Consider the following 59238-nt stretch of genomic DNA (forward strand, 5'->3'; position numbering starts at 1 on the left):
TGCGACGAGTTGTTATTTCCTCTGGAAACGGCGACGACCGCCCGGCCGTACCGTACGTGTGCACGGCCCCCCTTTCCGGCCGCGTGGGCGCGCGCCTACTCGTCCGGGCTCGGGAGCGCAGCACACGAGTCGCCGGACACGACCGACGCCAGATCGTGGCGCGTGCGAGACGTCGCCTCGTCGCCATGCGCTCGTCATCCTCACCAGCGGCGCAGCGCGCACAGCTGCTGTGCCCGTGTACGTGCGTGGGCGCCCGGCGTTTACTCCCCTTTAGTTCTGGCCGCGTCGTCGCCGGGGCAGATGTGAAAAGCGAGCGGGGGCGCCGGATCCCCCCGCATCTTTCCGTCATCGTGGAAACGGCATCGATCGACTCTGGGTGGCGTCCGTGCATGATGCCATTGCCACGGACTGCGACTCGACGGTCTCTGCTGGGGAAAGCTACGTACGAGAAAAGGAACGGGGGAGGTATTTCCCCACGCGGAATGGCTGCGCCTTCGGATGATGATATACAAATGGATGTTGCACCCAGCACCTTGGGCAAGTTCAGTTCATGCGCCCACGCCCGGCAACAGATCGATAGGATAAATAAACCTGCAGAATCTGTGACCGGATTTTGCCTGTATATTTTTGCTTCGCCGCACATGTACAACTCATGTAGCCTTTGGTAATATGCCTTCCTTTTGGAAGCGTGTACGCCTTTTTTCTGGAGCAAGTACGAGTAGTGCCAACTCAAACTGAAAACGCCCCGTGGATATATTCAGAAGAAGCTACGAAGGAGCGCACTCAGCCGTAGACGGCAACTGACGCCAATATATATGGTTGAGAGAAACCTTGAAAAATCTAGAATTCTTGCAGCTATGCACCAAAGTGCTCGCTCTGACGCTCTGCTGAGTCATGCATGTAAGCTGGCAGATTTCGGCCTTGTTTAGTTCATCCCCAAAAATTCCAACTTTAGCACTGTGCAAAAAGAAGATTCCCTATCAGATCAAACTTGCGGTACATGTATGGAGTACTGAATGTAGACGAAATAAAAAACTAATTGCACAGTTTTGTTGTACTTTACGAGACGAATCTTTTGAGCCTAATTAGTCAATATTTGGACAATAATTCACAAATACAAACAAAATACTACAGTGTTACTACAGTATTTTGGACACCCCAAAATTAAGCAACTAAACAAGTCCTTCATGGCTGCACGTACCCTTGCCAGCACCCACCTCAATTGATTGCAACTTCACAGTAATGAGATCAGTCACAGGCTCACAGCTCGATTCACCGGCAACTTCCTCGGACCAGTTCCGTTCAGGTTCAGTATAAACGAGGCGTGTCTTTAGCGAACATGACCTTACTAAGCCATAGTTAGCCATAGTTTGTGATTTTAGGAACAACATAATCATTAGCACTAATGCTTTGACTAGCATGTATTTGTAGTTTTTTATTTCAAAAATGCAAATCAAATCATGGCAAGGTCCAAATGATGGTATTCTTGACATCCAAGTCATAGTATTCGAGTATCCAAGTCATGGTATTCGAGTATCCAAGCTATGGTATTTAAGTGACCAAGCCATGATATCTAGGATTATTCTATAGTTTTGAAGCATCCAAATGATAGAAAAAATCTAAGTGACGGTATCTTTGGTGCTTACATTGGACGAATCGGAATGAAAAATGCACCATCGGATGTTCCGATGCCCCACCCGAAAAGCGTCGGAGTATTTGGTACGCTGCGGAGAAAACCAGACAAAGTCAACCATCGGATGTTCCGATGGTCACTTTTCTAGTAGCGTTGGACGAATTCTGAGGGACAGGTTTGGAAGACAGAGAAAGCTCAATAGCATTGGATGATCTGATGGTATCCACAAAAGGAGCGTCGGACAAAGCATATTTTCTTTGATTCTTTACAGAAGGTTTTGGCCAGAAATCCTTCAGCACCGGATGATCTGACAGTACCATCGGAGAAAGCATCGGAGCAATGACGTCAGGGGATCCAACGGCTATGTGACGTGAATAGTGGCACCGGATGATCTGATGAGGGCATCGGATAAAGCGTCGGATGAATTTCTGAGGAATTTGGGCGCGGGGAGTCCAATGGCTACTTGCATCGGATGTTCCGATACGGGCCAAAAATAGACCATCAAAATATCCGATGGTATACTTTTTCACTGACCGTTGGAGCAACGGCTCTTTGAGTCCTTGGGGCTATTTATACCCCCACCAATCGCCCATTTGGAGTTGCTGGAGTGTCTAGGGAAGCATTGAAAATCAAGACTCATCAAGAACACATCCATGCCACCAAAAGTGCTTAAGTGATCCATCAAAGGCTTAGCACAAGCTTAGAAGAGTGATTAGTGCTAGGATAGGCCTAGAGAGAGTGTGTGCAAGGTGTTCCAACCTTGTGATCAGGTTCAAGAGTGAACCACCGTTGTACAAGAAGTGTGCCGGCACCTTGGAGCCTTGATGGCTTGCTGGTAAGTCTTCAACCCTCCAGCTTGGTGTGGAGTAGCGTCGACGACCTTGTGCAGGGGATATGGAAACCCCTTTCCTTCGTGGAGAAGCTCCTTAGTGAAGACGGCATCAAGGTGATCGAGGGACTTGGCGTGAGCCTTTGTGGCAAGTCAAGGAGCACCTTGGAAGAGACTTAGTAACTGGGAAGCAATACTCTTGTGTGAGTGCTTCAACAACGTGGACTAGTGGTGACTTAGTGTCTACCGATACCACGGAATAAATCTTGTGTCAAGAGTTTGCTTCCTCTCATTCCTTCCTTTACGTTTACGCATTTCATACTTACAACTTGTGTCCTTTTACTTTCCTAGACGTTTCCGCATTTCATACTTACAACTTGTGTGCTTTTACTTTTCTAGAGTAGCATCTTGATATGATTGGCTACAACTTGTGTGCTTTTACTTTTCTAGAGTAGCATCTTGATATGATTGGCTACAACTTGTGTGCTTTTACTTTTCTAGAGTAGCATCTTGATATGATTAGCTATAGGTTGCAAAACTTATTATAGGATGAGGGTTTCACACTAGATCAACCTTAAAATGCACATTTAGATAGAAATGATCTAGTTTACTTTCATGCAAAGTAGTGTGAGTCATAGCGTGAGTTATTAATTAAATTTTTAAGTTGCCTAATTCATTCACTCCACCTCTTCAAGTTACGAGCATCAATTCCTTCCGGTATCGAGCAGTCTCCTTCATTCCCGCCTGACATCCCCACTGTCCCAGTCCCAGGAATGGGCACTCGCACTCGTCCTGTGTGTGTCACACAGGTAATTCGTGCATCACGCGACGACCGACCGGGGACTGAGGCTGGAGTCTAAGCTACGGTTAGCCGGATGCGATCGCTCAATACTGGGGGGTCGCGTGACATCGACCAAAAACGACTGCGCCGATCACGTGCAGAGAATTGAGCCTGCAACGAACGCTGACGAAAAGAGCCTTCCGACTTTGGAGTCGCGGTAACTTCTGCTTGCCGAAGCGTCCTTTCCTCTAACGTCGACGAAGCCGGCTTCCTTCTCGTTGGTCAAGGCAACGTCCGTAAAAGGCACGGTAATTTCTCGAACCTTTTTAATCTCCGTTGATTTTTAACCCCGACTGTCCTCTCCGGCAGTATTTGAAGAATTGCCGGTGGAATAATTATTCACCGCCTCTGGCTTTAATTTGCTCGGCGAGGATCGGAGCTCCACGCGACCGGTTCGTCCTGACTTGGAACGCACTGGTCGACGACGTGATTCTCCCGAACTCACCGTGCTCGCTCCACCTTCGTAGCATGCGTGTCCAAAAGCTGAAGGATATGAAGAACATTGGTGGCATATCGTTGCTCATGCGGTCGGGCTCATGGCCGCTTGGATCGGGTCTCTAGCTCAGACTAGCAGCACATCGAAAACTTGTACGGGACTTCACCTAGATTGTTCAGTCGTCGTACGATGACCAGTAACCGAGCGTAGCGGCAGAACGACGGATTTTCAGTATTGGCCACTGCATTCACACGCCTTCCAGGATTTTCCATCGCAATGACATGTTTCGGATACTACTTTTTGGTAATGAAATGCTGTGGAAAACTCACCCTGCAGTTTTAACCGTAAAAAAAAATTGACATGTTAAAGTTACTCTGACAGGGTGGCAAATTCTAAAAGACCAATGAATTTAGGAGCCTGCTAAACTTTAACACCTATCACATCGGATATTTGATACTAATCAGAAGTATTAAATATAGTTTAATTATAAAAATAATTGCAGAGAGGGAGTCTAATTCGCGAGACGAATCTATTAAGCCTAATTAGTCCATGATTTGACAATGTAGTGCTACAATAACCATTTAATAATGATAGATTAATTAGCTTTAATAGATTCGTCTCGCGAATTAGACTCCATCTGTGCAATTAGTTTTGTAATTAGCTCATGTTTAATCTTTCTAATTAGCATCTGAACATCCAATATGACCCTGCTAAAGTTTAGCACCTCGTATCCAAACACCTCCTTAACGGTGAAGAGTAACATCTCCCAGGCAGACAGAGAATGTATCAGATATAGTATATACGGAGTACCCTCTTGGATTCCTATTCATGCAGAACTCAGGTTTCAAACAATCAAAAGATAGATCCGACTACCCGGCAAAAAATTCATTATCTCAAACATCCCAAACTACACCCAATACAGTTGGCATGACGAGCCAACGGACAGAGAAAAGAAAGATGTTCTAAGGATCTAAACTGAGAAGCCTGATCAGTTCATCTCTGCATCTTCCTCCAAAACATCAACTCTAATGACTACTGAAACTTCGCAAATGCAATTCGGCTACCATTCCCATCCAAAAACTGATCCGTGTACCATCCTCTACTCCTAACTTCTGATACGAAAGTGGGGAAAACCCTCTCCATCTTCTCATAGGCTTCGTTGAGCACTGCATCACGCGAACCCACGCCTGATCTCTCCATCTCCGAAGCAAATGCGGCGACCAGCCACCCCCTCAATGCATCCTCTCCACTTGCGCTTTGCTCAAGAACCATGTATGTCTTGTTGCTTTTTTGGTTGAGTAAAAACTTCTCGTTTGGGAAAGTTGCTCTCAACTGTTCGACGAGCTGTGGACTCAAAACTCTGCGAAGTGGTTGCCCAATTTTCACACTTCCAGCTTCTTCTATTAGCCGGTTAGGAAATAGAAGATCTTCTTTGTATCTCAGCTCAGCTGGACTAGAAACCTTGCCACTCTGAATTGCAGAAAAATATTAGTACTGTAATTGGATTGAATCAAGGGTGGTGTCAGTAGAGAGAATGTACTAACCTTAACAAAATCAGCCACAATCATTGCTGTTCTTTGTGGGTTGAGTGTGTTTACAGGAGTTGCTCTCATCTCTTGTACAACTCCGTAGATATGTACGGCAGAAAGCAATGGGCCTGCAATTAACTGAAAACAATGGAAAAGGTGATTAAAAGCTCAATAGGAAGTTCTTAAATATCTAAATATAATAGAAGATTCGGATAAACTTGTATCAATACAAGGTTCTTAAACACAATAGCAGATTCAGATGATATGCAAGAATTGAACGCACTGTGTGAACAAGAAACTGAATATAGTCTTGAAGAAATGCATTCAATGTAATTCTCTCCAGCCACTTCCCAACAAGTAAATTAGTCCTCTTTAAGATCAGTTATTTGGTGAACAGTAAAGGAATGCATAGTCAAGTGTTTGTATCTAGTCTGGCGGGGTATTTACACTGAGTAGAACAAAAACTTTAATAAAAAGCCTATTCTGTAGAATGGATCACATATTTACATTACGCATAGAAACTAGTAGTTACTATATGTATGTTTTCCTCTGCCCTAAAATGATAGTATGCTTTCCTTGGCTGCAGAAAAATCCAACTAAAACTATATTACTGAGATGTCCATCATGCCAACTTGCATTCATGCTAACAGCATGTATGTGGGCTATATCCAACAGGACATGTTTATCGTGCTAGCAATTTTTTTAATGCTCTGGGATAGTTGCAGAGCATGTAATAACATAGATGATGCACCGAAGCTTGGAAGACCTAATAACTTGTTTTGCGACAGTATAGGTGCCCAGGTTACATAATTAAAGCATCAGATGTAGCTCTACAATTGCCATGCTTTGTGTCATATGATTGCAATGCATATGTCGGGTGCAAATTTTCACTCTGTATATTTGCCTGACGATGCAGTGTAATGGAACAGATGTAGTGATAGGATAGCAGATGATATGTAGTCCTGTAAATATGTACCTTCCCTTGAGTAGTTGAACATACAGTAGACGCCAATCCAATTCCAGCTCCAATCCCCATGACATTGAAAAGTGTTGAGATGGCTTCCCCTTTAGCAAATAAATCACTAAGGTTGCCTTCTTTGGCAAAAGAAGAATAAATTGGAAGCCTTGTTGCTCTTGCTGCAACAACAGCCATTCCCTACAACAGCATGCAATGACTTGATTAAAATTGGAGCTCAATTTTCAGGCACAAAAAACTGGGGCAAATACATTGTCATTTTGATTTTATTGTTCTGTATGATTATTTGAGACACTGCTAAGTTGAGCAAACCATTCCTTTTACTAGTTCATAAATCATAAACTAAGTTGTGCATGCAAATATCAAGTCGAATGCTATATTTCAATATTCTGCAATCTACAGTGTGCAAGGCAAGTGAGAATGGGCACCTTCGCAAAATTTCCCAAGCCTGCTACTTCAAGGAAAAGTTGTGGGCACAATGGCGAAACGAATTCCAAGGCAGTACCAAGATCATAGAGAACATCAGCTGCCAAAAAACAGAAATAAGCATGAATAACATAATTAGGAAAACAGCAATAGAAAATAAACTTGTGAGCACAATGGTAAAATGACTTCCAAGGCAGTGTCAACATTATAGAGAACACAAACCATCAAACCACAGCAATAGACATGAATAACATAATCTGGAGAAATAGCACCATAAAAGGAAAAAGGGATAATTCCATACATGCCATTACAATTTTCAATAATTTGAAAAATGCCATTGTCAGTGACTGAGGTGGCTCCCACCTGTCAGTGACACAACCGATGGCAAATTTCCAATTCTTGAAAATTGTAATGGCATGAATCCAAGGGAAATATCAGTATGGCAATGCAAAAGAACAGAAATCTCAGAGAAGGGGTCATGATTTGTATATCTGGTGCTCACCAAGTATCCGCCAACTCTTTGGCTCGGAATCCATTCTTGCCCCCATGCTGCTACAAATGAGTTTCCCTGCGTGCTGCATTCCATCTTTCAGAATCTGAAATAGGCAGAGGAAATCAGCCAATATGCTCGACAGCAATACCTGTTTTCTAGCATCTCTGTCATCATATGCTTACCCAACTTACAGCAGTTGCTTGCGCAGGGGTAGGTCGCAAACCTGCAGCAAATAACAAAGACTGAGCCACAGCCCATTTGGGCAGTCAGTTGAAGGGCGCCAATTTCATCTATGAACGAAATGTTTATAAATAAAATAGTTCAAGAAGTTTAATAATCTGTGCTAATAGAGCAATAGAAACTCATTGAATCAACGGAGACAAGATATCAACTAGTGCTTGTGTTGCTTAAAGAGTTACTGACCTGTGTTGACAGCACGTGCAGCATTGCACTAGAAAAATGCTGGAGTGCTCGGAACTTGGTATAAGTTAAGTAACCCTCATTCACGCTGCGCAATTAATAGCAGCAACTTAGCATAATAGAATGCGACCCAGCAAAATTATCAGGAGTAGCAACAAGCCTAGAAACTTCATACCTGTATGGATAACCTGATGGGAAAAATTTGTTCAAGAAAGAATCGACAACTTTGTCATGTATAGGTCTAGAATCCTGTATAACTTTTACCTGCAGGAAAATAGCTTGCACACTTAGGTTACATAATTTTCATTCATCCAGGAAAACATTTAGATGTTATTTTGAAGGTAATAGCTTGTACACTTCTGAGGTACAGCAAGAGAAAACAAGGCCTTTAGATATGTGTGCCAGTGTGGCAACTGATTACTACCATCAAAATAAACAGCATAGTAACTCAGATGCTGTGAGTGGTATTTAGCTATCTCCATAATCTATACTGCAACTGGCATTGTTCAAGTTGCAGCTGGCATTAACCATGTAGAAGTTATAGTTTATAAGTAGGGGGCCTCGGGGGAATGGGCATCGGTACATGCAACTTAAGTCCCAGAAACACGTGCACATAGGCAAATATTTGGACAGACCATGAATATTTCAATTGTCGGCCTATCTATCACAAATTCACAACACTGCTTGCAATCTGTAAAACTCAAAAGATAAACACCAACAATAGTGAAACCTCCCCCCAAATTCCATTTTTCTAAAGTGCTAGTAGGGAACATCTAATCCGATGCTTACTGAAAGTAATGCACTCCGTTTCAGTTATCCCGATGAAGTCTGGGATACTAAGGCTTACAGAGATTCCGCCGCCGCCACTGCCGGCGGCGTCGAAGCTGCAGAGCCGCGAGACGGACTCCGAAATCTCCACCCAGAACTCCGGCCGCGGGGGCCGCTCCGGGGCAGCCGCCCCGTCGCCACCTCCACGCATCCTCTCCTGTCAAATATTTCGCGCAGAGAGGGGAAGGGGGAAAAAAGCGGTTTCAGCACCAGGAAAGCAGCACGGTGAACAGGGAGTTGGAGCAATCGCTAGAAATTGAGGCGCTTCTGCTTACGAGTATGTTCATCTAGGAGCGGAGCGCCGAACGGGAGGTCGAAGCCGCCGTAGCCTCTGTGATTCCTTGACGCCTCCACTCTACGGCTGATGCTTGATGTTGATGGCTCTTCAACCTCGCTCCGGCCGGTCGCGGTGAGCCGGTGACGGTGGGACCGAGGCGCCGCCGAGCTCGGCGGATGGGGGGATGGGGTTGAAGAATCAGAAAGACGGCGGGGTTTCTCTTCCCCGACTCACTTCGTCATCCTGCCAGTGCCGGTCCCCCGCGACTGCCTGAGTGGAGCAGCGAGCAGGCCGAGTCAGCCGGGAGTCCAGTAGGTCAAGTTGGGCCGCAGGGTAGGAGTCCATGATGCGGCCCAGTAGGGCAGCAACACTCGGTCCAAAAACCTCAGCAGACGCTGACACGCACCAGATTCGGACTTTGTGAGAGTATAGTTTCCTCGGTAAAATTTGTGAATAATAAGCTGTACGAAATAGCTCAATGTAGTGCCACGACTACGAGCGAAAGGGATTATGATCTGATGAATGTTTGGTTGGATGTGACACGTTTCAGGAGCTGAGCGTTCTCAAACCTCATTCCAGGTGTTGGGAACAGATAAATGGCTACTGAAATACCGATCATCCAGTGTGTTGAGCATTCTGGAAATGGTGATTAGTGCTTCCAAAATGATTTCGTCCACCTACAAGCAACCAAATGGAGTATATGGTTCCTGAACTCCCTGCATGCGGTGGTTATGCAGGTCATAATCTTGCCAGGATTAGGAAAAGCAACAGGTTCAGTATCTTAATGCAGTCTCAGCGGAAATGAATATATAGAACATTATCATGCAAAGGATTCTACTACAGGCTACAGCTCGTAGTAACAAATCAAGGTTGCTCCAGCTCGGATCAACCAACGACTTGTATCTCGAAGTGATCAAGCACAACGTGCGCGCAGCGGAAAATGCGTCTCAGTTGACGCCGAGAGAACCGCGCGGTCGCCGGCGGCGCCGACCAGCACGCCTCAACCTCCTCCGCCTCGTATAGCACCCAGCGCGGCCTCAAGCGCGTGGACGGCGGCGAAGAGCTCGGCCTCGACGCAGCCGTCGACGCCAGGAACGCCCGGATGGCCCAGCAGCAGCTTGGTGGCGCTCAGGTGGCCGCGCCACCTGTCTATGGCGCTCGGACTTCCTGGAGCTCGTCGATGGAGACCAGCGACAACGCCGCGCTGGAGGCGTTGCTGTGGAGATCAAGGAGGTTGGCCGCATCCAAGCAGGCCACGGCGCCGCTCAGGTGACAGGTCGCTGGACGCGTCCTCGAGCTTCGCATCAGCAAGCGTGATCAAGCTGAGCCCGCTCTTGGCGCCGCCCGCGCGCAACGCCGACGTCGACTCGAGGTGTCGCAGCGCGGCGGCCAGTAGGCACTAGGCAGTCGGCCCTGTGGACGCGCTCGCCTGCCTTGTCCAGTAGCTTATCGATCTGCCCCGTCCACGGCCACGGGTAGGCTTTCTCCATCGCTGACTCGCTGTCCTCCCTTCTCTCTCCCCGCCTTCCCGGTAGGTGTTCGACAAGATGGCTGTTGCCACGCTGATCCGTGGTATAAACAGAGGAGCGTGCTCTTCACGGTGGGTGAATTCCTGCGGCTTCCCTTGCAAGCTACCCCACCCTACAAATTCCCACCTGTCTGCTGCTTCCACAGCTCGTTCCATCACAAGTTCAGAACTCCATGCACCAGGGTAGTCGCCTACAAAGTACAACCGCAAGAAGCGAGGGAGGGAGGAGATCTCGGAGCAGTGGAGGCAGCTGGCGCGGACTACGGCGCCTGGCACCCTCCCGCGCGCGGCCACCTCGGACTGGGAGGGAAGTCCGCAAGTGTCTCAATAAATCCACTCACCCGAGGCTCCGCGGCTACGACGTCGCCGACATGCTCCGGACGAGATACGCGGGTTCGGCTAGGAGCCTAGGAGGGCAACGGGGACGAGGTGAGGTGCCGCCTGGTTCGGCTAGGAGGGGAAGGTGAGCCAGAATCCGAGACGACGTCGCCGTCGCCGGAGGGGATCAGGGGAACGGGAACAGGACGTGGCCTGTGGGAGAATGGGAAAAGATTAGGGGGCTTTTTGCTAATATTTGGAATAATCGCGATCCAAATATTTTCATAAACACCTCTGAAATGGATCGCAATTAATCGGCGCGATCCGATTTAGGATTTTTTTTAAATATTTGGATCGCGATTAATAGTCGCGATCCGTTTCAGGGGGCTTTTGCAAATATTGGGTAACGAGTGAGGGGGTTTGACGTGAAACAACCTGGAGCTCCAGACCGCCGGCCATGGCGGATCCGAGCCCGTCTCAGCCATCGACTTCCACGGTGCTACGGATGAGAGAAGATGAAGCCGTTGGTCGCACTGGAGGACGCTGCCGTAGATTCGTCGGAGAAGTGTCGGCCGGGGGCGCACGTCCCGCGGCCGGACCCTCGACGCCTCCCACCGCAAGGGGTCAAGCGCCTCGTCGCGCTCCACGACGCGGCCGGCCACGTCCTCGCTCTCTGCGCCACGCGCCTCGGCCTGCAATGGGAGAATGGGGGCGACGCCGACGCCCGGGCGCGGTGGCAGGCGTGGGAGGAGCGCCGCGCCGTCGCCGCCCGCCACGCCGCCGAAGCGCTGCGGGGCTGCGCTCTGCCCTGAGCCCCTGACGGACCTCACGGCGGCCGCGCACATCCTCCACGTGGTCTCGGGAGGCCACCTGGGTACCGGGCCAGGGTGGCGTGGGCGCCGGAGGCCGACCGGCTCGTGCGCCGCGCCAGGACGAGGTCGCCCCGGCGCGGGGCGCGGCGTGGCGGATGCGTCGTGGTGTCGTGCTCGAGTTCTTCGATGCCTGGGCCGTTCTGAGCGGCTAGGCGCGCGACGGCTCGCCGGAGCAAGCATATGCACCGCGCGCACTGCCTGACGATCATGTCGTAATGCATTTTCTGTCGATCAAACAATGTTGCTGAGATCGCTATCTGAAGAGGAACATATGATCGCGTTGATCAGTCATGTCCATCGTCTAAAAATTCAGTAGTAATTGGAGCCAAACGAACTCCAACTATTTGTTCAGTAATGTTGATTTCTTGACATTCAAATACATATTGAACCTTTCTTCAGTTAAATTATCTTTGGAACACAACCCAAACCGTTGATTCAGACCCATATTTTTACAATTTTTCATTTGGTTTTAATCAAACCGGATGAAGAGCCGAGCACCAGCAAAAGCATGATAAAGTATATGCAGGTGTATATAGAACATACATTAGTATAATGTTTTCACTGTGTGCCAACTGAACTGGGCAGTGGACAATCTGTCAGATTGGATTATGTTCAATTGAGATGTCACTAGAGTGGAACACAAACACTGATTATCATTGCTTTAAATCAATTCAGGTGTAATTTCAGCTTAAAATATAACTAAGGGGGTGTTTGTTCCTCTAGCTAAAGTTTAGTCCGTGTCACATCGAATATTCGAAGACTAATTAGGAGGACTAAATATGAGTCAATTATAAAACTAATTGCATAGATGGAGGCAAAACGGCGAGATGAATCTATTAAACCTAATTAATCCATCATTAGCAAATGTTTACTGTAGCATCACATTGTCAAATCATGGAGTAATTAGGCTTAATAGATTCATCTCGCCGTTTAGCCTGCATTTGTGTAATGGGTTTTGTAAATAGTCTATGTTTAATACTCCTAATTAGTATCTAAACATTCGATGTGACAGGTGCTAAAAATAAACAGCGGGAACCAAACGGAGCCTAAGTTGGGCAATCTTGCGATCATCATTCTCAAACATGAAATTGTGTATCTAAATCTAAAGACGAAAAAGTGGGAGTAGCTCTGCACCTATGCCTGCTGTGAACCCACTTCAAGCATACAAAGAAAATCATCATCATAAAAAAAAATTTAATACCACAACCTTTATGCTCTCCAAATGGTTAACTTTGTACAGTAATTTGCATTGTCAGAAGTTGAAGGAATTGCAAACTGTAAGCAATTTCCTTTCGACTTCATTTTGTTACTCCTGCAGCCATATGTATTTGTATGCGCCGCACCTTTGACACAATAAAAGGAAATAAAAAAGTTAGACAGTGAGAACAGGCAGCAAGGCACTACATACTTTAATATAACTCGTACAAATGTTTAGTTACAAGTCCCACTTGTTCATCATGCAAACAACACACAAGATCTTTAATTCTTTTGTTCAGAATCAATAGAATTAACACACTCTGTTCTTAACTGCTCTGTATGCCTGTCATCCAATAATAGACTGCTACAACAAAAGGCAAAACTGCTCTAGCATCATAAGCTCAACCTGGGAAAAATTATGTCTCCTTCAATATTATTTATGTTCTATAAATTATATTTTTTTTAACCAAACATTGCTATCCTCAAGTAAAAACTAATGCATTCTTAATGTTGTTTTCACTGCAGGGGAAAAAGGAACCAACAGGAACTTCAAAGAAAAAAAACGAAGTTCATACAGGTATATACCTACAACCTGCTATCCACATCTATATACTCCCTCCGTTTTTATTTAGAAGGCGCACCTGCATATCAAAATTCAAACTTTGTAAGCTTTGACGAATAATTTGACTATTAATTTTTTATTTTTTTAATGTAAACTTTATATGGTTGGATTCGTAATCAAATATACTCTACTATGATTATAACTTTATAACCATAAACAATATAATATAAGATAAATGAATGGTCAAAGTGTTGTTTGGAAGACCGTTCCAAGCAATACCATGCCTTATAAACATAGATGGAGAAAGTATTTGTGTGCACTACTGATTGCTTCGTGAATTCTTCTGCTCAATGTGTTGATTTTATATATAGTATCGACAGTGCATATATCTTTATTGAGCTCTTACATAATAAATTGATATCAAATGAAGTGCAGTATCGATATCATCTGTAGGAAGAGATGTTTAAAACATTAGGGATCAGTTAATATCTACAAACAACCATGAAGACATGATAAATTATCAACGATGAGTCACATTCAGACCAACAAACTCAAAAGATTGTTGTGTAGTGTTCCTCACTTAAAAAAACTCGACTGGTGGGAGAAAGACCGCCCCATGGTATTGCACTAAGAAGAAATCTTAGCCAATCTGGCCGAGAAAACCCCCAAACCCTGACTTCACCCTATAGGACCGCACCGTAACCTGGGCCAACCACAACCAACTGGGTTGGTGACCACTGCAACTACCCTTGGTAGGAGGGTCCAAACCAACTATAGGTGTCACAGGCTGGCGCCTGCCACTATTTTTTCGAGTTGCCAGCAGTAGCGGGCCTATGACCCGGGCTGCAACCCCGGTCAAAAAAACAATGGAAGTTTTGGAGAAGCTAGTTAAACATCAAAGAAGAAAACACCCATGAACTTCTATTAAGCTGTGATCAGTTCTGGTCCTAAAAAGTTCCTGGGTCCGCCCCTGGTTACCAGTGTAATCAGTGAGGGGATTTTTTTGGCTACCACTAGGATTTGAACCTCGGTTGGTGTCTCCAGCTTCCAAGTTTCGGTAGTGTTCCTCACTTATTAGGGCCTTGTTTAGTTGCTCTGAATTTGGTTGTCCAAAATTAATGTTCTAGCACTGTAGTACACTGTAGCGTTTCGTTTGTATTTGTGAATTATTGTCCAAATATTGACTAATTAGGCTCAAAAGATTCGTCTCGCAAAGTACAACAAAACTGTGCAATTAGTTTTTGATTTCGTCTACATTTAGTACTCCATGCATGTACCGCAAGTTTGATGTGATGAGGAATCTTCTTTTTGCATAGTGTCAAAATTGGGAGTTTGGATGGAACTTACAAGGTCCAGGTCACTCGCCGTGCTGCTGACGTTTTCTACAGTTCTACTGTGTCGCTTCCTTATCGGCTATACTTCTGAAGTTGTTATTCATTTTTTTCTTCTTCTTCAATGAACGGCGACGCTTCTGCATTTCAATAAGAAAATAAAAATAGATGAGCAAGGTATGCGCATGCGTCATGAGTCACTGCTTGCGTGTGTCTTCGTTCCATGTTGTTGGCAAATTCTATCACCTGAAGAAAAGACGGCAAATCAAATCAATCTGATTTTCAGCAGTGCTCTTCATGTCAGTTGTGTACTTGTGTGCCAGGTAGGGCCGTTAAAACCGGTTCGGTACAAAGTTACAAACCGGTCCTAGCCGCTGGAGAGATTTTAAGAGAAATTTAGCGGCAAATATTAAAATACGAGGTAAGTATGCTGAAATTTGAAATGATTCTGATCGATAGGAGGAAAACACTTGAAAAGAACATGTATCGTCTTTTGTTTTTGCCGTCAACAATAAGATGCAGACACTCGTCCAACGAAAAATAAGAGCTACCAGTATTCTGTACTTGCCACAGTATGGTGATCTGTACTATAAAAAAAATGGATGTGCTAGCGACCGAACATCCGATAATTTTTTTTATCGGACGCTCCGTCATAACATTGAAAAATAGCTATCGAAACATTAAAAATCAACACTTGCAACATGAAAACATGCACTAAAAATAGTTTTGGAACTCATGCAGGCCATCCATCTCATTATAGGATAAAAAATTCCCATGCACAGCATTTCATCATGTTTCACGCAATATTCATCAGAAGATAAATTTGCAATACCTTTACGTGCATGAAACATCTTGAATCATTTCGTGCAACATTCAAAACAGACACATTGCAACAAATAAAAATCACAAGTTGCAACATCTCGAATAGAAACAATCTTGCGATCTCGACAAAATCAAGTATTGCAACAACAAAAAAAAACATCTCTTACAGTATTGCAACAACAAAAAACATCTCTTACATAATTGGAACAGCGAAAGAAGAACAGGCCGAAAACAAAGAAAATAACTATATGCAACATCGTGAACAAGTTAGTGCAACATCCGATTGCTAGCAAGTCGGACTGTTGCAAACAGATGAAACATCAAAAGCTAACTTTTGCAACGTCCAAAAATTTCTACTGCAACACCATGACGTACCTATTGCAACATGGCCGTTGGGAAGAGAACTATCTTCATATCTACAAACAGGTTGGTCGCCGGACCCGACGACCCGTACAAGTGAGCTCCGGTTGCTAAGCCACTCACGACACTGTCGGCTTCACCGGCTGGCCGGTGGTCGGCAATCGGCGCGGTGCAAGCGCGGCAGGCAACTAGCAGCTGTTAGTTTTTGGGTGGGTGGGCGCTAGCGGCGTGTACGCACTTGCCAGTCCTGGAGGCCCTGCACATCGTGGGTGCACTTTCACTCATTGGGCTCGCCAACACATCGTGGGTGCGTACAGGCACACAGCAATGGCGGAACTTGTGGATGGAGATAGAACAACAACAACTGGAGACTGCTCCGTTGATGGATGGGTGTAGAGGAGGTTCAGCTGGCAGCTGGGTGAAAGCGGCGCCACCGCGGACGGGAACTCGCCGGAGAAGTGGATGCTGTTAGCAGATTGGAGAGCAAGGAAGAGGGAGACAAGGGGCCCTTGGCACTCGTGAAGCGAACTGGGAACAACTCATCTTGCGTATGCGGTGCAGCTCATCTCGGAGAGAGAGGAGGCGTGTGCGGTATGGAGCAGGATAGGGTCATCGGACATGAAAAGCAGCCGTTAATTAGAATGGAATAAAACCTCGGGTCCGGTGCTTTGTTATTATCAATGCCATCTGACTGCTTGCCCAGATAGCTCGTGTTGGACGTCCGGCACATAGCATTTCCGTAAAAAAAATCTATATATGTGGACTAAAGTAACTACCGACGTCGTGCCATGCAACATGGAGAAACCTTCTGCGACATATAAATTCCACATTGACTAATAATTCGACAAACCTTTCCATTCATGTGAACTTGTTCTAAGACTAATTGTATAAGGCAAATTGGGCAGGGTGTCTATTAATATAGTTAAGATGGATGATTTGCAGTGAGGTTGATACGAGTATCTGCCACTTGCAGGAGCACATATGGATCGATCATTTTCGCTGGAAGTGAGCAAAATGATTGATTTGACATGAGCAATGTGAACTGTGAAGTTCAAACAAATAATGGCCGGCCAAATAAGATATTAGCCTTTTATTTTGTGGTGCAGCCGTGCAGGAGTACTTTTCGGCTCCTACAAAGCAGCATCACAGCAACGATTGAACTTGATGACGAAGAGTGGATGAAATTGATTATTTGGTGCAGGCTTTTTAACAGGAGCTTCTTTTTTCTTGTGTACTATTTCGTGTACCATGTTGATGCAAAACAGATTTGAGGCTTCCTACAATGTCGTCTGGTTTGCTGTTGAAGCCCTCCTCAACCTGAAAGTAGGAGAATGTTACCCAACCCAACATCAACGTAACTTTTAAAACTGCATACCGTTTAAGATAGCTGCCTTTTAACATTTTTAGCTTCCTACAGCTAATATATACTCGTACCATTTTTAATATATGACACTTAGAATAAACTAATTGATTCAAAATCCAGGATAGTACGTGTAGTGTGTGCTCAGATGAGGCTAAGGACGATGGTCGTGATCCGGTTAGAAGATAAATTGATAATCATCACAACTTCTCTTTTTGCCGTGATTCAGACCATCCCACCTTGATCTAACGCCCCAAAACGACTGCAGTTGTGTGACACCCCTGCATTAATTTAGAGGATCCGTGTCCAAATAACAAATATGTATGTCTTCACAAGACATTGAATTCTTAATACCCTGATAGACCAAAAAAAGATAAACGAACTTGCCTTTGCCATGATGTTTATGATCAGAGTGCATTCGAGAAAAGGCATGACATTGGTGTCTATGATGCTGAGGTGCAGCCCCTCGACCTCGGTGAGCAACTTCACAAGCACCCCTTTAGCGTCCTTGCAGTGGATCCTCACCGTCACGTTGTCCCCGGAGATCCTCGCGTCGATCTCGGCGTTGCTGGCAGCTGGAGGGTACGACGGTAAGACGGCGTCCTCATCGTTCGGCGTGGCGATGCGCGGCTTCTTGGCGAGCACCGGGGAGAAGCTCCGGCCGTTCTTTCTGCTGCCGTCTTCGAGCACCCTGAGCTTTTCTTGGAGCTCCTTCACGTACCTCACTGCATCTCCCAGGATCGTCGCCTTGTCCGTCTGGTCAGAAATTCACCATCGTATCGTATCTGTGTCAGAGATTTGATATGGAAGAATTGAAGTGCAGGGATTCGATGAAGAGCTAGGACCTTTGTAAGGCCGGGGATGACGGTGGAGAGCTCGATTAAGCGCTGGCTGATTTTCTCCCGACGCTTTCTCTCGGAGATGGTGTGGTCACGCGCGTACGGCGCCGATGACCTTGCGGCGGCGGCATAGTTAATCGGCATGACTTCGTTGCTCAGCCGGGGGGACGCCGAGTGGCTGAAGTCCCAGCTCATTGGCTGGCTGGTGCCGCTACCAACGCTACCCGTCTGGGTTGCGGCGGTGGCACGCTTCACCGAGTCTAGCGACGGCGACAAGCCGTCGCGCTCCATGGCTGGGACTGGGACGGGTGCGTTGCCGCCACCGTCCGAGCCGCTGTTGGTGTCGCCTGCGCTCCAGCTGGTTGCGGCCCACCGGCGGGCCTCCAGCACTGGTGGTCTCCCCGGTACTGTGCAATCCGGTGATGCCGGGTGCCCGAACTGATCCAGAAGCGAGACGATGGTGACTTCGCTGCCGCTGTCGTCCGCGGCGGGAACCGGAGGGGGCTCCTGCTGCTCCTGCAGCGTGCTCAGAGCCCACTGCATGAACAGGCCGGAGTCGTCCATGATCTCCGATGTTGCTACCTGTAGAAGCGGCAACACGAAGGAGCACCGAGAAATCAGAAGCGGTTTCTGTCAAGAACTCTTGAATTTGTGACGGTGTTCCCTCACGTATCCGGCGTGAAGACATGAGAAATGGTGCTTTATAGACATATAAGAAAGGATTGGTGCAAAAAGAAACTGTAATTTGTTTGAATTTGGTCAAAGAACTGCCAGCATTTGGAAGAATGTTAGCTGAGACGACTGGCAATCCGCACGGTCCACAGTGATTCGTCCATCGTAGTAGGAAAAAACGACTTGCAAATGCAAAACAGTAGCAACAAAAAGTTTGTAGGCAGCAAGATCGATCATGGATTTGCCCATAATTACCTAGGCTGGCAGATCAAAAGGCAGAGAGAAGGAACAGATGCAAAAAGCTTGTGAACACACAGCCTAGAGAAGATGCGAAGTACATACCTCCCAGACCTTGGAGAGCTAGATGATGGTTTACTATGGACAGCAGGGACAAGTAGGAAGATCACAGTTCAGACTCAGATAAGCAGATTTTGGGTTTCATTGGCTTGTTCCCTCTTAATGGAGCATGCAACAATTTGTATATATAATACTATTCGACCTCTGTCCATCTGGATCTGGGGATGGGCTGGGCTGCCAGGCCAGGAGATAGCTATTGCACGTCACACTATATTGTTTGTAGGTGGCCAATGGTCATTACTGTTGTCCTTATAGCCCTTTGGTAATATACCCTCGAGAAAATTGGATACCTCGTTGTTCAATGGACATGCCGAATGCTGCAACATGTACCACCTCACCTCTATCCTAAATCATACGTTGTTTTGGCCTTTTAGATTTATAGATTTTATTATACCATTATGCGTGCATTACGTACGTGTAGATGCATAGCAAAAATTATAAATTGATAAGAAGTCAAAACAACCGAGGAAGTATATATTAGCAATTTTGCAATCATTTTTTGCACCTGTGTTTAGATAACGCCCTTGTGCGGATGAGACTGCGGATCAGTTTGACCCAAGCTGCGTTTCGCCCGCAAAGGACAAAGATGTGTTTCGGTCCATCTTCTGACCAAATTAGGCAGCCTCTCCCTTTCCTCCAAAAGCCAAGAAAACAGAACCAAACAATTTTTCCGCGAGATCGTGATAATATAGCTTAATCCCACCAAAATGATATTGTTAACCCCACAAAGATGCACAATATCCATGAGATCTGATATTTCTGATGTGACCTCCTGTTATCCAAAAAAAAAGATCATATAATCAACGTCAAAGGTGCAACTAGTGACTTTCCCAATGAAGCCACTGATGCGGTTGAGAAGCTGACATGAAAGAAAGATTTTCCCAGATATTCTGGAGAAATTGCGTAGCTGTCCTTTCTTAGTTAGATAATGGAATACCGGTTCTGGCCTCTGCATCAAACGATTTGAAATCATATAATCTTGTGGAAATCATTTGTCACCCAAGCATGTGATCAACTAATCTGCAAAGTGCCTCTTTGGAATATCGTACCCGATATTCCGATATTCATAAAAGGATAATGGCGCATCGTTGGGACGCAGTAATGTTCCTCTATCAATTCTTCACACATAGCACTTTTTGTAACATAGGATTGCATTGTCAAAGATTTACCAAAGGTTAATTTTTCTTCTTCACTTCTCTAAGGATTATGAACGCTACTCCGACCCACATGCTTATAATTTCTGTAAATCAAACGAACACGTTGTAGTGATAAATAGGTTTGAAAATGTTTCTTCCTTGTTTGATCTCTTAGTTGCACGAGCTTGTGCACCGTGACTTTAAAGCATTCACCGCCGATTTTCTCGAAGAATTTTGCTTGTTATTTCTGTTTTTTCCCTCCTTATACATCTGCGAGAGGGTCGAGTTAATCTCGAAAAAGACCTAAAAGCCACCTGCTCCAGCCCAGCCCATCAGAAACTCAGCACACGCGCTGGCGCAGCGTCACAGTCACTTTCCTCGCCTCTGCGACGAGGGAAAAAAAACACGCACGCTTTGATGGGTTTCGTCACAACGTGTTTGGTGTCCTGCACGGGGTTGAGCCAGGCTCACCGCATGCATGCAGGGCGTCAGTTTGGTTGCCTGGTCTAATCTCCGAATCAGGCTGTGCGTGTGCCAAAGAGCCCCGCGGTCAGGATCGGGAGGAACGAGAGGAGCGGCCGTTTCTGCCGGATCTAGCTCGCACGGTGCAGGCGAGCGCGCGGGGCTTAGCAGGAAGGGAAAAAGGATCGGCTAATTTTTAGGTGAGGTAAGCAAACACGAGGTGCATCGGATCTGACTGTCCGGTGTAGGTAAGCAACAAAAACCTTCTGCATCTAGCGCCGGCGCGGGCCTGGATGCGTGGTGCGAGCCAGGCTGAGGTGAAACGAGAACCAATCACGCCCCTAGCATCCAGCCGTCCCCGGCCGCCTTCCTCCTCCCATGATCCCCCGTCCCTGTCGTCTAGACGAGCGAGCCGCCCCCGCCGATGACAACTCCAAGTTGGACGACGAACCCTTTGACCGAATACTAATCCCCGCGGCGAAACGAACTCTTCCACCTGCTCGAACTGTCCAACACCACCACCTGCGCCCAACTCCCCCGATCCTCAAAAGGCTCCGATCCGATTCCCAGCGCCTTCTCCCGCTGCGTGCGCACGTGCGCCCCACCCCACCGCCAGCGCTTCCCCCCGCTCCGCCCCCTCGCGAGCCGCGTTCCATCCGTGCCGGGGGCGTCGGATCCGGCGGCCCCTCGATGCGGTCGCCGGCGCTCCTGGCCGCCGTCGTGGCGGCGCTGCTGCTCGCGGCCGGCGCCAGGGCGGCGACGGAGGAGGCCTACGTCACGCTGCTGTACGGCGACGAGTTCGTGCTCGGCGTGCGCGTCCTGGGCAAGTCCCTCCGCGACACCGGCACGCGGCGGGACATGGTCGTGCTTGTCTCCGACGGCGTCTCCGAGTACTCGCGGAAGCTCCTCCAGGTCTGCTGATGCTCCCGCTCACTACAATTCGGCCTCGATGTTTGAACGCTTAGGCGGATTGGTAGCTCCGTGAAGCGTCCGTGCGGTAGTGCATAGTCGTGCAGGGTTGGAATCGAGGCTGCTGTTGCTCGTTTTAGGGCTGCTCGCTGCGATCTCCAACGTCAAATTGGTTACAATTTTGGGTAGTCTCCTCCTGAATTTTGTGTCATCGAGTGGTGTGGAGCTGGGGGCGGGTCACTCTAGCGGTGTTATTGATTTCTTAACTACATTTAGTATTATTTATTTATTTATGTTTCTCTGAGTCGGACATTCAAGTCTTGACGTCTTGTAGATCTAGTGTCAGTTTGATCCAGTAGCCAAAATGACCTTGCATATATTTCAGGCAGATGGTTGGATTGTGAATCGTATAACATTACTGGCTAATCCTAATCAAGTGAGGCCAAAGAGGTTTTGGGGTGTCTACACCAAGCTAAAGATATTCAACATGACAAGCTTCAAAAAGGGTACGTTGCAATTAGGTTTGCAGTTCATCAGGGTATCTTCTGTGTAATGGCTTTCACTTTGGTCCTGTCTAGTGAGTGCTCTAATATGGTTCTGTTTCCCCAGTTGTTTACCTTGATGCAGATACTATAGTTGTGAAAAGTATCGACGATCTTTTCAAGTGCGGGCAGTTCTGTGGGAACTTGAAGCATTCTGAAAGAATGAATTCTGGTGTGATGGTTGTTGAACCCTCTGAAACTCTTTTCAACGATATGATCAACCAAGTGGGTAGTTTGCCTTCTTACACTGGAGGTCTGTGCACATCTTTTCCCATTCTGCATGTTCCTTTTTTTTTCACATAATTCCTTTCTGAGAAGGCCATAGTAGTCCATTACTCCATTTTTATTTATCTACTGTTCTGGAAAACAAATTGATTGACAATAAATGGTTTTATAAAAATATCCAAATATAATAATACATGTGGAGAAGGGTTCCTGTTTTCGAAATCGTGCCTGAGCATTTGTTTCATTGTAAAATAACTTATAATTTCATATAATTCTTTATGAGATGAATGTTTTATTTGCGTATAAAAAATAGTTAGTTACCTTAAAAAGTAATCACATGCAGTGTTGACAGTATAAGCCCTCACCGATTAACTGTTTATAGAACTAGCCTAAGGGCATGGTGGTCAATGAAAGTATACAAGCTCACCTTGGCCTGCCATGACCAGCCTCCACGGGCCATGGCAATCTTTCTGCAAGTTTTCCAGTGGCAACACTTCTTCAGCCCTCAGCTGTGCATTCCTGATGGAGAAACATCATTTGTATTCCATGGCTGCACATGAACAATTTTTTGTGCTATAACAGAGCCTATAGCCATGTATTGTTTGTATGTTGGCATCTTGCTATATATTGCCACTCATAGCTTCAATTTTTTCCCTGGCCAATCAGTTGCTCCAGGCCTTCTGATACCAGACTATTTTTCTGTTCTACTATCCCCAACAACTCCGAAATCCCGATTGCTCCGAGCCTGGAATTTCCTCTTGACCAATTATTTTGTGTTCTTTTAATGTCTTCAGCATGTTAGTGATTCAATATTTTTAATCTTTCTAATCTGAAATGCTGAATGAATTCATGCAGGGGATCAAGGTTTTCTAAATTCATATTATTCTGATTTTGCCAACTCCCGTGTCTTTGAGCCAGACTCACCTTTAACTCCTGAACCAAAGACACAACGCCTTTCTACCTTGTATAATGCTGATGTCGGTCTTTACATGCTAGCCAACAAGGTAACGCTCCTTATATGTGATTGTGTATTGGTCAGACCCAGTATCTTAGCCATCCTTCACAATTAAGTGGTGTACTGCAACATGATTGCTTCACTCACTTGATTTACCACCACCACTCCTGTTTGTCAGCACATGCCAACTATCAAGGTTAACTAGAGTATTGTCAGCCTTTTCATGTCATCGATTTTCGTGTCATCAATCTTATGCAAGTTAATCATCACAAAATCATTGTGAAACAATTATATTGAACTTGTTCTTCCAGCTTTATCTAAGGAGTACAATTGTCATTTGATCTGCCTCTTGTTCTCTCTAAAAAAGACCACCTGGAATATGGTTGCAAATGTTTCAATTGATTACTTTTGACTTCTCTTTCAGGATTCCTATAGTATTTCGAATTTATTGAAGAAGGTCTTTAGAATCAGAACCATACACCTGTGTTTTAACTGTGTTTACAACTTTTTGAGTACCCTCTGATTGTTTATTTACGTGTGCCCTATAGCTTGGTGTTTGGGTTAGATTATGGACCTGACTTTCTATTTTTTTGTCATAGTGGATGGTTGATGAAAAAGAATTAAGAGTCATACATTACACGCTGGGTCCCCTAAAACCCTGGGACTGGTTCACAGCTTGGCTTGTAAAACCTGTTGAAATATGGCAGGTAACACCCATTTTATCATTTTTTTTGCTCACTTTCGCATGCAATTTTTGAAGTAAAAATGGCAAGAATGTTATAATCATGCTCTCTGTTGTTGCAGGATATTAGGCAAACACTTGAAGAATCTCTCCCAGGAACTGGTGGGGGAAGGAACCCTCATGACCAGCTAGTTGTAAAAATATTGTTCATTCTCCCATTTTGCTTGCTGTTATTTGGTTATTACCAATCATGTTTTCAGGTTATACTCTATTTCTTGTAGCTATTATTTTTATTCAACATTTTTCATAACATGATTTTGAGGAGTTCTTCACCTTCTCATTTCATCATGATGTTTCTGACAGACAAACAAGGAGTTGATAAGTTTAAGATCTCTATGTGCGTTTGCTAGAAGAGCTCGCCACAAATACAAGTCTGAAGAGTCACTTCCATCTTATTCAGTGGTTGGTTCAGCATCTTCATTCAGTATTTCTAACCAAAGGGTTAGCCCTCTGCTCTTCAGCAACAAATCCGCATTTCAACTTGAAATTTGATTACTGCTGAATGTTGCTTATTATATCATTCTGTCACCTTTTGGAACAATTATGAAATCTAAAGAGGTTTCTTTCATGATTCCAAATGCCTGCTTCGGACCTTGATTCGAATATTTCGACTATTGATTAAGCGTCCATCCTGCGCAAAACTGGGCCACGAGGATATCTTGCTCTATTTGAAAATTTAAACCTGGTTCTTTCACATCCTTTTATGATATTCTTACTGAAGCATATTGCTTATATGATGTCGGTCTGATGGTTGCTTGACACTGCTGCAGTTATCAAATGGGACACATTCAAAGCTTCCTCTTTATTTTGGGGCAATCGCAGTGCTAGTCTGCTTTGTGTCTGCTGGTTTCTCTCTGGCCTTTGCTTTTGCTATCATTCCACGGCAGGTTATGCCATGGACAGGATTGCTGCTGATGTTTGAGTGGACCTTTGTGTCATTCTTCTTATTGTTTGGGAGCTACCTTCGCTTTGTTTATCGATGGGGAAGTATCAGTGCAAATCATGTGGGATTTAGCAATTCTGATTCATCAGAGAATCATATGGGTTCAGGTATGTTGAACTATGCAACCTCTTGCATAGTTTCGTTATCCTTTGTTTTAAACAATTTGTTCCTTTTGCAGGCCATCAGCGGAATATGTCCGACTGTGATATGGATGCAACATTTTACTGGATAGGAATGGCGGCTATAGCTACTGTTGCTGTATTGCTACCAACTATCTTGGGTATAACTGCATTATTCACAAAGTAAGACACGTGATTGGCTTCTTTCTATACCCCCTCTTTAATAGTATAAAGAAAAGTTGTGCAGAAATTTAGTGTCTTGAGCATATAGAGATTTGTCCCATGTTCCAGTGTTATCATGGGCTATGGAAGAGAAGGGTTTCAGAACTCGGGATTGGGGGCTGCATTGAGGTGATGGTAGGGTGCTGGTGCGGGGGCTGTGGCCATGGGCTGTACCTGGGAACATAACTGATAGTGTAAACTTTACAAATTGACTAGTTGATTATTAGAAGGTCAGTGTGCCTCTTCCATTCATAACTCGTAAGGGGTGGCTTTACATAGGGCAGTGTCAAATTCTGTTACTAGCTTACGCAGATCGTATAACTTAAGTACAATATATCATGCACGCAAAGCTTCTGATTATGTCAAAAGTGTTCTGGGTTAAGTCTGAGGATCATGTATTGAAAGCTGTTTGATCTTTCTTGCCAATAAGTGATTTGAGTTCATGAACGTTTTTTTTTTCCCTTTGGCAGGTTAGGACTAATGGTTGCTGGTGGTGTTGTGCTGGCATCTTTTATGACATATGCTGCAGAGCATCTTGCTATCTCAGCCTTCAACAAGGGTCAGAAAGACAGAAATGGGTCAAGAACTAGAAGCTCTTGTTTTTAAAGCCACGTAAATTTTGTACCTACACCATTGATCCCTGTTGTATTGTAGGTTTGTACACAAACAGAAAGAATGATGGTTCCTTTTTAACACATGGTTGCCTGCCCAGGGCCCCTTTTTTGTAGCACTGACGTCACGCTGTCAACTAGTGGTAAATATGTTCCCAAATGTTGTGTCTACTGCACGGTTGGCGCACACGGTAAATCTCGGCTATAGAGCATTCGCTGCTATTTGTTTGTTAAATGTTGTTGGTTACTCCACCGTGTTAGCTATACTGTGATGGCAGCTTTCTGAAGGAACATAAATAGATGGAATCCTAAATTCATCGTTGGTTACAAGTACAATTGTGAAATCCGGTATGCTTGCTTTTATCCGTTCATGTTATCAGGTGATAGCTGTTACTGAAATGGATTAATCGTGGATCACATCATACATCACATCAAATGTTTCTATCTGATATGGTAACTTTTGTCATTTTAAAGATTCGACACCTTATATCGATATATGGCAATTCAAAATGTTTCCATCGCTTCGCCAGTATTTTCGTTTATCGAGAGGATCGGTTCGTCAGGTTTGGCATGGATTCCAATTCCATTTCTCCATTTCAGATGATATAGCATTTTTACATCATATGCATTCGCAGAGCTTGTGGGTTGTGACGGGGACGGCGATGCTCCATAAAACTTGTTGCAGTGCCAGTACCTTCTACTTATTCATTCAAGAACTGGCACTGCATATCTGCAATTATTTTCTTGCCGCAGGTCATGGAATGGATCATGAGAGAGAGGCCCTACAAGCTGAGTGAGCTTGATTACTCATTTCTCCTGGAGTTCACGGCTAAAGTCCATGGCATTTCTGAGGCCGAAAGCCTTTTCCTTCGCGTTTCTAAGGAATACCAGAAAGAGCTGCTCTACAACAACCTTGTCATGGCTGCTTTGGATCTGGGTCTAATTAAACATTCCTATGCGTACATGAGGAAAATGAGGGAGTTGTCCCTGCCAATTTCGCCTTATGTTTACAACCGCATGATCATCCTCCATTCTTCACTTGGGTGCAGGAAAACTAGATCCAAGATCCTTTCTCAGATGAAAGCTGATCGTGTAACCCCTCACACTTCAACCTACAACATCCTGTTGAAGATACAGGCCAATAATCACAACATTGATGGGGTAGCGAGAATGTTCAATTCCAATGAGATCACTTAGGCCCCGTTTGGGTCCCTTCATTTTGAAGTAATTGGAATCTATTTAATGGAGTAGGCTAATTTATGTTGGAATGTGGTATTCCACAACTTTCCAAAGTTTAGATATAAGCCTATCTTAAATTCATGGGGTGGGAGATGGAAATTGATTCTATAGATTATGGTTATTAGAATGGAATTCAATTCTTATAGCACGCTCTTGGACTCGCTTCTCTATAGTAGAAGTGCAGCATATAAGTATCTCTCCCATATCACCAACTATAATATACAACTATATTCCACATACAAGTATATTAACTTAATTAATTTGTTAATTTGTGTCTAAATTATGATTATTAGGATGGAATTCAATTCCAATGATCCAAACGGGGCCTTATGGAATTCTAGCTATTGCGCATGCTGTAGCGAGGCTGTATACTGTTTGCCAGACATATGTAGAAGCCATTGAGAATTCCATGACAGGTGATAACTGGTCAGCACTGGAAATTCTTTTGATCTTATATGGATACCTTGGGATGGAAAAGGATCTAAAGAGAACATGGGAGATCATGCAAGGTCTCCCTCATATTCGATCAAAAAGCTTCATACTAGCAATTGAAGCATTTGGAAAGGCTGGGTCCATTGACGAGGCAGAGAAGATATGGGTCAACATAAATTCAACATAGAAGCTAAGCCTTACAGAACAGTTCAATTCCATTTTATCAGTTTATTACTGCAGGCACGGTGTTGTGGATAAAGCATCAGCTATGCTCAAAGAAATGAGGGCTCCAAGAAATGACTTTATCAGAAATGAGCTCGTTGGTTCAGATACGGTCATTTCTGAAGTTAAAGGAGACTGACAATGTTCTTGGAGCATGACTGCAAGAATTTCTGCGTCGTCTGTTATGAAAAAGTGGAATCCATATCATCTCTTAGTTTGGATTCAGAATAATTAATTATATATGTTTTCAGGTTAGAAGGCTACACAATGGTTAAAGTGGTCCTGTAGGCCTGAGCAACTGTGTAGTTTTTGCAGCTCTTTTGTACATTTAATTGTTTTATAGTATGCATTTTCAGTAGGGAACTCACCTGCTGCTGTATCCAAAAAAGGGAAAAGAAAAGGAGCCCGACAATTCTACATTGGGCTTTCTTGATCCCCAGGAATGAGCCACTTCTCCATCGACGAAGGTCAACTGTTCGGAGGTCGCAAAGAATATCATCAATTTTATCAATAGAATGGGTGTTGTAACCTTTACGGATGTTCAAGTAGTCAAATCACAATGCTGAAATGTAAACGACAGATACATGAAAATGTGCACTGATTTGATCGTCTCCATTTGCCATATACATATAGCTGTTCTGCAATGTGCAGTTGCTGATTATAGGCCAACGTCCCATGCAAGATTTTGTTAAAACTATGAAAATCCTGTGTCTGAGAATGTTACCAGTTGTCTGCATTATATGTGACAACCTAGTTGTGTGCTATGAAGTTAAGAGTGCCAATACCAAAAAATAAAATAAAATGAAAGGAGCACTAGTACTTTGTAGCATCATGTATGTATAAATTCATTTGCTAATTCCCAGTGACATAAGAGAAATCTTAATTCTCAATATGGCTTGCTATATTAGGGATTGTAGACTTAAGGGGCTGTTTGGATACGAGGTGCTAAACTTTAACAGTGTCACATCGGATGTTTGGATGCTAATTAGGAGGACTAAACATGAGCTAATTATAAAACTAATTGCAGAACCTTGTGCTAATTCGCGAGACGAATCTATTAAGCCTAATTAATCCATCATTAGCAAATGGTTACTGTAGCACCACATTGTCAAATCATGGACTAATTAGGCTTAATAGATTCGTCTCGCGAATTATACTCCATCCGTGCAATTAGTTTTGTAATTAGCTTATGTTTAGTACTCCTAATTAGCATCCAAACATCCGATGTGATAGGTGTTAAACTTTAACAGGTGTTTCCCAAACACCCCCTTAACTGTCCCAACAGATCTGTTTGTGGTGCACTCTCAATTTGGGTCACACTGCGATTATTGCTGCCCCGGTCATAGTGACACTGGCAATTTGGAGTAGAAACATAGAGATCCAAGCAGACTCGATGATGTTTCTTACACTAGAATAACTTCTTAATAGGGCACTCTTGTAACAAACAAAAACTAGTTCAACTCAGGAATGCCCACAAAACTACATAATGACATGCCATACCAGTAACTGAGCCGAAATCAGAATATATATTCCAAGCGCACAAAAGAACATATTCATCAGATATTGGAACTGACATTTCGACTCCTTTTCCATGATGAAGCTACATACATGGTATGTAAGAGAGAGGCAGGATGGCATATACATTCCTAAAATTATTAACCTTGAGATGTTATTGAAGCTAATCATGGTAATAACTACCAATGGGGCATGGTCTGTAGGTTTTATTGAAGAGAGCGACAGCACTCTGGTACCTACTGTGGCCTCCTCCTCGTTCTTCTTGTGACTGTGGACTCCGAAGGCCTTGCACGCCTACTTGACCCAGGCTCCCCCACTATAACAGCTGTGGTGCTAGAATTCGACAGTTGCTCCACAGATGATGACTGCTGAGGAGCTGCAGGAGCCACAGGTGCAGTATTGTTGGCATTAGAAGGTGGCAATGGTATCTGATTGCTGCTCTCAGAGGCAACATTGCCCATATGCAGCATTATTGCAGTTGCAGGTACGGAAGATGATGCATTGTTATCTTGCCTTTGCTGTCTCCGAGCCCTAGCCCTTTGCCGGCCTGCAGGAACCACAGTCATCTCGATACCCGTTGGGCTTGGGAGGCCTCTCACTATGCCCTGGTTTTCTATCAACTGCCTCACCACCGTTGCAATTCCTCTTGTGTCTGTCATTTGCAGCTGCTGCCTCAGGCTCTCCCTTCTGTTTGCTCGCGGCCTGGGTGGCATATCAAGGTTGGCAGAATCCCCTTCTTCACCGCCTCTTCCATAAATTGGAGTGACATTCACTTCGAGCACCTCGCCCTTGCAGACAGGACACTCAGAGTTGGCTGAATGTGCATGAAGCCACTGGTACAAGCATGGCCAGCAGAAGAGGTGACCGCAAGGTGTAACCACGGGCTGTTTAGCCGGGTCAAGACAGATATTGCACTCAAAGCTGGAGCTACACTCACAGCAACCATCTTTCTTAGCAGCACCCTTTCCACCCACCTTCTTGTCGCTATCCATCTTCTGCCGCCTTGCTGCTTCTAAAGAGTTATGGGTACGTTGGATTGCCCAGACCAGCCTATCGGCGTCCGGACTAGCTGCCCGTTGGCTGCGGTTCACTGATCCTGGCCTCACAATGCTGTGCTGCTGGCTAATCTGGATCACCCTTTGAAAGCGGAGCTCCGGAGTCCCTTCTTCAATTGCAGATGCCCCTCGAAGGGACTGACGCAGTGTGCTTGTGTTAACCATCTCCATTCTACTACCAGGCTGCACAAACCTTTCCACCCATGGTGTAAAGCCATCCCCTTCCAACCCAGAGGCAGCCACCAGTGGCTGTGAGACATTGGCATCATCCACTGGTGCCAGTTCAGGAGCATCAGTGTCCTCTTCGCCATCGGTGCTGTGGCCATCAAGCCAGGCATAAACAATGGGATCAAGCATTGGCTGCTCCTCCGGCGTAGAGAGTGCATTTGACGGCGAGTAGGCCGCTGCCCGTGCGAGCGATTCCTCAGGCTCGCCAGTTCTTGGGGCATCCGGTGTAGGAACGGTCGAGTTGGGAATCAGCAACGGGCAATCAAGCGTAGCGTCGAGCCGGCCCGGAGGCCGCGGCAATGGAGGGAGGCCAAGGTACAAGTTTAGATCCATGCGCCTCCTGCTCCGGCTGCCCTCCGCAGCCTCCTCGCCCGCCATTCCTGTGCAAACACAGAAGCCGCTTGCTCTCCGTAGATTAATAAAAAAACTTACACATTCTCAGGGCATCCGGAGAGTGTGAAGGGTCCTAGGTCCTTAAGGTCGACCTCATACATAGCAGGGCAGGTCCTGCTTGAGACCCGGCCTCAAGGAATAAAAGCGCCGTCCGCTGGCCCCTGCCTCGTCCACGCAGTGACAGCCGATCCAAAGGACCTGGCTCCGGTCGCCCGTGAACCCGCTCCCCGGCGAGATTAGCACCAGAACGGCGCGAGCGGACGGTGGAAGGGGAGGCTCGGCCGACGACGTTGGAGGGAGCGGAGGAGGCGGCCGAGGACGAAGCGCGGCCTCCCGCGGCAGATCCGCGGTGAGCTTGGGGCGGCCTCCCGCTCCCGCCCCACGGCCTACCAGCGCCTGGAGCCACCGGTGTCGTCGCCTTCTTCGTGAGGCACGGAGCAGCGAGGGGATCGGAGGGACGAGAGGGAGGAGCGGCGCAACAGAGGTTGCCGCATCCTCTCCCACGGCCGGATCGGGATCAGACGCCGGTGGGGGCTCTTGTGCTCGCGCGGGATGGGAGGAGGAAGCGGCGCTGTGATTGGAGGCGGAACCGGTTGGGGGCGGCGGAGGGACGGGGCGGTGTGCGAAGAAGAAAGGCGACGGGGAAACTATGGATGGGGGTGGGGCGCTGGGGGGATTTGGTTTTTATTTGTGTGGGGGTCCCACCCGTAAGACCGGCCTCAGGGTTAACAGCTTTGACCTCACGGCCTCACCCCGAACAAATGAGGCCCGGCCTGGCCCAAGCCCGCCGGGTTACGCGGCTCCAATAAATACTAATTAGGACGGGCCCTGAAAAAATATAGGCGGGTTTGGCCCAGTCCGACTGTTTATTTCAATTACTTTTACATGTGAAAGTGGTGGGTGGGCCGGCCCGTAAAATCCAGCCCGATACTCGCTTTTTGTGAGTGGACATGGGCATGATTTTTGGACCTAAAGCATTTCTTCTTAAGCCCGGCCCAATGTTTACTTTGGTCTACTCGACCCACCATAAGACCAGTATTATCCGTATTAAGAGCGTGTTTGGACTGCTCCACTTAAAAAACAGCTCCACTTCACCAACTTCACCTTTTTTACTCCACTTCACCAACTCCAGAAAAATAAGGAGCTACGAACGTGTTCGGCTAACGGTGCAAACTCCAACTCCAAAAATTGTAGGCATGGGTAGGAATAGTCTCTCTTACCCTTGGTTGGGGTTGGGATTTTTTTTTCGCGAGCTACAGTAGGTAGGCCTTAGACCGCAAGCACCGTTGGGCACACGTGCAGTGGGAGCGGTCACCGCACACCGCGTGCGTGATGTCGCCCACAGGTGCATGCCATGTCGCGGCCGGGGCTTAATCCCGTGCCCGCATGCTACCGCACCGCCGCCGCTCCGCGCTTGCCTCTGTGTGCCGGCCTTCGTGCCGAGCTTTTCTGTGCAGGTGCCAACGCTCGCCACCGCCGCCGCTCTGGCTCGCCTCCATGGCGTGCCGTCACCGCCTAACCCTAGGAAACGCCCAAGGTGCGACCTTGCGCCTCGGCGAGCTTTGCCTCACCGGTTCTGGATTAGCCACGCACTAACCACCCTCGCCGCCGTGTCTAACCGCCCTCTCAGCGTGCCGTCGCCGCCCGCCGGTGGCACCATGACCGCCCGCCGCCGTGAGAGCCCAAGGGAAAAGCCCGAGCATTTGCATGGCCGCGGTGTGGCATTCACCAATCTGTGGTTTCGGCACCAACTCATCACCTGGAGGGTCTAGCAACACCCTCGGGAAATATCCTTTACTAACATAGAAATCAATACTGTTTCGCGAGGCTAATGATTTTCCGAAGCGCAGGGCGGAAGGGTATTCTTCCTTGCCAGCAATCAATTTCGATGGGTCAGCTTCCACGTTTGAAAGATCCTCACCACTTTCAATATTAGAAGAAACCAAGATTTCACCAGCCTCGTCTGACTCCTGTCCCTCAACAGCATTGTTACGTAACCTCGTTTGTTCCGCTTGTTCCTCGGCAGACATCAACCTTGCTGTTTGCATAATCCGAGCTAGCTGAAAAATACAAAAGAAGAAAATCAAAAAGGATAACAAAACAGAGTTAAGCAAAAATGAAGAATATGAGCAACACCAATACCTTCGAAGCCTTGAAGCTCGAGGAAAACTGAAGCGTCCCCACATAAGTAGAGACTAAATGTGATACAAATATCAGTCCCAGGAGGCTGATAACATATTTATTCGACAGATAATTCAGTTACCGTACAACTCCCGAGGGAGTGGGCGTGAGAGCCACGCAGCGATAAGAAGTAAATAAACAACAACGGCTAACCAAGCGACTGCCAAAAGACAGCACTCGGGACTACACGGCAGTAGCAGCATCTTGGAAAGGCCAACACCACAGGCAGCGTTGGGTGCGGACACAACCTCTACTCAAGGTCCTCGGCGATGAAGTCCGGGTCTTTCTCTGTAGCAACGAAGCAAGGGTGAGTACGAACGTACTCAACAAGTCCAACCCCATCCACGGAGGGGAATACAAACAAGTATATGCACAGGTTGCAACAAGGATAGGCTAGAGTTTATTTGCGGTAAAGCTAAATTTTCAACACATGCATAGGCTCGTTTTCAAATACATTTTTGTAAAACTTTTCTTTAGTAACCGAGCAAGGAGTGGGGTTGATCCTACGCAAAGGATCCAAGTTTTTATCGCTATCGGACTCCCCGTCCGCCATAGCGCACGGCACAACTGCTGGACTCTTCGAAAATTCAACTCACACCCACACCCCCCCACACACACACACCCCATCCATGCCCAAGTGCTAGTAATGTGACCAAGCCGTAACTCGTCCAATGCCGTGGACACGGCTACCCGGATAGGTTTTAACTCTGCAGAGGTTGTACACTTTTCCCACAAGTAGGGTACCACAACACGATCACCTTAGTGTCGGTGCGGATCCTAACAAAGCCATTACCCACCTTAGCTAAGACTGGCTAGCCCTCACGGAAGCACCCAAGGGGTTCACGACTCATCCACGAGACCGTAACCGGGACCTAAGTCACCAAGATCTTATTCCTTTTCCATGGGCTCCCGTTGCTCACCAGCACCCCTGACGGCTAACAGTCCAGCTAGTGGGATTTATGCTAAGCCGTTGCCCATACAACGGTCGAGTGGTTGCACGATGGTGGAATTAGGCAAGATGACACATCAACTCGGTCCTTAATCACGACAAGATGGATATCTCCCGACATTTCTCAACCACCAAGGTACGAGCACAACACCCTGGCATCCCACACAAGGAATACCCATCCATCCCGTCTACACATCCTTTTCCCTTGAACCCAAAAGCCATTTCTCTCACTTGGACACACACACACATTTATTTTCCGAATACACCATTGTAATAATGATTGCAGTTAAGTAGTAATTTCCTAAGCATTCTAGCGGTGGTTATCGACCAAATAGAGCGAATCATATTTAGGGACAACCATAGGATAACAAGGAATGTTCATAACAATCAAGGGGTGGCTATCCAACCATGTCTTGCGATGAAATAATATGCATATTGTAAAACAGGCCAATGGGTTGTGTTTGAAAAACTAGGTAGTAAATATGCATCAAAGGGTGAGATTGGACTTGCCGTCTTCAAAGCCTTCCGGGAGTTCCGGCTCGCGGTACTGGTCCTCGGGCTCGGGCTCGCGGTTAAACTCCTCCTCGGGCTCCTCCTCGGGCAATCCGCGATCTACGGCACACACAAACAAACACACAAATAAATAAAGGAAAGATCGGTTTTTAACCGTGAGCTCCGAACAGAAAACGTGAACGGAAAATAGGTAGAAGGATTATTTTTGGGAAATTTGGATATGGATCGGCGAAAGTATCCCGGAGGATGACGTGGTGAAATTTGGGATTAATTGGAGGAAGTTTGGCGCATGAAATGACGGGTTAAACATGAATTAGGGGCTTAAACGGAGGTTTAGGGCTGATTTATAATAAACCAGGGACCTATTTGTGAATACTTTTGGAGGTGGAGGGGCTTATCCGCAAATAGCTTTATGAGAGTGGTGGGAGGACTATTTCACGATTAGTGGATTTCAGGGGGTTAGATCGGAATTTGGGGCTTTCTTCCTCCTTCTCCCAGGAAGCAGAGATAGGGAGGGTGGGGAGGAGAGGAAGGCGGGCGGCGGCCGGCCGGCCGGGGCCTCCCCGGCGGCGCCGAAGGTCGGGGAAAGGTGGAGGGAGAGATGGGGATTCCATTTTCCTCTCCTTACCGCGGGTGGCGGCGGGGAAAAGGGGCGGCCGGCGTTGGACTTCGGTGGCGGCGCACGGCTTCGGTGGCGGTTGTTGGCGGCGGCGGTGGGCGGCGCGGAGGGCCTAGCACGGGCGGCGGTAGTGCTGGTGGATGGGGTGGGGAGTTGGCCGGGCGCCGGGCCTTTTTATAGGCCGATGAGGGGGAGGTGGCCGGTGTTGTAGTGGGACCGGCGGTGGCGTGCACGGACGGCGGGTGGCGCCGGAGGGGGCCGGAGCGAGCGGTAGGGGCCGGCGGCGGCGATGTGGGGCGGGGTCGAGGCGTGATCGGCACGCCGGCGGTTCGGGCCGGGGACCGGCGCGGGTGCTCCGGTGGGGTCGGGCGGCTCGGCGCGAGCGCTCCGGCGGGGCCGGGCGAGGCCTGGCTCGGGTGGCCGCAGGGGCGCCGCGCGGCCCGAGGGAGCCGGCGCGGTGTGGCGCCAAGGGGAGGTGGGGCGCTGGGAGTAAATGCACCGGGGGGGCCGGTCAAACGGAGTGGCGCCAGGAGGAGGCGTGCGGTGCGCCAGGAAGAAGAAGGAGGAGGAGAGAGAAGGAGGGAGGAAGAAGAAAGAAGAAGAAGAAAGGAAGGAGAAAAAGAAAAAGAAAGGGGAGGGGAAAAAGGAAAAGAAAAAGGGGGAAACCGGCGGTGATTGCGGCACGCGGTCGGAGCACGCGCACGGTGGTCTAACGACGGCATGTGGCGAGATTTACGTGCACAGGTAAAAGATTGGGGTCGGCTCGGATGCCGGGACGGCGAAATCGCCGGGAAAATTTTGGAATTCCGGGAGCTCAGCGGTAAAAAGATTTTAAAGACGGTTTTTAACGGGTGATTTTAGGTTGGTGATTTCACGGGTGTTACAAAAACAGCAAAGCAAGCACGAATATTAAAGCGCTTAGCTAACGGTGCATAGTGCAGTAGCAAGACGCAAGGGTAATTCGAAAGCAACCCACACCCCCCTCCTTTTATAGGCGTGCTAGCGGGCGCAAATAGGCGACTCAAACCTCGAATCGAAGATGAACCGTCAGCCAATCAAAAGTTGACACGTAAGGCGCAAAAGGTAACCGTTGGCTCATGTCTCCTCTGACGCTCGAGGGTGATGTTTTTTGGTAGAGCGATCCTTCGTCGAGGGTTTAGCCCGTCGGAGTCGACCCTCGCCCACGAGCGGCTACTGTTGGGGATCGCCCAAAAACCGAGCAACCTCGAGCGGTGTTCATCAGAAGGAAGTTTGCTAACCTCGCAAGATTAGGATCAATAGGCAGAACACAATTAACCTTGCAGGCTTTAGACTAACATAAAAATTGTGTTAACCTCGCAACTCCTTTGTCATTACGGCTTTGAGGCTAATAGTTATTTGCTGACGGCTAAGATATTAATTAACCTACCCTCGAGTGCTCGAAGCTAGACTTGAGCACCGAGCTTTTCACTCTGCCTTTTACTCAGGATCAGGGCTAAGCTGTACACTGCGAAGTGGGTGCTTGCCTCAGACTCGAGGTTGGAGGGACGAGGTCAAGGAGGTCTCCTTAACACGAGGTTAAAGACACAAGGCTGAAGGTTCAGGCTGACGCACAAAAGAAGTCCCGAGGTTAAGAACTCAAAGGCGTGAGAAGCATGACTACAAGGAGGCGTGAGAAGCATGGCTATAAGGAGGCGTGAGAAGCATAGCTATAAGGAGGCATGAGAAGCGTGACTATATAAGAGAGTTCAATTTGTACACGTTACTTCAGAGACCTTTATGTACGACATATCCTAGGAATGTAGTAGGTGAAGAAAGGTATTTACGGTTTGTAAAATGACCTTCGAGTCACTATAAAAGGCGAGCACTACCCCATTGTAAAGAGGAGGAATGTTTTTCAAGAGATTGCAAGTGTTTCATCCATTCCATCTCTTATGCTCGAACCCTTTTGAGACCAACATAACTGCTTAACAAGATCAAGCTAATCTCAGTCATCCTACACCTAACCTGACTTGGCTTGTGCTTGTGCTGCTTCCTGACATCAAAGGAAGAAGTCTTGGAGACACCCATCTTGCCACCTACGGATAATCACTCTAATCAATGGCGGGGAAGAACCAGAAGGAGTCACCAGTGATTAACTGGTCCAGCCACTGCGGCATCATCTTCCTCATCACAAACTGATCATTATCTAGTCCAGCTTCGAGCCACGATTCCGTCCAAAACTAAGGTTGCTCACCTCTACCACCACAAAAGTTCAAGACCATGTGCAGGATCATCGACATCCATGGTTGGCGCACTACCAGAACCATGCTAGGCGAGGGGCCTGCGACAACCGACGCCGGCACGACTGCGGAGCACACACGGCCCAACAGAAACACATTGTCGCCGAGGCCACTCGCCATGGCCGAGCCCCTCGTTGGTTATTGTGTTGAGGCTACAGCCCTGGGGGCAAGCCATGGTTGTCCCTATGGCCGCTGGCGGGTGAAGGGGGCTCCGGCCGGTAGAGCTAGTAGCACGTGCGGCGTTGGCGGCGAGGACTCTTTGGGCAGCGTGTGCTTGGGTCAAATTTGATCCGGACACAGGAGTAATCAATGAAATTTCATCATTGGGGAGTTGTGGATCATCACCGGCATCCATCCTACTGGATTTTTTGCCGTCGGAGGGAGGGGAGAAGGCGAGGTGATGCACAAAGAAACTCGTGAGGTGGAGGGGAGGGTACGGCGCAGAAACAGATGCGTTAGGAGGGAGGGGAGGGGGTGGAACAGTAGCGGTCATTTTTTTTTGCCTAAGAGGTATGTGTAACCAGTGGTACTGGTGGGTAATTTCCACCCAACTCCAAGAGAAGGTATGCAACCTGTGTTTTCGGAGCACCCTTTGAGGTGCTCCAGAAGAAACTTGGAGTTGCCCTCTTGATCCACCTTTTTTCTGGAGTTGGGATTGTTGAAGTTGGAGGTGTTTGACAAGATGGTTTAGGAGTGGAGCAAAAAAAACTGGAGCGGAGCAGTCCCAAACATGGCCTAACGCATCCGTAGCGCGGGAAACAATAGGGTTTTAAGAGACTTAGGGTCCAACCTTGAGTAGACCTTAAACGAGAAAAAAGGTATAAAGAGTCCAGTGGTAGTTTTATAGGAGTGTCATGCACATTAAATGTAGTGCCACATCAGCTAATCTGGTGACATAGTAGGAAATTTAAGAGGGGAGAGAAGGAACCAGTTTCATCTAGATGAAACTCCCTTAGCACGAAAACCAACTATAAATGTGTCATGAAATTAAATTTTATGCAATGCCTATGAAATAACAACATGAAATTGTGCATTGGAGTGGTAGTTTCAAACACAATTTATCTTCTTCTTGATGATGTGGTTATCTTAGAAACATCAAAATGAAATTTCCCATTCGGATTAGCCTAAGAACGCAGCCACATGTCATGGAGGTTGTTGTAACCGTCGCTCAAGTTTTACCTGCCACCGGCTGCGCTCGTCAACTAGACACAACACCACTATGCTGAATGTGATGTGCATCTCCCAGGGCACGCGATTTTGATGGCTACGGAGCTTGGGACCACTATAGTTGCCCATAAGGCAAGAGGCCCGTGGGCCGGCCCACGGCACAGAAATTTGGCACGGTACAAGTCCAATCCAGCACGACCTTTGCCATGCCCATGCTTAGTGCTGGGCCGCTGCGTCAGCCCGTGGGCTGCCCTAGCCCAGCACGATTAACGGCTAGCCCACTAGGACCCATTAGAGGCACTTTTAACGGTCTAGCCCATTACGGCTTGTAAGTTTTGAATGTATTTGTGAATGCCTTTGAGAATCTAGTTGTATTTTGTATTGTTTGTATGTACAATGTCTTTGAATGTATATGTGTTTGTATGTGCAATTACTCTAATTTTTCCCTTTAAAATCTAATTTGGTAAAGGGTTTTTTTATGGTTGAGCCGAGCTGGCATAGGCACACCGTGCCCTCACGGCCGCTGCGTTGGCTAGTGGGCCGGTTCAGCCCGATAGGGTTACGGTCTGTGCTTCACCGGGCTGGGCCTAAATGTGCTGGGCTAAACTATGCCGGGGCTGGGCCGTCCGTTTGGCCAACCATAGGGACCATATCTTCCTTAACTTTCTCTTGCGCTGCTAGAGCCTGGAGGGAAAGGAGGGGAAACCACTATTGACATCAATGGAAAAGGACGGGATGATGGAGAAAGGTAGGGTGTTGTCAATCCACCGATAGGGGAGTCCTTTTTTTATTTCTATAGGCGGGACCACGTCCGACACATAAGGGACTAGACCTTAATTTTGTGGGGGGCATCTTAAGATCAACCCACTAAAATCCCAGTGAAACGAGATGCAAATCCAAGAAACAACATGAACAAATTTTTACAACCCGATGGAATCAACTCATTGATTTATTCGAGATATGAATGGGTCTTAATAACTTTTCAATTGCTCGTTGAGCTGGTGCACTGGATGACACGAAATAACCTCATTTTCAAAAACATCCAACCGGAAATATCCACATGTTGGTTGAGATTCAGAAGAGGATTTGCCCTGGTTATCCTGTGAGTAAGAGATCAGCTAAAACCTCTGATGCAACAATGATTAAACTCGCTTATGTGATTCGGATGATTTTATTTGTTTCTTAATTTCCCTTTGTAACCGTTTTTTCTCACTTTTTTATATAACGTAGTGGGCAACCCTCCTATTTTATAAAAAATATCTTATAATGCAGTATACAAATATAAAATCGGGGTTGGACTAGTGCTCAATTGGCATCTGATCCGTTGTAGGAGTACACTTTTTACTCGTATACGCACTACAAGGCTAGTCCCGGCTCCGGTAGACTGGTACAGTGGCTGGACAGGAACGCTACAGCCTACAGGCTTTGCCGAGCCCACGCAGTCCCAGCGAGATCCGAATATTCCGCGGTGCGCGACGCCGTTAAATGGGCGCCTCCCCAGCCTGCGGGGATGGAACTATCCCGAAACCAACGGGCCGCGAAGCGAAACGGATCTATGAGTGAGCAGCTGAAGCGCGACTACGAAATCGGCGAGGAGATCGGCCGCGGCCGCTTCGGCGTGGTCCACCGCTGCGTCTCCCGCGCCACGGGCGAGCCCTTTGCCGTCAAGTCCGTCGACCGCTCCGCCCTCGCCGACGACCTGGACCGCGCGCTGGCGGAGCTGGAGCCCAAGCTGGCGCAGCTGGCCGGCGCCGGGGGCGCCAACCCGGGCGTCGTGCAGGTGCGCGCCGTGTACGAGGACGACGCCTGGACGCACACCGTCATGGACCTCTGCACGGGGCCCGACCTGCTCGACTGGGTCCGCCTCCGCCGCGGCGCGCCCGTGCCGGAGCCCGACGCTGCGCGCGTCGTCGCCCAGCTCGCCGAGGCGCTCGCGGGGTGCCACCGCGCCGGGGTGGTCCACCGCGACGTCAAGCCCGACAACGTCCTCCTCGACCTGGACGACGACCCCGCCGGGGAGGGTGCGCCCCCGCGGGTGCGGCTCGCGGACTTCGGGTCCGCCGCGTGGCTCGGCGGCGGCGGCGGCGAGGGCGCGCGGCGCGGGAGCGTCGAGGGGCTCGTGGGCACCCCGCACTACGTGGCGCCCGAGGTGGTGGCCGGCGGCGAGTACGGCGAGAAGGTGGACGTGTGGAGCGCCGGGGTGGTGGCGTACGTGCTGCTCTCCGGCGGCGCGCTCCCGTTCGGCGGCGAGACGCCCGCGGAGGTGTTCGCGGCCGTGCTGAGGGGCAGCCTCAGATTCCCGCCCGCGCTCTTCGCGGGGGTCTCGCCGGCGGCCAAGGACCTGATGCGCCGGATGATGTGCCGCGACGCCTCCAGAAGGTTCTCCGCCGAGCAGGTCCTCAGTAAGTTCGTTTGGATCTTTTCCCCCTCCCTTATCTCGATTCTATCCTGCATTTGGAATGGTTTAGATATGTTTTTGTTTTTTTCCCTGGATTATTAAATCGTAATCCGATCAGACACTAGCGCAGATCATGCGCGCCTTATCTGCCTCCAACAACTTATCTAATCCTGGATCTTTTTTTAACAAAAAAATGCAGGGCACCCGTGGATCCAGAGCGGAGGTGGCGCCCGAGAGGTGGTGCAGCCGACCTGAATCCATGCCGAAGCCGACCTGATGGATCGTGTGTTCATCGACCTGGAATTTTTAGTATCCTACGAGTTTTGTCCATATCAGTCGACGTCTTTGTATATCCAGTACGCGACCTGCGTCGAGGAGTGGTGCGGAGACCGCCGCTTCGCTGCGCGTCCGGGAGTGACGGTGATGGCTTCACCTGGCCCGTTTTTCTCTTTCGCTTTTGGGCCTTTTTTCGGCCGCCCTATCTGCTTGAGAGAGCAAGCACCTTGCAGTAGTTTTAAGAACGTGAGGCGATGATGTGTGTTCGTATGTGTAACAGCGCATGTAAAAATGAATAAGAAGTGCTAGTGGATTTGAGCTTCCTCAATGGTTTGACCTCCGTCGGTTGCGGACTTATGGTTCAGTAGTGGCAGTTTTGAAACGCCAAAGTAGAGGTGTTTCTCGTGATACATTTTTGTAACGAGATACGATGACCCACCTTATCTATAGCCGGAGCTACTTATCCATTGGCAACGCTTTCAGGGCTCAGGGGGCTTTGGTTTAGCCGAAGCTGTGGGGCGTTTTTTTTTCTCACCGGCTTCGCCTCTTTCACAGTAACACGCACTATTTAGCACTATACATTACTGTAGCACGATACCGAAACTCCTTTGGCCTAAGCTGTATCAATATACGCATCCTCTTATCTGAATAATTTTTTTTTAAAGACCCCCTTATCTGATTATTAGTTGGTAGTGCTGATTGGCTTTAATCACATCCGTTGAAGCACCAATAACCCTAGTTTAATCTTGACAGCGGCGATCACTCACAAGTCACAGTGGCGAATGAAAAGCCCACCCTTTTCTGCTGCAACGCGGAGAGAGAGAATCGATCAGAAGGCATTCACATTTCGCGTGCCTTATCACCTCCTCCTGCTCCGCATGATATTCTCTTCCGTTTATTACTACCACTTTTCCCCAGAGGCAGAGGGAATCCTGTGCCGTGGGTCGTGGCTTGGTGCACCACCCCCTACCGCACACGGCATATCCCTTGGGTTTATCCTCCTGCGAGGTGCCGGACGAACCGTACCACCTCCAACGTGCGAAGTTGGCACAAGGTGACAAGGGACAGACGATTCCTTTTCCTTCCAAGACCCAAGGGTCGTCGTCAGACAGTGGCACGGTGGACTGTAGCGCGCGACTGCGTGTGTGGTGCAGCTGAGTAGTTGGATTGGTTGGAGTAGATAAGATAAGTTGGTGCCCTTATTGGCCTCTCTTTTATTTTTCGGTCCAACTGTGCATGCAGGGAACGAATATGATACCTGAGCAACTACTACGGCTCCAAAATCGGCTGTTGCACTTAGGGTCTAATTTAACGGAGGTCTAACGGAAACTGGTATTCGCGGCACGGCTCATGTTGATGCGGGCATGCGGCAACGGAGACGAAGGGGGCATTTGATCCTGGCTGCTTATTTTTAGTACATGTCACATCAAATGTTTAGATATTAATTAGAAATATCAAATATATATTATTTATAAAATTCATTACACATATGGAGACTAAACGGTGAGACGAATCTATTAAATCTAATTAGTCCATGATTTGACAATGTGCTGCTACAGTAAACGTTTGCTAATGATGAATTAATTAGGCTTAATAGCTCGTCTCGCCGTTTAGCTTCCATCTGTGTAATTAGTTTTTTAATTAACTTATATTTAGTCCTCCTAATCAATCTCTAAATATTTAATGTGATACGGATTAAACTTTAGCTCGAGTAACCAAACGCCAAATTTTAGCTCGAGTGACCAAACGCCCTGGAGTCACGAACATGATCATTGTGACAAGTCCTATGAAAGAACAAAAACCAAGTTACCGCTATTAGCAGGTCTCTGAGTGCAGATTAATAAGCCCGGTCGACTTGTGGCTCCTGATTCCGTGGACCACGGCCTCGCACTGCACTGGAGTCAAGACCCCACCCGCAACATCGATCCAAGCAACGGCCCCCGCAGAGACATCAGACATGTTACCTACCTGGACAGTGGGCATCTGGGTGGCGCCCGTCGGCTCGTCCCCAGCCGAAAGGTAGTACGAGGCTGCGGAGGACGCACGCATGGGCCTCACGCCACGCTTCCCAGAATATTCTTTTCTGCTTTGCTACTCTCCGTCTCTCCGTAAGAGTTAGGTATAGTTCCACAACAAACTAATCTGGATCATTATTTCATTAAAGAATACGCTGAAAACTTTGATAGAGCCCAAAAAGAAATCCTCTGCAACTAACTAAGCTAATCTGAGAACAAGCTGCTGATTGGTGCGCGGCAGGAGCCAAACACTTAGCAATGTTCCAATAGCCGCGACAACAACAGGATGACGATGAAGCAACGGTACCTTAGTGGTTTCTTACCCTGACCTTTGTGTTTAAACGGATGTAAATAAGTTGCCATGTAAGCTTAAGCTACATTTCAAAACCGTGTGCGTGAGTCCGGTAAGCCCGCGTTGTAACAATTCTACTCATTCTTCTTAATACAAAGGTACGCAGCTCTCCTGCGTATTCTCGAAAAAAAAATAAGCTGGATAGTTATCTAAAACAATCAAGGGCAGGGATTTGGCGTGGATCCGTAGATTGCGTTGAATCATCTCCTGATGGATGGCGACTCATACACTTGTTTTATGTCGTGTCACTAGTTTTTCTCCTCCAACAATCTCAAGAGCTAAAGTAGCTAGCTAGATAGATAGATAAACATTTGCATGATTTACATATATAATATGTTTGTTCACGCTTTTATACGCAAATATGAATATATATATGACGATCGACCTCTTTGGCCTGGGCCGTTTTTCCCGTTTTGCTTTTGATGATATGTGTATGTAGGTATGTCTAAGTTTGACTGCACATATACATATGAGAAATGAATAACAGTAGTGATCATAGCCTGGTTACAAGTTCTAGCAGTAGTGATCATTAGCTTGATCTCATCCATGGAAAACTAATTAACACCGCGGAATCAACTAACCCTGGTCAGGATTATATTCTTTTTTTTTCCTGCTGCACACATTTGTGGTTCTTTAGGAGCTACTAAAATTCCTGTCACATTGAGGTCCTGTTTGTATACGCTTTTCCTAGCCACGCTTGGATTATAATCTAAGCGAAGATTTTCTCGCTTCTCGCTTCTCGCTTTTCGTAGTTCAAATCGTTGAAGCGGCTTACCACATAAGCGAGAATCGGTGGAAATAAGCAAAGCGTTTGGCGGGATTCTCGCTTATTTCCACCGATAAGCCGCTTATAAGTGGATACAAACGGGGCCTGAATATTTAGATACTAATTAGAAGTATTAAACATAGATTAATTATAAATCTAATTGCACGAGGCTAATTTGCAAGACGAATCTATTAAGCATAATTAGTCCATGATTTGACAATGTGGTGCTACAGTAAACATGTGCTAATGATGGATTAATTAGATTTAATAGATTCGTCTCGGGAATTAGCCTCCATCTGTGTAATTAGTTTTATAATTAGTTCATATTTAGTCCTCCTAATTAGCCTTCAAATATTTGATGTCACGTGAATTTTAGTCCGAACTAAAATACAAACACCCCTAACCATTCTCCCCTGCGCCTCGCGTGCCCTATCACCTGGACACCTCTGCAGCTTCGAGTGATATTCCCTGCTTCCCTTTCTTCTTCCTCGAATAATCCTGCCGCACGGCATATCCTCCGTTTATCCTCTACGGTGCCGGACGAACCGTACTACTGGCGCATCTGCTTCTGCTGCAGCTTTGTTCTGGCCTTTCGAGCTCTCTTGGTTCGCAAGCGACCCGGTAGAAGAATCCGCACGAGAGGTTGGCAGAGGGAGAAGATTGTTCATCCCCTCCTTGGAAGCTTCGTGCGCCAATCGATCGGTACGCGAATCTGACTGTTGCGCGTGCTGCGTTTTGTGGGGGTGGTGGTTGTTGCTTCAGTGCTTTGCTTGTGTTGCCGTTCCGCGTTTCCAAAGGCTGATACGTCCTTGCTCGTATTGGAGTCTCTTTTCAGTCCTATATAGTGTGCAGAGAATATGATGCTTAGCTGAGCAACTTTATAGGCTCCAATCCGCTATCGGCACACGTATTGAACTGAGCCACCCCAACTCCTAGCTTTGGCACTATGCAAAAAAGATTCCCCATCACATCAAACTTGCGGTACATGCATGGAGTACTAAATGTAGATAAAATTAAAAACTAATTGCACAATTTTGTTGTACTTTGCGAGACGAATCTTTTGAGCCTAATTAGTCAATGTTTGGACAATAATTCACAAATACAAACGAAACGCTATAGTGTGCTACAGTGCTGGTACAGTAATTTTAGCACTCCAAATTTTGGCAACTAAAAAAACCTGATACGTTCTCTCAAACTGTTTCAGCCATGCGATTTACCAAGGAATTGACGTTCAAAAACCCTTCCCCTTTTGTCCAGGAGAAGCTTGCCATTTGCCCGGGTGTTGACGTATTGTGCAAGTACCTGCAGTAGTCAGTAGTGGCCGAGCCATCTCCGAGTCCGCAGGCGCGTCATATCAAAAGGCGAGTGGTGCTTCCTGTTCGCTTCAGCTTATAAGTCGGCTGAAAAGCTGAAACGGCTGATTTGTTGTGAGAGAAAAATATTGTTTGGTGGCTGATAAGCCTGCTGAATAAGCTGAAGCGAACATGCCGTTGTTTTGGGCTGTTCTACTTTCCTGCCTTTCTGTTCGAAGCGATCGAGCACCGTTTTGATATTTTTAGCAGCGCCGGGACAACAATGCCACTACGGATCGGAGGTATTCCAAAAGCCCAGTGCTCAGACACAGATTTTCACGGCTCTAGCAATTAGCAGGCACAGCAAAACCAGATGCTTACTATAAGAATTAACACACTGGAACGCCAGGGACAAATTCAGACAGATCGAGAATTACACAGTATCGTCATTGTATGAGTTATACACATTATTACAGTCCAAGTAGCACAATGTTCTAAGTCAAGCGAGGGCTCGATGGCCAAAGAGGCAAAGACACACGCACATACACATATAAAAAAGAACAGAAAGACATAAAAGCACGCGTACATGCATGCAACATAGAGATTTCAGGTTTGTATTTGCAGACATGCTAAGTACATTACGTACCGCTAACAGCAGAAGCAGATTTAGGTAGACAACTCAGCTAACAAATGGCCCCATGATGGTGCGAATTTTGATGGAGCACGGACTAAGTTATCGTCACCTCACCTCACCTCACCTAGCATAATACTGACTTCCTGGGTTCATGGGAAGGATCTCACCTTCCTGTGTTGGGTACCCACTAGTATAATCTTCTATTGTTTCAAAGTTGGCAGGTGGTGTTCCCCCAAGAAGGCTTTGACTACTCTCCCTCTCTGCTTCGAGCTGTGCCCAAGGATGCAGAGAAAGCTTCCTCAGTCTGCCAAGCTCGTCGGCGACCTCTTTCATGGACGGTCTGTTAGTGCCACACATGTCCAAGCATTGCTTGGCCAGCTCTGCAAGCCCCCTGATCAATTCAGCGCTTTCTTGCCCCTTAAGGTGGCTCGGCAAAACCGCATCAAGATTATTCTCTTTCATGGCTACCAAGAAGCTTGACGACAAGCTTTTTTGCGTCTCAGGCCCGTCTAGTTTAAGTGGCACCTGGCCAGTGAGAACCTCCAGAACAATAACACCAAAACTGTAAACGTCGCTTTTATCTGTCAGTTGGCATGTCTGCATGTATTCAGGGTCAAGGTAGCCACAGGTACCTTGAACCATTGTAACGTACTGATCTTCATCGGATGGAGCTAGTACGGAGGCTCCAAAGTCAGACACTTTCGCTGCGTAATTGCCGTCAAGAAGGATGTTGGCGGTCTTCACGTCACCGTGGATGATTGGGGGAGATGCGTATGAGTGTAGAAAGCTAAGTCCTTCAGCTGCTTCATGAACAATCCTCAGTAGAGTGTTGAAAGAAATTTGCAATGCCTTGTTCTTCCCATGGATTAGCTCAAACAATGTGCCATTTGAGATAAATTCATACACCAACATTGGAATTTCCACCTCAAGGCAACATCCTACGAGTTTGACAATGTTCTTGTGATTGACCTGAGAGAGTATCAGCATTTCTTGACCAAATTCTTTCTTTTGCCTTTCATCAATCATCACACATCGCTTGATCGCAACAGGCACGTTATCCTTAACTATCCCTTTGTACACCATCCCATGGCCTCCCTTTCCAATTATTGTACTATTATCGTAGTTGTTTGTGGCATGTATAAGTTCAGCTTCTGTAAATACCTTGAAAGCAAGGCCTTTTTCTAACTTCATCCTCTCAAACAGAATCATGCCTCCATGTTGGCGAAAATGCTCTTTCTTGACTTTGGTCAATTTTCTCTTTTGAAGGATCATGTATCCGGAGAAGCAGAAAACCATGAGAACAAAAAAGCCGATTGTAACTCCTGCGCAAGAATATCAGATAAGAGCACTACCAAGAAACCTTTTTGCTTCCCTTCTTATAGAGTTTGTAGCTTAATAAGCTCATAGTGTTACCTATTATTAAGCCGGTATCAGGGTCACATGCATTTTTAAGCTTGGAAAGCTTCCTTCCTGCTCGACAAGAACACTGGTAATGTCCTACTGTGTTTGTGCACACACCTCCTGAAGGGCATGGGCTGTTATTGCACTCATTAACATCTGCAGTAAGGTGAGCAAAGCTGATAACGATTAACAACAATGTTTAGAGATTGAATGTTGTACAAAGATATTGTAACTTTTAGCACACTTGGTACCATGGCAGCCATCAGCAAGATACGGATTGCCTTCGTAGCCTTGGGAACAATTGCACGCATAGCCCGGCCCGTTGGTGGATTCCACACACGCGCTGTTTCTGCTGAGGCACGCGTAGGTGCCTGTTTTGTTTTGCTTGGCCATCTCACATGACATCGACCCATTTCTTATAGCCCAGTCCAACACCGAGGGTGCCATCCCGTTGCGAGTGTCATTGAACTTGGTTGTGCTGATGTACGCGGTGCTGAAGTTGAATGCTGCTGCCTCCATCAGGGCAGCGTAGCTGCACCGGTTAAACGTCCATATTTTGCTTGTGTTGAAACCCCTGTCGAAGCCAACGCGGTAATAGTCCATGCCTTTCGGTATCTCCGTCTGGCAGCAGCCTATGCCGGAGCAAGAGCCGTTTGTTACGTACGACAGGTTGCTGCAGGTGGAGACGCACCCACTCTGGTAGCTCGTGCCGTTCATGTCGGAGATGTAGGCGAGGGTGTTACACCCAATGACGGTGAACTTGTTGTAGACGTCTGAGAAACGGTAGGTTGCATTGCTCGCGTTGACCCATTTCCCGCTGAAGTCCATGCGCCCCGAGGAGGTGTTGTAGCAGTGTGTCGCTATGGGGAGGAGCACACGAACCGTGGCAGAGATCAAGGAAATGTTCAGCAACTCCGCTTTACCAATGAATGGCTTGGAGGTGCGACCTTGTACCTTGCAGCTGACGTTGAAGCCGCTTGACAGCGAGCAATTGTCGCCGATGCCAAACGGGTAGGGAATGTCAACGCCGCCGCACTGACTTTGGCATTGAGGGCTACGAACTGCAGTAACCGGGGCATGACGTGCTGCCAACAGAAGTAAAAGGCCAAGGCCAAATTGTAGAAAGCGCACTTCCATCCTCCTCATCAGCTGGGTAACTAGAAAGTAGAAACCATGATATTGCAACGTTCAGCTTAATCGGTGGACCTTATATTAGCTGTGCTTTAATTTGTGTAGTTGGCTAGTTGTACACTTTGAAAAAAAAGTTAAATTATGCAGGGTCGTGGTGGATTAGGAACGATCACGTGATTTAAATTAAAGCTCAAGCGAATGCCTAGATAAGAAGCCTGGTTCAGTGAAGAATCATTGTTCTAGAGCTGGTTTAATTTTGTAGAGAGAGACTGGCCATCAGACAACATAAATAGTGCAGGACAATGTTGGAAATACATACGAGTATTCCTCTCGTTTGCCTAGCATCTACAAAATGTCAAGAATGCAGATAAATGGACTAAAAGGAAAAATTAAAGGGACTGACAGAATCAGTAATTAAGTGGGCCTGAAGTAGCAAGGAGATGTATGTACCTTTGGATATGTTGTTGACAGATCTGTCTTCCCCAGGACGTAGAGAACACCGAACCTTTGGATATTGCTTAGTAATGCTTGTTTAACACAAGCAAACACCAGCTGTGTAGATTGTGCGTATATGAAGAGCATGCCTCGCTCGCCGTAGAGGACATGTATAAGTATACACATGAGAAAGACCGAGTCTTACCAGAACGTGCATGGTAACCGTGCCTTCGACCATTTATTTGCATCTCCCTAACTACTCGGCTGGAAGAAATCAACAGGCACGTGCCAACGCTTGGGTGGACCGGCACTGATCAAAAATAGCGCGAGCACAATCACCAGCCTTGCGCTATTTTTTATCAGTCAAGATAACTCTAATCTCAGTGGAAGTTTCATAGAGGTTTTATGCACATTAAATACGGTGACATATCAGTATATGTGATGACATGGCATGGTAGTTATGAAGTGAGAGAGGGAAGGAGTTTCATCAGGATGAAACTGTGTATACACTGTTTCCAAGACTATGAAACCTATTGAAACTTGCATTGGGGGCTATAGAGTTTTATTTCATCTAACCATGTCCAATCACATGCCTCACAATTAAATGTCATGGGCATCCCATAAAATCGTGAAATGAAATTGTACACTGAGACTCCCTGTTTCATTTATAAGAATACACCTTATGGGATGAGGTGGCATTTTTGGAAACAGTGCGATCAAACCCAACGACTAGCCTAGGACAGCAGCCTAGCTTTTAAAATTACAATGCAGAACGAGGACTTCACAAATCTGAGACTGCGACCTCACACTTTTGTGATGCGCAAACTCCCATGTTGATTGCTTTCCGCAGCGCGTGTTCTGAATCATTGAAAGTTCCATCGTGGCGGCATGGCCCCGCGTCCCGGCTCGGGCGGCGTACCAACCCGTCGCCACCAGGCCCTGCCCCACCCACTCCCAGACCTCCCGCCGCCGGAGCTTGACGCCGGAAGCCCTGCGGAGGGCAAAGAAGGCGGCGGCAGGGACCTTTCTTCTTCCCGGCCTATGGTGTGAAGATCCCGGGTGCGGCCTATGGAGAGGCCGCACAGGCTGGTGGCCGGGGCTGTAGATCTGGCCCCGTTGTAGCCTTGTAGGCGGATTCGGTGTTTCCCTGCCTGGATCTGCGGTCCTCGCGTCTGGAGCTGCTCGCGCGGGGGGAGGGGGGGGGACTGTGCGTTCTCTTGGCGGCGGGGTCGATGAGCTCGGTTCATGGATTTGGTGTGGCAGGGCTCGCGTGCGTGGCCGGCCTGGGCAGCGCACTCACCGGCAGTCGAGAGGAGTGGAGACCGCCAATGTGGCTGCTCAATGTGGATGCCGCCCGGATCTACGATCGGCGTTGACACCGCAATTGGTGGCGACTGTGCACGGCGACGGCCGCGCGCGTGGCGAGGACGCGGATCTGCGCTGCTTGGATGTGTGGTGGTGGCGCAACCGAGGGTGGTCTGCGCAGGACTCGCCAGCGACACCATGGTGGTGTGGCTGGCACCGGCCTGCGCGGGTGCGCGCCAGCGGCGCCATGGAGGCATGGCTAGGGGCGTCGGGCCACCTTGCTTGTGGTGCAGGCGTTTGCGGAGACGGCGGGCGTGGTGCCGGCGGTTGCTGTGACGGTGGCCGCGAGTTGAGGCACGACGGTGTTGAAGGAGCCCGTGCTCGGTCCATGACGGCGATGGGGTGGTCGGAGTTGCTAGTTCTAGGCCAGGAGTGCGTGGACGATGGCTCGGCATGGATGTGGTGGCGGTCGTGCGTGCGGTGCGCGGCGGATAGTTTTTCCTTGGGGGCGTTGGAGCTGCGAGGGCTGTGGGCCACATAGTAATTGGCAAGCATGAGCTCGCATGCGGTCAAAAAAAATGCTATATGTATGTAATTACATTTGCTAAATAAGTTATTTTTTAAAAAAGAATAATCTCCTATGCTAATAAATTGTTGACATACGTGTCCTAGACTTCTATCAGCTTGATAGGCACGTGCCGCGGATGCACGAGTTATCCTCCGGCCATTTCATCGGATCAAAGGACCGCAGAACTACACGAGGACATGGTCGTTTGTTCGTAGGAGAATTACACGAGGAAGCACATGGTTGTTCTCAAAACAAAAGGGGGGACGAGCACATGGTTCTTGACCAAACATTAGCTAGCTGTCCCGGGCATATATATGGACTTCCTTTCTATGGACAAGTGGTGGATAAAAGACATACTAGTAACAACTTCCACGTAGATGACCTGCAACTTGTTGTCTTGTTGACACTCTGTGTGCAAGCGCACGGCCGCGTGAGTCGTGACAGTTCCCCGCAATATGTGAGCGTCGGCCTCGCGGTCGTGAGGTGGACGGTTGGGCTGAACACGCAAAAACAAACAAGTACGCTAGCCTATAATATACGGAGTAGATTGCAAATTTGTAGTTGCAGGCATGTTGAGTAGAAACACACGATACATACATCGGGGAAACAGATTCACATAGACAGAGGGTTTTTAAAGAGTATACAAAGCTTTGTCTGCCTGTGTTAAACAGATTAGTTAGCAACTCAGCTAGACAATTCAGAAAACATGTTTTAGCCACCTCATCTCGCATAATACGAACTTCTCGGGTTCATAGGAACGTTCTCACCTTCCTGTGTAGGATACCTGGTAGTACCAGTTCCGATTTCAAAGCTAGAAGTTGATGTTGCACTAAGCAGGCTTCGAGTCTCCTCTGTTTCTAGCTGTACCCAAGGATGCAGCGGCAGCTTCCTCAATCGGCCGAGCTCGTCGGCAATTTCCTTCATGGTTGGCCTGTTGGTGCCACACATGTCGAGGCATTGTTTCGCTAGTTCTGCAAGCCCTCTGATCAATTCACTGCTCTCTTGCCCCTTTATGTGGTTAGGCAAAATCGCATTAAGATTGTTCTCCTTCATAGCGAACAAGAAATTTGATGATAGGCTTCTTTGCGTCTCAGGTCCGTCCAACTTCAGAGGTTCCTGGCCAGTGAGGACCTCCAAAGAACAACACCGAAGCTGTAGACATCGCTTTTCTCTGTCAGTTGGCATGTCTGCATGTATTCAGGGTCAAGGTAGCCACAAGTACCTTGAACCATTGTGACATATTGGTCTTTATCAGATGGAGCTAGTATGGAGGCGCCAAAATCTGACACTTTTGCCATGTAATTACTGTCAAGAAGTATGTTGGCACTCTTCACATCGCCATGAATGATTGGAGGAGATGCATATGAGTGCAGGAAATTGAGTCCCTCAGCTGCTTCATGAGCAATCCTTAAGAGGCTGCTGAAAGAGATTTGTAATGCTTGGTTCTTGCCATGGATAAGTTCAAACAGTGTGCCATTTGGGATGAACTCATAGGCTAACATTGGAACTTCCACCTCAAGGCAACAATCCACTAGTTTGACAATGTTCTTGTGATTGATTTGGGATAGTATCAGCATTTCTTGACCAAATTCCTTCTTTTGCCTTTCGTCGATAAGTGCACATCGCTTAATCGCGATAGGCATGTTGTCTTTGACCATCCCTTTGTATACAGTCCCATGCCCTCCTTTTCCAATTATTTTGTTCTTATCGTAGTTGTTTGTGGCTTGTATAAGTTCAGCTTCTGTAAATACCGTGAAAGCAAGACCTTTTTCTGATTTCATCCTCTCAAACAAAAGCATGCCTCCATGCAGTCGAAAATGTTCCTGCTTCACTTTGTTCAGTTTTCTTCTTTGGAGGACCATGTATCCACAGAACGAGAAAGTCATGAAGAAAGCCGACCGTAACTCCTGCATAGCAACATTAAATGGGAGATGTTTGAAAACTTCCTTTTGATTTTTTTCGTGTGTGTGATCACAAACCATTTATATATGAGTCTACACATCGTAATAAGAAATCATGTTTAGAGTAGTGTTGTTATTTGATATTTCGTATATGGGATGAGAACTTAGTAGTGTAGCTAGCGGATTGCGTTACCTATTATTAGGCCTGTATCAGGGTCACATGTTCTGTTTTGCTTAGAAAACTTCCTTCCTGATCCACATGAACACCGGTATCCTCCTACTGTGTTGTGGCAGATGCCGCCTGAAGGGCATGATGAGCTATCCTCACATTCATTGTAATCTGCAGTAAGATGAGAAGAACCAAGCTCAGTAAATACACAATTTAGTGGTCAGAGCGAGAGCTCATTAGAGGAGAGACCGAAGATAATATCTCAGAACAAAGTTGAATTAGTACCTTGGTATCCACCTGGAAGATAAGGGTTGCCTTGGTAGCCTTTGGAGCAGCTGCACACGTACCCTGGCCCGTTGGGTGAATCTGCACACTCGCTGTTAGTGCTGAGGCATGCATAGGTGCCCGTCTTGTTCCGCCTGGCCACCTCACACGAATTCTCATTTCTTATGGCCCATTCTAGAACCATGGGTACCTGCCCAACATTTGTGTCGTTGAACTTGGTCGTGTTGATGTACGTGGTGCTGAAGTTGAACGTCGCCGCCTTCATGAGTACAGCATAGTTGCACCTCCACCTCCGGCTTGAGTTGGCACCGATCTGCAAGCCGAACTGATAGGTGCTTATCCTTCTTGGTATCGCCGTTTGGCAGCAGCCTATGCCTGAGCAGGAGCCGTTTGTCAGGTCAGACAGCTTGCTGCACGTCGAGATGCACCCGGTCAGATAGCTCTGGCTGTTGCTTCTGTTGTCACTGTCAGCGATGTATCCGATTGTGTTGCACCCGATGATGATGAACTTGTTTTGGATGTCTGAGAACCGTAGGGGGTATCCCTTGCGTCGACCCCCCACAAATGATCCTCCATTTGCCCGGAGGCGTTGTAGCAGTATGTCGCGATGTTGTTGAGCACCCGGATCGTGCTACTGGTCAGTGAAGTATCGAGCAGTTCCAAGTCATCACTGTCTACGATTATGAATGGCTTGGAGACGCCGTCTTCTTGTACCTTTCAGCTGATGTTGAAGTATGGTGCCAGTGAACACTCCAAGCCGATGCCGAACGGGTACTGTATCTCAACATTTCCGCACTTCCTTTGGCATTGAGGACTAGGAAGCGCAACGGTGGGGGCATGTTGTGTCGCTACTAGCAGAAGTAGAAGAACATTGCCAAGATGCAGGAAGTGCACTTCCATCCTCCTCTGCTGAATAACAAGAAAGCAGAAACCATGGTATCACAACGTTCAGCTTAATCGGTGGAGACAATATTCTTACACCTAAGTTGTGCTTTGTGTAGTTCTACACTTAAAAAAGTACGAATATGCACGCTTAAAAAAACATGCGGAGATTTGTTCATATAGGTGAGCTGTGAGAGCAAACAGAAGATGAAATATATATGATTTAAAGCTGGGTTGGCGGACAGTGGCTATTGCAAGGTAGGCAAAGGTAGTGTCTTGGAAATATATGAGTATTCGTCTCATTTGTCTGGTATCTAAATGGTGTAGCATCAACCTTCGCAAATACTAATTGAACTAAAATGGAACAGGGACTGATAAAAAAAACTGTGGAGGATAAGTTCAGTAAATTGACCTGAAGTAGCAAGGGGAAAAAATTCAGTTTTTGTTGAATGGAATATGTACCATTGGAGGATTTAGCGTTGCCGAGAGGCCTATCTTTCCCAAAGACGCCGATAACGCTGAGCCTTTATTTGGAGATGCTCAGGTAACATTCTAACAAAAGCAAAGCACTCCTATGCTGTGGATGTCGTATATATAAGATCGAAGAGCGTATCTCGCATGAAGAGGTTTGTCGGGAACGATGCAACACATAAGAGACCGAGTCTTAGGGCTGCTAATGGTTTGGTCTCAAACTAAGTGGTTTGGTTTTCTTAATTGGTTTAAATTGATTTGGTTGATAATGGGGTGAGATATATAATGGTTAAGTTTGGTTTGGTTTAACGATTGACATGGTTTGGTCCAATTAGAATTGGTTTGATTAATTCAAAATATTCAATAATGAGAAAATTAGTATGGCTATATTTGTGACCTAGCATCAAAAGCTGAACCTTAAAATTTAAATCTCGTGTTCATACCTTAAAATTTTAACAAATTTAACTGAGATTTATTGGAGATATCTCAGAATGACAGGTAGCAACTTCGTGTAGATTCGCATGCCTAGATCAACATGTGGGATCCATGTCGAAAGCCAGACCCTAAAACTAAAACCTCCATTCACACCTTAAAATTTTAGCGAATTTGACTGAAATTTATTAGAGATGTCTTAGAATAACGTCAGCAACTTCGTGTAGATTCGCGTGCCTACATCAACACGTGGGCTCCATGTCGAAAACCGAACCCTAAACTAAAACCTCACGTTCACACCTTAAAATTTTAGCGAATTTGACTAAAATTTGAGATGTCTCAGAATGACAGCTAGCAACTTCGTGTAGATTCGGGTGCATAGATCAACACGTGGACCCCACGTCGAAAGTCGGATCCTAAAAATAAAATCTCGCTTTCACCCCTTAAAATTTTAAGGAATTTGACTGAGGCATGTATTTCATGCAAATCTGTACTAGTACGTCTATATGTAGGCCCACGATCGAAATACCATATGATATATATATATATATATAGAAAATAGGTTTTAAGTAAAACCGGTTTGAAACATATGGTTTGATTGAGTTTGGAGTTTTTTATACCAATTAGTTGGTTTGGTTTAGATATATAAGAGTAGTGGGTTGGTTGGTGTGGTTTAAAACTAAGAGTTAAACTTCTACGGCTGTGTCACTTAGTTCCCCATACTCTCAAAATGCATATCCAGCTCCTTAAAGTTGGGCTCAGGTGACACTTATGTCCCTATACTCTCAAAATGTATATCTTACCTCCTAAACTTGGCTTCGGATGTCATATAGATCCCTAAACTCTTGAAATGCAGTGTCATTCCACTAATAGAACATGATACGATCAAAGTTTATGGTTTCAAACAAGCCATTACTTTCATTGGCACATTTTTGACTCATTTTATTTCCCTTTGGCTTCTCCTAATATTCATCTAGTAATTTATCTTATAAACCCCTGATTTTAGATTAGTAAGTGCAACTGCGAGTTATTCAAATTTAAACAATCTTTCAAAAATAATAGAGCACACCTGTCATGCACACTAGCAAGTTTCCTTTAAAGTAAAAGATCATCAATCTTTCTGGATTGAGCACATCAATATTCTCCACACACGTTGAGCTAAAATTCACTTTATTTGGCTATAATTAAATTATATCTATGTAAAAAAATAAGTTTTAATCAATTTAATTTAGATGACAATGATTTTAGAGAGTATATGGACCTAGATGACATGCGAAGCTAAGTTTAGGGGGCTAGATCTGCATTCTGAGAGTAAATGACACCCAGGTCCAAATTTGGTGAGCCAAATATGCATTTTGAGAGTACGGGAACCTAAGTGACACGCCGGACATTTATGGACCGGCCATGCATTTTACTCTAAAATTTACTTTCTTTTATATATGATTTGGTTTGGTTTTGAGGCGGTTCTCAGACCATTAGTAGCTAGCCTACTCTTGCTACAAAACGATTGCTTGCAAAACAAGGCCTGCAAATGAATATTATTCCTCCAAGTACTCCGTGTAAACCAATAAAAGGATAACAGCATGTTGGCTTTGGAACTAATCTTATGGAATTAAGAAAATATTGGCCTGGATAGCCGCCCATGTTGCGACCAGTTCAACACAGAAACAATTGTCACAAAAGTGTACTTTATTGCACCAAATGCGGACTGCTCTTTCTGTACCACGTGCGCGCAGGTAGCCAGGAATTGACGAACGAGTCAGTATTTTAGCCCCCGTCACATCGAATGTTTGGATACTAATTAGGAGTATTAAACCTAGACTAATTACAAAACTAATTACACAATTTCTAGGCTAAATCGCGAGACGAATCTATTAAGCCTAATTAGTCCATGATTTGACAATGTGGTGCTACAGTAACCATTCGCTAATGATGGATTAATTAGGCTTAATAGATTCATCTCGCGATTTAGCCTAGGGGTTCTGCAATTAGTTTTGTAATTAGCTTATGTTTAGTCCTCCTAATTAGCATCCGAACATCCAATGTGACAGGGCTAAAGTTTACCCTATGTAGAAGTAATCCACTACAAACCAGATAACAAATAAAAAAAACTAGAGAAACGCGGAACAGAACTTTCTTCTCCATGAAACTACCACTTGAGTAATCCACTTGCTGAGTTTATATGAAAAGTTATGAGAATTGTTTTCGTAACAATTTTGCGACTTTGAATGCTTCGCCAGAAGCGACAAATAAAGCTGGAAGTCGGAAGCAGTCACCACTCGCCAGATGATATCGTGTGGTTTGAAGTCTGATGGTGTTCTCCTTCACTAGTCCATCAACCCGTGCTCCTGCATGGGTTAATAATTTTAAAAACTATTGTGTTTCAAAATTATTTAGAAATTAATCTTCTAGCTACACTAATCATTTTGTTACCTACTACTCTCTCATTTTTTTCAATACTTCAACATAATACTCATATAGGTGTGTACTTATCTTTATCTAGTTGTGATACATTTTTAATTAGTAATTACTTTATACTTTTTTCATCCATATTTACACTTTTTTCATTTTATATGGCACCTCTATACATTCTGTTTAGCATAAAAGTCAATATTTTTCATCACTTCATCACATACATGTATAAATGGTCTACATGGTGTCACTCATCATGCGTATATACCATAACTTAGTATTTTTATATTAATAATGACATAAATAGATAATTTAGAATAATATATTAGTTTACTTTTGGATATTTTAGCACATGAAGATATTTACATTAAGATTTAGGCGTTTACTTTAGGTTATTTTTAATAACAACATGCGTGGGGTAACTTGGATACAAATTTAGAATGACATTTTACGATATACTTTATAATGATATACTTGAGTAAATTAGATGAATATTATGGAGTTACTTTAGATTACTTCTTTAGAATGGTAGAGCTCAGTAATTTAGATATAGGTTTAGGATTTATTTTTGAATATTATCATAATGATAGTAGTGGGTAACTTTTTAGAAAATATAATAGACCAATGACTATGATTATTAGAGTTTGCACGATTGATGTTTGACATTTCTGATTTTTGTGAGAATTTCTAAAATTTGTTTTTTTTCTAGCGTGTCTCGTGAACTAATGCGCAGTCTCCAATGAAAAAAAATGAGACCACATTGCTACAAAATTATTACCGTGATCTACCTCTCATTTGTTAAATATTCAAACATATTACTTATATAGATATATACTTAGTATTTTTGTCCGATTATGATATATTTTAGTTAGTAATTAATCTATAATGTTTTTATCCACATTTATAATTTTTAACTTTTCAGTTTGCATCGCAGATATGCACTTGAACTTGTTTAATGGATCCTAAGTTTGAGGTATGCGCTTGTATTTGTTTAATGAACCCTAAGCTTGAGCTATAATTTTAACATAGGAATCTATTCTCATCACTTCCTCTATATCTTTATAAATGGTGATACACATCATGCGTTTAAATCTTAATTATTATATCATATACCAATAGTGTAAGAAATAGACGATTTAGAATCATATATTGGTGTATATTTTTAATTAAGGTGATTTGGACTCAAATGTAAAGTTACCTCATGTTATTTTTAATAATGGCATATGCGGGTAATATAGATGCAAATTTAAGGGTTATTTTTAAGTTATTTTTAAGTATTAGTGGCGGGCAATTTAGTTGCAGATTTAGGAGGTTATTTTAAATATTATTTATAATGGCATAAGTGGGTAATTTTGATGAAGATTAGGGGGTTACTTTAGTTTATTTTATGTAATTTAGATATAGATTTAGGGGGTTACTTTAGACTATTATCATAATAGATCCAATGGCTATAATGATTTGAATCTCCCGATCGATGGATAGATGTTTTGCTTTTTTGTGAGAATTTCTTTGATTTCTCTTTTTTTTCTAGAGTGTCCACATAGAATTCTAGGTGACTTTTTTTAAA

At 46.2% G+C, this 59238-nt stretch overlaps 6 protein-coding genes and 1 pseudogene across 7 annotated transcripts; 2 read left to right on the forward strand and 5 right to left on the reverse strand.

The window, feature by feature from the left end:
- Positions 1-4523: 4523 nt before the first annotated feature.
- Positions 4524-8930, reverse strand: LOC101786914 (protein root UVB sensitive 2, chloroplastic). Its single transcript, XM_004976174.2, has 10 exons — positions 8687-8930; positions 8431-8568; positions 7759-7847; positions 7587-7671; positions 7346-7405; positions 7173-7266; positions 6673-6770; positions 6245-6424; positions 5284-5406; positions 4524-5209 (listed from the first exon to the last, which is right to left on the reverse strand). The coding sequence occupies exons 1-10, from the start codon at positions 8696-8698 to the stop codon at positions 4772-4774; spliced, it is 1317 nt and encodes a 438-aa protein (XP_004976231.1). The 5' UTR covers positions 8699-8930; the 3' UTR covers positions 4524-4771.
- Positions 8931-16507: 7577 nt separating this feature from the next.
- On the reverse strand, positions 16508-18989 carry LOC111258020 (transcription factor bHLH18-like). Its single transcript, XM_022828729.1, has 4 exons — positions 18892-18989; positions 17884-18459; positions 17426-17794; positions 16508-16995 (listed from the first exon to the last, which is right to left on the reverse strand). Exons 2-4 carry the CDS (start codon positions 18439-18441, stop codon positions 16885-16887), a joined length of 1038 nt encoding a protein of 345 aa, XP_022684464.1. The 5' UTR covers positions 18442-18459; positions 18892-18989; the 3' UTR covers positions 16508-16884.
- Positions 18990-20859: 1870 nt separating this feature from the next.
- On the forward strand, positions 20860-26102 carry LOC101752770 (inositol phosphorylceramide glucuronosyltransferase 1). Its single transcript, XM_004976175.4, has 10 exons — positions 20860-21416; positions 21799-21919; positions 22023-22208; positions 23036-23184; positions 23735-23842; positions 23940-24077; positions 24181-24318; positions 24648-24927; positions 24999-25122; positions 25632-26102. The coding sequence occupies exons 1-10, from the start codon at positions 20883-20885 to the stop codon at positions 25765-25767; spliced, it is 1914 nt and encodes a 637-aa protein (XP_004976232.1). The 5' UTR covers positions 20860-20882; the 3' UTR covers positions 25768-26102.
- Positions 26103-29172: 3070 nt separating this feature from the next.
- Positions 29173-31500, reverse strand: LOC101753179. Its single transcript, XM_004976176.2, has one exon. It carries the CDS (start codon positions 30839-30841, stop codon positions 29417-29419), a length of 1425 nt encoding a protein of 474 aa, XP_004976233.1. The 5' UTR covers positions 30842-31500; the 3' UTR covers positions 29173-29416.
- Positions 31501-40041: 8541 nt separating this feature from the next.
- LOC101753587 (phosphoenolpyruvate carboxylase kinase 1) lies at positions 40042-41548 on the forward strand. Of its 2 annotated transcripts, none has more exons than XM_004976178.2 (2): positions 40042-40948; positions 41144-41548. In XM_004976178.2, the coding sequence occupies exons 1-2, from the start codon at positions 40057-40059 to the stop codon at positions 41197-41199; spliced, it is 948 nt and encodes a 315-aa protein (XP_004976235.2). In that variant the 5' UTR covers positions 40042-40056; the 3' UTR covers positions 41200-41548. The 2 variants fall into 2 exon arrangements, with proteins under 2 accessions (XP_004976235.2, XP_004976234.2); XM_004976177.2 differs by having other exon boundaries at positions 40042-40941.
- Positions 41549-46034: 4486 nt separating this feature from the next.
- On the reverse strand, positions 46035-48817 carry LOC101754661 (wall-associated receptor kinase 5). The gene is made up of 3 exons (XM_022828685.1): positions 47932-48817; positions 47693-47836; positions 46035-47601 (listed from the first exon to the last, which is right to left on the reverse strand). The coding sequence occupies exons 1-3, from the start codon at positions 48815-48817 to the stop codon at positions 46400-46402; spliced, it is 2232 nt and encodes a 743-aa protein (XP_022684420.1). The 3' UTR covers positions 46035-46399.
- Positions 48818-51839: 3022 nt separating this feature from the next.
- LOC101754269 lies at positions 51840-54374 on the reverse strand (annotated as a pseudogene).
- Between the last annotated feature and the right edge of the window lie 4864 nt (positions 54375-59238).

This window comes from Setaria italica, chromosome VII (genome assembly GCF_000263155.2).
Source record: "Setaria italica strain Yugu1 chromosome VII, Setaria_italica_v2.0, whole genome shotgun sequence".
In the NCBI taxonomy this organism is placed as follows: Eukaryota; Viridiplantae; Streptophyta; class Magnoliopsida; order Poales; family Poaceae; genus Setaria; species Setaria italica.

What these genes read in the sequence shown, in the direction of transcription:
- LOC101786914 (XM_004976174.2), bottom strand. An exon ending in TGCACGTGCTGTCAACACAG is followed by an intron (nt 7,406 to 7,586) that starts GTCAGTAACTCT and finishes GCTGTGGCTCAG; the next exon opens with TCTTTGTTATTTGCTGCAGG. An exon ending in TTGTGGCTGATTTTGTTAAG is followed by an intron (nt 5,210 to 5,283) that starts GTTAGTACATTC and finishes TCTGCAATTCAG; the next exon opens with AGTGGCAAGGTTTCTAGTCC.
- LOC111258020 (XM_022828729.1), bottom strand. Translation starts at nt 18,441, where the DNA reads ATGGACGACTCCGGCCTGTTCATGCAGTGGGCTCTGAGCACGCTGCAG. An exon ending in TCATCCCCGGCCTTACAAAG is followed by an intron (nt 17,795 to 17,883) that starts GTCCTAGCTCTT and finishes ATTTCTGACCAG; the next exon opens with ACGGACAAGGCGACGATCCT. An exon ending in TCATAAACATCATGGCAAAG is followed by an intron (nt 16,996 to 17,425) that starts GCAAGTTCGTTT and finishes TCCTACTTTCAG; the next exon opens with GTTGAGGAGGGCTTCAACAG.
- LOC101752770 (XM_004976175.4), top strand. Translation starts at nt 20,883, where the DNA reads ATGATCCCCCGTCCCTGTCGTCTAGACGAGCGAGCCGCCCCCGCCGAT. An exon ending in AACCTGTTGAAATATGGCAG is followed by an intron (nt 23,843 to 23,939) that starts GTAACACCCATT and finishes CTGTTGTTGCAG; the next exon opens with GATATTAGGCAAACACTTGA. An exon ending in AGAGAATCATATGGGTTCAG is followed by an intron (nt 24,928 to 24,998) that starts GTATGTTGAACT and finishes TTCCTTTTGCAG; the next exon opens with GCCATCAGCGGAATATGTCC.
- LOC101753179 (XM_004976176.2), bottom strand. Translation starts at nt 30,841, where the DNA reads ATGGCGGGCGAGGAGGCTGCGGAGGGCAGCCGGAGCAGGAGGCGCATG.
- LOC101753587 (XM_004976177.2), top strand. Translation starts at nt 40,057, where the DNA reads ATGGAACTATCCCGAAACCAACGGGCCGCGAAGCGAAACGGATCTATG. An exon ending in GAAGGTTCTCCGCCGAGCAG is followed by an intron (nt 40,942 to 41,143) that starts GTCCTCAGTAAG and finishes AAAAAAATGCAG; the next exon opens with GGCACCCGTGGATCCAGAGC.
- LOC101754661 (XM_022828685.1), bottom strand. Translation starts at nt 48,817, where the DNA reads ATGGAAGTGCGCTTTCTACAATTTGGCCTTGGCCTTTTACTTCTGTTG. An exon ending in TCTTGCTGATGGCTGCCATG is followed by an intron (nt 47,837 to 47,931) that starts GTACCAAGTGTG and finishes ACCTTACTGCAG; the next exon opens with ATGTTAATGAGTGCAATAAC. An exon ending in TGATACCGGCTTAATAATAG is followed by an intron (nt 47,602 to 47,692) that starts GTAACACTATGA and finishes ATTCTTGCGCAG; the next exon opens with GAGTTACAATCGGCTTTTTT.